The sequence below is a fragment of the Quercus lobata genome, chromosome 6 (assembly GCF_001633185.2).
Source record: "Quercus lobata isolate SW786 chromosome 6, ValleyOak3.0 Primary Assembly, whole genome shotgun sequence".
NCBI lineage: Eukaryota > Viridiplantae > Streptophyta > Magnoliopsida > Fagales > Fagaceae > Quercus > Quercus lobata.
This window is the reverse complement of record NC_044909.1, coordinates 28,216,064-28,288,152: the sequence shown is the minus strand read 5'-3', so window position 1 is coordinate 28,288,152 and position 72,089 is coordinate 28,216,064. Positions and strand designations below refer to the sequence as shown.

The 72,089-nt window shown below is 38.2% G+C and overlaps 4 protein-coding genes across 6 annotated transcripts; 2 read left to right on the top strand and 2 right to left on the bottom strand.

Annotated features, from left to right (window-relative positions):
* Positions 1–7,134: 7,134 nt before the first annotated feature.
* On the top strand, positions 7,135–7,824 carry LOC115950072. Its single transcript, XM_031067320.1, has one exon. It carries the CDS (start codon positions 7,135–7,137, stop codon positions 7,822–7,824), a length of 690 nt encoding a protein of 229 aa, XP_030923180.1.
* A 13,968-nt stretch (positions 7,825–21,792) lies between these two features.
* On the bottom strand, positions 21,793–22,692 carry LOC115950070 (uncharacterized protein Mb2253c-like). Its single transcript, XM_031067319.1, has 2 exons — positions 22,405–22,692; positions 21,793–21,984 (listed from the first exon to the last, which is right to left on the bottom strand). Exons 1-2 carry the CDS (start codon positions 22,690–22,692, stop codon positions 21,793–21,795), a joined length of 480 nt encoding a protein of 159 aa, XP_030923179.1.
* A 7,007-nt stretch (positions 22,693–29,699) lies between these two features.
* LOC115950737 (30S ribosomal protein S1, chloroplastic) lies at positions 29,700–46,600 on the top strand. Of its 3 annotated transcripts, XM_031067972.1 has the most exons (10): positions 29,701–30,106; positions 31,977–32,136; positions 34,853–34,914; positions 36,129–36,288; positions 36,389–36,509; positions 44,610–44,691; positions 44,798–44,901; positions 46,081–46,159; positions 46,246–46,296; positions 46,378–46,600. In XM_031067972.1, the coding sequence occupies exons 1-10, from the start codon at positions 29,804–29,806 to the stop codon at positions 46,459–46,461; spliced, it is 1,206 nt and encodes a 401-aa protein (XP_030923832.1). In that variant the 5' UTR covers positions 29,701–29,803; the 3' UTR covers positions 46,462–46,600. The 3 variants fall into 3 exon arrangements, with proteins under 3 accessions (XP_030923834.1, XP_030923833.1, XP_030923832.1); XM_031067974.1 differs by lacking the exons at positions 46,246–46,296; positions 46,378–46,600 and having other exon boundaries at positions 29,700–30,106; positions 44,798–44,946; positions 46,081–46,160; XM_031067973.1 differs by lacking the exons at positions 46,246–46,296; positions 46,378–46,600 and having other exon boundaries at positions 29,700–30,106; positions 44,798–44,968.
* Positions 46,601–60,902: 14,302 nt separating this feature from the next.
* On the bottom strand, positions 60,903–61,313 carry LOC115950069. The gene has a single exon (XM_031067318.1). The coding sequence runs from the start codon at positions 61,311–61,313 to the stop codon at positions 60,903–60,905; it is 411 nt and encodes a 136-aa protein (XP_030923178.1).
* Positions 61,314–72,089: the final 10,776 nt, after the last annotated feature.

The following is a 72,089-nucleotide window of genomic DNA, read 5'->3' as shown; positions in this document are numbered from 1 at the left end:
TTAAATTAGAGTAAAATCAATCGAGCTGTAACTTTGTTTTGGGGGTCTAAATAGCTCTTGTATTTTCACACATTTTTGAGCTTTCACTATTTATGGGTTCCATAATATTATTTCAACTAACTTTTACTTTTATCTACAGTACTTTCAGCAAAAAGTTTTTAGTTTCAGCAAAATAAGCGTATCCCAATCAACGTTGTTGGTTATATTTTTGGTACTATTTATGATTTTTTTTTTTTTTTTTTTGAGAAACTCTAAGTATATGATTTAGTAAGAACCATTTCAACATGGCCACATTAATCCCATTGCATGTTAACTTTGAACTGACGCGTGGTGTACTCCTTGATTGCTGGCATTATGAGTATTGGATATATATTAACTTAAACTAAATTCATTAACCTGAGAGGAATATCATCTAACAAAACGCTCTATCCAGTCCTCATCCTCACCTAATGAAAATTTGACCGGCTTAAAAAAACCTCTGTTTTTGGACCAAGAAACAGAGCATAGCTCCTAACATGAAAGGGAAAAGCACCACTTGGATAGCCACGAACGAGTGTAAAATTTGTAAATCAACTAAAACCTTTCCTCTCCTACTCACTAACATAGCTTATATATTTGTAGGGAGACAAACTAATCTAAATATCCATTAATAAAGAAGTTTGAAATACACAATTGAACCCCCAAATTAAGTTATAACTTTGTAACACTTAACCATTTTTTTTGTTTGTTCGGAGTAAATTCAAATGAAATTTAACATTAAAATACCAATTTACCCTCCCTTTAAAAGGGTTGGTACATGATAAATTAATTGACCATTTTAACATGTAGGTCAATTTAAAAGCCAAGTTACTAAACGAAAAAGGTTGACTGGCTATTTTGTGAGTTTACCAAACTCCCACCGAACCTGGTCATGTCCAATGATCGAAATACATAGTTAAAACGCTTAACAGTAATAAACGAGTAATAAATGTCAGGTTCAGTCAAAAAAAAAAAAAATGTCAGGTGCAACAAAAAGTTCATCTACAAATATAATTGGATAGTAATTATTAATTACTAGTAATATAACCAACTAATATTTGGAAAATAACAAAATAATTAAATTGACGAAGAAAGGAACCATTTTATTTATTATGAATCACGACTTGAAACTTTACATACAAGCGACATTTTTTTTCCAAAAAAACAAAAATTTAACATTCAAGTAAACCACATATAACCGAGCACATGATTTGGTTTTATTGTAGTCCCGGAAGTGGAGAGGAATAAAAAAGAGTGAAGATCAAGTTTATATATAATAAACCTTTACATACTTTGTGACACATTCCACCACGACTTTAAACTTTGAAGACACAAAAATTAAGCCCACCGTGACTAATGAATTGAATGGTTTGATTCAAAAGCAAGAATGCAGCGAGACCCAGATCACCTGTGCCCTGTAATGTAAACCCATTGGGATGTCACCAATTGGGTCAAAAAGTGAATAGCACATGATCGAGAGTAATGAAGGCCACACCCACTGCCCATAAAACCAAACCAAACCAAACCGGACTGGCATGGACAAAGCTGAAACGAAACAATAATATGCTATCTACGTACACAACTTTTTTTTTTTTTTCCTGAGACGAAACAATAATATGCTATCTACGTACACAACTTTTTTTTTTTTTCCTGAGACAAATTTTACCGATAGTGATCAACTGTGAGTGATGAATAAAAAGTGATGGATTTATAAGTGTTGGTTAGTATCCACCCCCACAGTTGACAACTGTGAAATTTGTCACAGAAATAGTTGTGTCCGTAGGAAGGGTTTTATTTTTATTTTTATTTTTTTTTTGGGGGGAAGAAAAGAAAGGAAAAAAAAATGAAAAAGAAAAAGAAAAGTAACGAATGCGAAGCTAGTCATCTCCATGAATATACCAGCACAAAAGCATGGTGGCACAGCGTCGGAGAACGTAAATTCTGGCTCGTTGTTCCTTAACCAAGGAGGAACACTTTCTTGTGAAGCTCTTTGATGAAGGGATTCTACTTCTACTAGCCACGATCTTACTGCTTAACTGAACTTCAACCATGGTTGATAAAAATAATAGAGAGGAAAATTAATTTTGAAAGTAAACCAAGAGAGCTAACTAGCTCACAACCAGCTAAGGGGAAAAAAATTTTATGTGGGAATAAGCTAAGATCTGGTGTATTTATACAATTATTATCCAAGATTAATTAGCTGGCTTTAGAAAGTGGGGGAATGAACATGGTCAATATCAAAAATAGGGTTGTAATCAAACTTACTTTACTGAAAAAGAGAAAGGTTGGCTTGCTTTTGAAGTGAGGAACTGAACATGGCCAAGTTGAAAATCGGGTAAGACAATTTCCTGGAAATTAAGCTGTACGTAGATTCAGCACAGTTTTCTTGGGATGATTCATACTATTTTTTTAGGGGGAGTGCACGTGGAACTTGTTTTGTTCTAATTGATGTACAACCTTAATTAAACAGTTAATTTTTTTTAGGGGCAGTGCACGTGGAACTTTTTTTGTCCTACTTGATGTACAACCTTAATTAAACAGTTAAACCAATTGATCGGTTTAAGCCAGGTGCGTGAATTATAGGATTAATCTTTCAATGATGCTAATGATGTTGAGTTCTACAAGAGATATATTAATTGTCACAATATTTTCGCAACAGTTAACGTGTTAATTTTTCATAGGTCAAAATAAAATAATAAAACACTAAATTGAATCCATCACAATCAAAAATAATAGTTTAATGAAAATGTGTTAAGATTTTGTTGTCCAAAAAATTTCTTCTATTATGAATTATTCTGTTTAAGCCTTTCAGTCGTGTTAGCATTTTTCAAACACTTTTTTTAAGGGTTTAGAGTTTCTTTTCTAACTTAATAAAAAAATGAAAATGTTATAATAAAAAATAAAAACAAATGAAAAATAGGAAAGGGACTAACATGCGGGCAGCCCGTATTTGTTCTAGTGAATCCTCTCCTAATTTTTGTTGGTTTATCAATTATTTTGGAGTTCTACACGGAGTAACACGGAAGCAAGTGATGAATTTACTTTTTTTTTTTTTTTTTTTTGGAGTAAGAAGAATAATGAAATGGAAAACACGACAATACACTGTCTTCCTCGGACAACATTCTTATTCCAAAATTTCATTGGAAAGTTTTTTTGTGATCCAAGAAATTTAAAAAACAGTTCATTTCTTTGCTTAAGAAAGACAATTAATAAGGCAGACCTATGAATTACAAAAAGTTATTGATGTGGTGGGAATGGAATCTAGAAAGGGCCAAATAGGGTTAGCAACTTCGAAGAGACAAGAACTAGGGTTGTCCACCACCCACCTGCACCCGATGCTTGTTGACCTGATAATTGCCTAATTCAAGTGGTGATTAGATAGATTGTGGATCGTTGGTGTCAGGACCCAATCCCTTCGTTTCGAGTTATGATTTGGCCGTCTAAGAAACTAACAAATATGACCCGCCCAAAGATTGGTTCTCTCCTTGTCACAAATTGCAAATTTTGGCTAAAAATTATCTCCATCGATATATAGATATCTCAGCCAGATCTAGTAGAATCTTAGCTAGATCAAGCGAGATCTCGACTAGATCTAGCTAGATTTCAACTAGATCCAACAACATTTCGGCCCTTATCTGCAACTCAACTTAGACCGATACTTACCCGACACCCAATGAGACCCGACTTGGCTGATCCGATGCTCCTTTCGAGTCGGCTGCTAGTTTTGATTTTCCCCATCCGATCCAAATTGACCCGTGGACACCCCTTAACAAGAAATATAAGCCAAGCTCTTTAAAGTCCTTCCCTACCACCTTGGGATTAGGCCTATAGTTTAATCGACAGTTTAGGTATAGAGATTTCTTGATCCTTTAAAATGAAGGTGGAGTGTCTTATTTATAAGCTGAGGGGAGTAAATGGGGGTCAATTGACAATCTGGCTAGCTAGTTGACCAAATCAACCACAAAAATGGAAAATGAGTATTTCAGGATTTTATCTCTAAGTGGTGTAAGCGGACTATCTATGGGTCAAGCCAAGTTAGGTTTGTGTCCAACTCGGACTTGACCCGAAAAATTCGGGTGGATGAAAATATCACGGTTTTAAAAATCGAACTGGGGGCAAAACCAAATTTTCCTCCGATTCCTAGTTCAATCCAATTTTGACTAGTTTTTGGGGGGTTTTCCTAGACCAAACTAGTGGCTAGTTCTTGGTTCAACCAGTTGGACTTGTCGGTCCGGTTCGGTTTTTAAACTATGGATAATATAACCCAAAATTGGTTCGGATGATTTGGCCGGATCTTCCAGTTTGGGTCTCGTCGGTTTCGGGTTTTATTGGGTCAGTCTCGGGTTTTATCACCGGGGCCGATATTTGGCCGAATTCGTCAATATCTGGCCAAATCTGTCGAGATCTGGCCGAAATCTGGCAGAATTTGTCAAGATCTGGCCTAGATTTCATCGAACAACGGCAAGATCTCGCTAGATATTGAAGAATCTAGACCAGATCTTGACAGATCTTGACAAGATTTCGCCGAATTTGGTCTGGAATGCTTAATAAATTGCTTGAAAGGTTGAAGCTTAAAGGTAGGTCAAGTTTGACCTGTTTTAAAAGAGGAAATCCGGAACCAACCCACCGGGGTCAAGTTAGAGAGGTTGGAACTCACGTCCGACCACTAGAGTTGTTGGATCAGGTGGCAGCAGGTCGGACCTGTGTAGGTTGGTCGGGTTGGGCGGGCCGCTTGGACACCCTTATGTAAGCCAGTTATAAGATGCATAGTCAAAAAGGTCTTTGGTTCTTATATATGACTTTGTTTTATATTTAGAACCAGCTCAATAAAATTTGAGGCCTTAGGTTTTACAAATGAGGATTTTTTTTATATTTAATTAACAATTTTGTATCTCAAGATACAAAATTATTAATTAAGCTTTTGTATTTAAATTTTTCTAACATGTCATTTCAATCGATAATATAGCTAATTTAGTCAATCTTAAGTAGTATTTTATCAATTCTAATTAAAAAATAATATTATACCAAAACAATTATTAGGATGGGTCTCTTTATTGGTGTGTGAATTTTTTTTAGACCAATTATTCACTCACAATAATTGGATTTTTTCTTTAAAAAAAAAATATTGAGATGGGCATTTTTATTTGGGACCTTAAGTCTAGACCTAACTGGCCTAGGCCTTGTGCAGTTTATTATCTTTCCCTGGCCTCTACTTTATGGGTCAGTGATGGCCCAGGGATGGACCTAGGTGGGGGCTCGGGCCCCTCGGTCCAAATTAAAAAAAAAAAAAACAAAAAACAAAAAACAAAACAAAAACAAAAACAAATTATATACATCATTTTTTAGTTGGGCCCCTTCCAAAACCTTAGGCCCCCCTCCAACTAGTAACTATCCAATTAAAATACTTAACAAAAACAATAAAAACATTCACAATTGTGATTGTATTTTAGCCCAAAAAAAAAAAAAATCTATTTTACTACCAAAGAACCAAAAAACAATGTGTTATTGGAGAAGCTAAAGTTAATTTTTTTTGCAACTACAGTAAATTGGTATAAATACCAGTTGACTGTAGCAAGTTGTTAAAAATAAAATAAAATATTTTATTAAGATTGTCTCTCTACCTTCAATTAAAAACTCAAATTCTCTCTCTTCCTTTATTATTTTAATGAGTTGTTTAAATTATTTTAAATGAAGTGGTAAAAAAAACAATTTTTGATGTTGGGTGTATTGTAAAGTGAGGTGGTAAAATAGATAAATTAGCCTTTTGATGTGCTAAAAGCTAAATTTTTTAGCACCACTACTATGAATGCTCTAACTTTCAAAAAAATAATAAAAATCCTAGCTAGCATAGTATTAAAAAAAAAAAGCATTATTTTGTTTGATGAGGATAAAAATAGTACTTATAAAGCTGACGGTTGTAGATAAAGCATCAAGCTAACGGGTATGGTTACAACCGTCAGCTTCCTCTTGTAGTAGTCAACGAATGATGTTCTAAATTGGGGCAGTGGGGGAAGTCCGCAAGAGACACCTAAAGGCTAACGACATCAACAAACTGACGCCAATAAGGCTGAAGGAAATAAGATAAGCCGACGACCTTGATGCAAGTTTACTTGCTGCCCACGATTGCATATATAAGGAAATGCCTTACCCTCCACGTTTGATGCTATTCAAAGGATCCCTATAAGGAAAGGATCCCACCAAATACGCCTAAGAAGACTCCTATAAGGAAAAGATTTCTGCACCAACGAAGAGATGTCAACCTTTTACTACTATAAAAGCCCCAATACCCTCACTAGCCAAGGTACACATAATTCACTCATCTCTAGCACTCTAGAGTTGTAAGAAGTTCTAACTTGACCTTCAGAGGGTACTTGGCCGGCACCACACCGATGCTCTCTGTAAGGTCTTCTCTTTTGTGTTGTGCAAGTGCTATTGGGAGTGCGCAAGTACCTGTGGCTCACTGGTGACTTTTTTTGGCATCATCAGTTGGCGCCGTCTATGGAAAAAGTTTGTTTGACTAAATTTATTAGTCATAACAAGCGCTTCCCAGACAAAGAGTTGCATGGTACTTACTCAATCAATGGCAACCACAACAACGTTCACGAAGACGAGCCGCGACCATCTGCTCTCAAGAGACAAGTGCAGACTCTAGACGCGGCTGTGGAGCGCCTCACCAAGCAAAACCAGATTTTGGAAGAACAGCTACGACGGAAGGCAGAACACGGTGCTCAGGAAGAAGACCAGGAGGATACCAGCGCCAAGCGGCGAGATCAGGAAGGACCGGAGGGTAGTAACGCCCCAAGCAGACCGGAGTGACAAAATGTGAGCCTTCCATCCCTCACGGATGTGACTCCGCCGTCGGTTGCCGCAAAGATACAGGCTATAAAGGAATAGATGGAAGTTATGATGAACACCCTCAAAGGGCGAGTGTCCAGCAATCTTGATGATCTCGTTAACCGAACTGACTCACTGTTCACTGCCTCCGTCAATTCTTTCCTTCTACCGCATAAATTTCACATGCCACAGGTAGATAGCTACGACGGAGTCAAGGACCCTTTAGATCACCTAGAGACCTTCAAGACCTTGATGCGCCTTCAAGGAGTAGCTGATGAAATCATGTGTAGGGCCTTCCCCACGACGTTGAAGGGTGTGGCAAGAATTTGGTTCAGTCGCTTAACGCCTGGCTCCATCAGCACTTTCAAAGAGTTGAGCGCTCAGTTTACCGCGCACTTCATCAGGGGACACAAGTATAAAAGATCTACAGCTTGCTTGATGAGCATCAAGCAACGAGAGGATGAGACACTGAGATCCTACATATCCCACTTCAATAAGGAAGCACTCTCAATTGACGAAGCTGACGACAAGATACTTGTAGCGGCCTTCACGAATGGGCTACAGAAGGAAAAGTTTTTGTTCTCCCTATACAAGAACGACCCGAAGACCATGTCAGAAGTACTTTATAGGGCCACCAAGTACATGAATGCTGAAGACGCGCTGCTGGCCCAAAAGGAAAAGCCCAAGAAAAGGGAGAGACAAGAAGACACGCAGCAAGACCAAGGGCGGAAGAAGGCAAGAACAAGAGACCAAAGGGATGAAAGGTGCTCCAGGCCCCTAAGAGGGAGGTTCATAACCTTCACCCCGTTAACTGCCCCAATAGACCAAGTCCTAATACAAATAAAGGACGAGGAAGCCCTGACCTACCTCGGAAAGCTGAAGGGAGATCCTAACAAGCGCTCAAGGGACAAATATTGCCGCTTCCACTGTGACCATGTTCATGACACGGCCGATTGTTACAACCTAAAGTAGCAGATCGAGGCCCTTATCAAGCAAGAGAAATTGCAGAAGTTCGTTAGAAAGGAGAGGGCGGATCCACCTCCTCAAGAGCAGCCCTGCCAACGGGATAATGAACACCCTAGGCCCCCCATAGGAGACATCAGGATGGTCATAAGGGGAACGACGACTACTGGGTCGTCAAAGAAGGCCCGTAAGACTTATCTCAAGATGGTCCAAAGTGCCTAGCTGACCAGCACCGTGCCAAAGATAGGGCAGCCAGAAGGTCTCGTCATTGGATTCTCAAAAGAAGATGTACGTCGACTTCACCACCCTCACGATGATGCGCTCGTTGTAAGCATTCGGGTAGAGGACTACAACATGCACCGAGTGCTGGTCAACAATGGCAGCTCGGCGGATATCCTGTACTACCCAGCGTTCCAACAAATGGGGATCGACAGAGAACGATTGATTTCGACAAACGCCCCACTCGTCAGCTTTGGAGGAACAAGGGTGTTGTCTTTGGGTGTGGTCAGATTATCCGTCACGGTAGGTGACTATCCTCAGCAAATCACCAATGATGTAACATTCCTAGTAGTCGATTGCTCATCCGCCTACAATGCTATTATCGGACGGCCACCCTCAACTCATGGAAGGTTGCAACCTCAACCTACCACCTAATGATTAAGTTTCCTACCGAGTATGAAGTGGGAGAGCTACGCAAAAATCAGGTGGCTGCACGCGAATGCTACATAGCCATGATGGAAATGGATGACCACCTCCAAGCTATGAACATTGAAAAACATCGCATGACAACGAAGCCTGTAGAGAAGCTTGAAGAAATACTTCTTGACGACTCCAATCCCAACCGAACAACCAAAATTGGAACCCTTGCTAGTCCCACACTCCGTCAGGCACTCACGACCTTTCTCAGAAGTAACAAGGATGTATTCGCCTGGAGCCACGAAGACATGCCAGGGATAGACCCTTCAGTCATGGTACATAGGCTGAATATGTCGCCTTCTTTCCCACCCATTCGACAGAAGAAGAGGGTGTTCGCCCCGGAACGAGATCAGGCCATAGCGGAAGAAGTCCGCAAACTACAGGAGGCAAGTTTCATTAGGGAAGTTTACTACCCCGATTGGCTGGCGAACGTAGTGATGGTTAAGAAAGCTGGCGGGAAGTGGCGGATGTGCGTGGACTTCGTTGACCTTAACAAAGCCTGCCCTAAAGACAGCTATCCCCTCCCAAGGGTCGACGTTCTAGTAGACTCTACGGCTTGGCACCAGCTGTTAAGCTTTATGGACGCTTTCTCGGGTTACAACCAAATCCAAATGCACGAAGCTAATCAGGAGAAAACTTCGTTCGTAACCAGTCAAGGCCTCTTCTGTTATAAAGTAATGCCCTTCGGCCTGAAGAATGCAGGTGCAACGTACTAGAGGCTTATGAACAAAATGTTCGCACAACAAATTGAGAGGAATGTCCAAGTCTACTTTGACGACATGCTGGTGAAAAGTCGAAGGGAGGAAGATCACTTGGAGGACCTTAAGGAAACATTCGACACCCTTCGTTCTTACAACATGAAGCTCAATTCGGGAAAATGCGCATTTGGAGTAACAGCGGGAAAATTCCTAGGATTCATGGTATCTCAAAGGGGCATTGAGGCAAACCTAGACAAGATTCGGGCCATAATGAAGATGGCACTGCCAAGAAATGTGAAAGAAGTACAAAGCCTCAACGGAAAAATAGCGGCACTAAATAGGTTCGTGTCGAGGGCAACAGACAAGTGTTTGCCCTTCTTCCGTACACTGAAGAGATCATTCGAGTGGACTGTCGAGTGTCAGCAAGCACTTGAGGAGTTAAAGGCTTACCTCTCTTCCCCGCCACTGCTAAGTCCATCACAACCAGGAGAAGAGCTTTTCCTCTATCTGGCCATCTCCACCGCAGCCGTCAGCGCTACCTTGATCAGAGAAGAAGAAAAAGTACAAAAGCTCGTATATTACGCGAGCCGGGCGCTTCACAATGCCAAAGAAAGATACCCACCTATGGAGAAACTTGCCTTTGCATTAGTTACGGCAGCTCGCAAGCTCAAGCCATACTTTCAAGCCCATACGGTGAACGTTCTAACGGACAAGCCCTTAAGACGGGCAATGAGCAACCCTGAAGCTGCGGGTCGACTAGCGTTATGGGCTATAGAGTTGAGCGAGTTTGATATCTAGTACCACCCACGGACCGCTATCAAAGGACAGGTCATCACAGACTTCATAGCAGAATTCACTTACAACGAAGACAAGGGGGCAGAAGAGTCCCCTCATTGGAGCATATATACCGACGGATCATCCAACAGATAGGTCGGGGGGGCTGGCGTCGTACTATTGTCACCCAAAGGAGACACTGTTGAATGTATGGTCCGTCTCGACTTCCCCACCACTAACAATGAAGTAGAGTACGAAGCGTCAGTAGCAGGCCTCGACCTCGCCAAAGCAGCGGGAGCCGCGAGCGTAGTCATTTACTGCAACTCTCAAGTCATTGCTAACCAAGTGAATGGAGACTATGAGTGCAAGGGCGAAAGGATGAAGAAATACCTTGATCAAATAAGGAAATGAGTAGGCGACCTAGAGGCCAAAATCATCCAAATCCCCAGAGGAGAAAATGAGCAAGCCGACCGTTTTGCCAAAGCCACTTCAGCAGAACATATGATCATCCCCGGTAATGTACTCTCTTTTATTCAGCATTCTCCACTAATAGGTTCCGGTGATATACAAAAGATAGGCTCTAAAAATAATTGGACCACACCGTTAGTTTCATACTTAAAAAATGGGGTCTTGCCAGACGGGAAGGAGGCTGCAAGATAGCTAAAGGTCCAGGCAGCGAGATTTGTCTTGATAAAAGATGTTCTGTACAAAAGAGGCTTCTGCCTTCCATATTTGAGATGCTTGGGTACGGAAAAGGCAGACTACGTCATGAGGGAGGTACACGAGGGGATTTGTGGAAACCATTCGAGGTTAAGGTCATTGGTACACAAGCTTGTGCGAGCAGGGTACTATTGGCCCACCATGCAGAAGGATGCCGAGGCTTATGTCAAGATCTGCGACAAATGCCAAAGGTTCAGCAATATTACTAGACAACCAACCGAGGAGTTGACCCCGATGACGGCCCTATGGCTGTTCGCTCAGTGGGGATTAGATATTATGGGGCCATTCCTTATAGCATTATGATAGCTAAAATTCCTGGTAGTAGGCATCAACTACTTTACGAAGTGGGTGGAAGCTAAAGCCTTGGCCACCATCACGGAGAAGAACGTGTGGAGTTCCGTTTGGAAATGCATCGTATGCAGGTTTGGCATCCCAAGAGTCTTAGTCTCGGATAACAGGAAGCAATTCGACAATGACTCCTTCCAGGAATTTTGCTCACAGTTAGGGATACGAAACCACTACTCCTCCCTCACCCACCCTCAGGCTAACGGACAGGTCGAAGTCACGAACCGATCCTTGCTCAAAATTATCAAGACTCGGCTCGAGGGGGTAAAGGGTATATGGCCTGAAGAATTGCCAAGCATACTATGGGCATACAAGACAACGACAAGGACGCTCACAGGAGAAACACCGTTCCGACTAACATACGGGAGCGAAGTAGTCATTCCGGCCGAAATTGGAATCACAAGCTACAGGGTACACAACCATGACGAAAGCAAGAACAACGAGGCCATGCGACTACAGCTTGACCTAGTAGATGAAGTTAGAGCAACGACAGAACAAAGACTCGCAAGGTACCAGAACCGCATGGCTATGCATTACAACTCCCGGGTCCGACACAAAGACTTCTAGGTTGGAGATCTCGTTCTCAGGAAAGTCATGGGCGTCGCTAGAAACCCTACCCAAGGGAAGCTCGGCCCCAATTAGGAAGGACCTTACCGAGTCACGTCATGGCAGAGGAAAGGCACTTACCACCTGGAGATGTTAGACGGACAGAAGCTGCCACATCCATGGAACACTGAGCACTTTCGGAAGTATTACCAGTAGAGATGGCAGCATGAAGACCAATCCCCCTTTTTTATTTACAGTTTACTATAGCAAATTTTAGTTATACTCCTCAGTTTTATCATTTACTTTAGTTTTCGCAACAATATCTCTTTTTCATTTTAAGTCCAAAGGGCAGGATTTGATTTTTGAACTACTTTTATTTACGAATGCATGACAATAAAAGGAGTTTATTCAAAAAATTGCTGAAGTTTCTATTTTACAAGTCTACAATCTGAAGTTCACAAAAGTGGATGATTAAGTCCACAAGAATGGACAGTTTGAAGTTCACAAAAGTGAATGACTGAGTTCACAAAAGTGGATGACTAAAGTAAACGGCTAAGTCCACAAGAATGGACAGTTTGAAGTTCACAAAAGAAGACGACTAAAGCAGACGGTTAAGTCCATAATATGGGCAGAAGCTGAAAAGCTGACAGTTTCACCAAATGAATGAGACTATAAAATAAGATCATTAAGTCCATAGTATGGACGGAACCTAAAAAGCTGATGGTTTCACCAAATGGATGAAACTATCACCTGAACAAGGTTATAAAACCGACGGGCTTACAAAATGACAAGGTCATTAAGTCCATAAAATGGCTGGAAGTTAAAAAGCCGACGGTCTCATTAAGTAAGTGAGATTATAAAAATAATAAGGTTGATTAAGGGACGAGGCTATAAAGCCAACAGGCTATTAAAAGCGACGGAATCAGTAAACACTTACATAGATGAAGTTACAAAGCTGACGGGCCTAGAAAAAATAACGTTCCTTACAAAATGGACGGGGTCATAAGGTTAGCAACACAATCAAATGCCTAGAGGTAAAGCTCATGAAACCGACGAGCTTATCAAACTCAAAAGGATGAAATGGATGGGCTCAAAAAGGAACATAGGTTACACGGAGCCCATGTCAACAGATATTTCCATCTAACAAGTCCACCCTTAAAAGTTGATGGGTTTCCCCAAAACAAATGGGATTATAGGCCAACGAATTCATCCAACACAATCATTGATTAAAAAAGTAGAAAACAATGGGAATAACATGCCACATAACAAAATAAACTGTCTACAAATAAAAGCCCAAAAAACCAAAGAGGCACTTAAACAATTGTTTGCAAAATAATTGAAATACACATTAAAAAAAAAAAAAAAAACTAGGTAGCAGGAGCGTCAGCAAGGTTCCCATCATCTTTCTGAGACTTAGGGTTTTCAACATCAACAAACACCGTCGGAAGGTTGGAAGCAGGAGTGTGAGGAGGATTGGTAGCAGGTTGGGCGAGAACGACGACGCCGTCATCCTTGGGAGGAGGATTGGACTTAGGGGAGCCGTCACCTTCATCATCCATCGTAATCCTAGATAAGTCTAGCTCTGGGAAAACTGACGCAACTTGTTTTAGATAATCATCAAACCCAATGCCATAATACTTGGCACAAGAGTCAATAAATGATTGCGACGTCTTAAATTCTTGGACAGCGTCAGTCCCAACCGTCTCCACCTTTTCACGCAAAGCCGTCACCTCCTGCTGCAGCTTCTCCTTCTGACGGTCAGCTTCCTCCAACTTCCCCCTTAACTCCTTCAGCTCATTATTCAGTGTGCGGACGGCCTCCTTGTATTACCCCTGTTCATTCATCAAATTTGCATTATGTTTCCTAACCCGGCTGACGACCCCCTCCTTGGCAACGCAACGATCCTGAAGGGCCTTAACACGTACCAAGGCTTGAAGAAAGAACACAGGCATCAGTTAAATAAATCAGAAGGAAACGAAACCAACTTAACTTGAGGGAGCAAGCATACCCTAACAAGATAAAAAAGAGCTGACGCCTTTAAGTCCTCCGTCCACAACAGATCGCAAGGCCCTATATCCGTCGGCTTTATGAAGGATCCCACTTCCCCGACGGCATAGTCCTTGTAGGTCAGAAGGCAACAAAGGCCCTCAATGACGGGACCAGAGGAAGTCATTACCCCTTTGCCTGCACCATGGCTTGGCTTAAGGGGTGACTTCCTCTTTAGAGAGATGTCACCAGGAGTGACGGCAGACTTTTTGGACTGACGGTCGTCATTCTCGTCAGGTTTCCTTTTCGAAACCTTAGTGATGGTGTTGGGGGTTGACGAGCTTCCACCCTCTGCCTCCTTCGCTTTCTTTTCCTCTTTTTTGCGAGCTACAGCAACCCTCACCCTTTGTTTAGCAGATTCCATCTCTGCACAAAGTAACTAACAATTAGTACAATAGACAGGATGGGTAAACTGACGGAGGCAATAAAGAATTTACTCATGTCGACGAGAGAAATCGTCCAATCTGCGAGCTTCAACTAATGGCTTTGGACCCCCGTAGTACAAATGAATAGTGTCAAGGGTAATCAAGTCCCTACACTTTCGTTCCTCCAAAGGGATTTCAAGAATCTGACGGATGAACGCCTCTTGCTCGGTAGTTATATGTGGATGGCTACAGTCTGAAGAGACAAAAACGAAGACATTAAAACACTAAATAGAGTAATAAAAGGCTAAAAAGCTGACGGTAAAACAAAAACTATCAGTGTCAAAACCTGAGGCTTTAACTAGCGCCCAGGTGTTATCAAAACCACGAGGCATGGTAACCCACTCCTCTGGACGGCACACCCAGTCAAATCCCTTAAGGAAAAAATATCTACTTTTCCAACTCCTGTTGGAATCTGGCATATCAGATACAAGCCTTAAGTCCTTTTCCCTGACGGAAAAATGGTAAGTTTCTTTGGACGAAACAATCTGACGGGATTTGTAGTAGTAGAAGAACTCATCTAGAGAAAGCTGACAGTTCCCACAGCTCAGACGGCCCCACAAAACCTCAGCCCCAATAAAAGTCCTCTAAGCATTGGGGGCAATCTGGTTGACGGATAGCCCCATAAAATCAACAAGCTAACGGTGTAAAGCCGTCAGTGGCAACCTCAATCCGGTAGAAAGCACGGTGTCATACATGTCGACGTCTGCAGTCCTCCCTGTATAACACTTTTCCTTTTTCCTAGGGAGATGGATTGAGATGTGGTCTGGGATTTGGAAATGGGTGCGTAACTCTTTAAAAACCTTTTCACTCATTTTGGGCAAAAATTTGTTGACGGTCCAATCCTTGGGAAGGATGAAGGGACAGTTTCCTCCAGGACTTACTGAAGCCTCTTCATAGGACTCCTCATCACCATCATCCTCCTCCTCATCTCCGTCACTCTCTCACTCCCCTTCGACCTCACCTACCACTTTCTCCCCAACTCCCTCAACATAGTCTTCTACGTCGTCGCTAGGAGACTAGGCTGACGTTTCTCTTCTTGACGACTCAGAAAAGTCATCGGACTCTTGACCTAAGCCAAAAACTTCATCGTAGCCCGCTCCATCGCGGACTGACGACTGGTCACTCAACGCGTCACTTGACATCTAACTACCTACAAGTAACGGATCCATTCTAAGTACCTAAAGTGACGTTCTCACTAAGAAATTGTTCAACTAGAGCAAAAATGCAAAGAAAGAAGGAAAAAGAACTTACAGGTAAATAAGTCTTGGAGAAAAAACGGCTTGGAAAGTGACGGTGTTAGCAACAGGTGACGAATCAGCAAAAGCAAAGGCGACGAGCTCTCTCTCTTGAAATATTAGCAAGGTTGAAATAGAGGAATAAGGAGAAAGATGCGCGTTATATATAGGAAGAAAAATGCGTGGAAGGTGAGGCGACGCCCTTGTCCAGAAACGAGGCCAACGAGGCATGCCATGTGTCCAAGCATTAAATGGTTGGCGGCTCGTGGAATCATTCATAAATAATTTTCCCGCTCCTCTGAACTAAAGGATAGTTAACCAATAAAAACTTTACTCTACAACCCATCAGTTTAAAATGACGAGGATATAGAGTAGAGGGCAGCTGATGAGGATAAAAATAGCCCTTATAAAGCTGACGGCTGTAGATAAAGCATCAAATTGATGGGTATGATTACAACCGTCAGTTTCCTCTTATAGGAGTCAACGAATGATGTTCTAAATTTGGGTAGTGGGGGAAGTCCGCAAGAGACACCTAAAGGCTGACAACATCAACAAACTGACGCCAGTAAGGCTGAAGGAAATAAGATAAGCCGACGACCCTGATGCAAGTTTACTTGCTGCCCACGATTGCATATATAAGGAAATGTCTTGCCCTCCACGTTTAATGCTATTCAAGGATTCCTATAGGGAAAGGATTCCGCCAAATACGCCCAAGAAGACTCCTATAAGAAAAAGATTTCCGTACCAAGGAAGAGATGTCAATCCTTTACTACTATAAAAGCCCTAATACCCTCACTAGCCAAGGTACGCATAATTCACCCCTCTCTAGCACTCTAGAGTTGTAAGAAGTTCTAACTTGACTTTCGGAGGGTACTTGGCTGGCACCACACCGGTGCTCTCTGCAAGGTCTTCTCTTTTGTGTTGTGTAGGTGCTATTGGGAGTGTGCAAGTACCTGTGGCTCACTAGTGACTTTTTTTGGCATCATCATTGTTAAATTATTTTGTTTTGTTTTTTTCTTTGTTGATAGATGATTGCATTTTAATGTATTAAGAAAAAACGATTTTGTTTATTTATAATTTGTTAATACTATATGAATGTCTATTTAGAGTTTTTTTTTTCCTTATACTTTGGCCCCTTTTAGCTTGAAAACCTGGGTCCGTCCCCAAGTGATGCCATTGTTGTATAAAGTATGCAAGTCATAGACAACTAATGTATTATCAACGTTTTGTTCTAGATGCGAAATTTCGCTAAATATTTTCCAAAGCATAGTCAAATTTAGTATAAATCAATTGGTTTCCAAATTTTTAGAAAAAGAAAATCCAACAATTAGCTGTTTCTCAACACCAGGCCGTACACATGATTGGTTTAGCAACACAAAAATGGATCAGCCTCCATTTGTACCAAATAAAATGAAGTCTGCATAATAATAAAAAATTAACAAACATGAAGTCATTAGTACTCATAGTTAGAATTCATTCACACCCTATACAATACTGTTTTCCTACATGCTTTACGAGCGCAAGATAGTTCACCATCATGGTTAAGGCTATCCATTTTCTAGTCTGAAGTGTCACAAGACTCACAACAAAGTTCCTTATGTATTATTTATTCGACAAAGTTCACTTCTAAATAGGCTGCAGCACATTACGTGGTGATTCATAAAACTATTTATATGTATTAAATTATGTTAGAGAAATTATAAGGTCCTCATGGTGGACAAGTGACGTGGTCCACCATTCCACTAAAAGACTCCCACCTGTTTAAAATTGTTAAGTTAGAAAATTTTTTAAAATAGAAACTAATTACTGACTCAGCAATTTTAAATAAGTGTGAGTCTTTTAGTAGAATGGTGGACAAGTGACGTGGTCCACCAGAGGACTCTATAATTTCTCATTATGTTGATGCAAACCATAATAATAATGGAAATAACGAAAAAAAAAAAAAAAAAACTGGATAATACTTTTGAATATTATTAATTTGAGATTAGAAAATACATAATACTATTTGGATTGAGGTGCGACACTAGCTCTCTTTAAGGAGATTCATTTTGTAACTGGTGCAAACCTTCTCTGACTTGCCTTTTCCAGGATACAACAGCCCAACAAATGTCGTATGGCTAGAATAACCTCTGTACAAAGTGTTTAAGTCCAAAACTCTACCAGAAATAACACCATTCCTTGCCAAGAACCTTTCTATTTTTTAGTGTATAAGAATGCTTGTAATTGTTGATTTTTTTACTTGTAATGAGCCTGAATGAGTCTATTTATAGGTTCAATGGACCTCACGAAATTATTTCCCAAATTAATCTAATTAATTGGGTCCATAATTCTGATGTAGTGGGTGTTATAAGATTAATTGCTGGACATAAATCTGATGGACTGGAATTACCAAATTAAATGGATTAGATGAGGAGTTTCAGAAAATTATATAGGCCCAAATGGCTAGTCCATTAAGTGGGAGAATAACTCTTCATTTTCCATAATAAAAAGACCATTTACTCACTAATGAATATGGAAATAATTTTGAATGTATCTAGCTCAATATCTGAATCAATATATATCAGTCCATTAATCACTACAGTTAAAAAAAGTAAAAAAGTTTCTCTCTTTTTTAATGTGGGATTAAAAATTTTCACTAACTCTTTATCTTCCATATTAACTTTCATATCTTTACATTTATATTATCATATAAATTCATTTTAATTAAAAAATATTAAAATGCTCCAACAATTCCCACTCATTTTAATATTAATTTTTTTCTTTAGTTAAAGATAGATTACCTGGCAAAAACAAGTCATTATGCATCATGAAGATGTGCTCTACATTGAACTTTCACTTAGTAAAATAACGATCTCAACTCCAAAGTCGTAATGGTCTTCGACTTGAACTAGGATTTCTTTGGGGAAATTAAGCGTCATTACTTACATATAACAACCCAGGTATTAACATGAGTGTAAAGTTGTGATTTACAAATATGTATTGGCTTTTATTCCGTGCCAAATTTGATTGTAATTATATTCAATCTTTTGTACCCTGTATTTATTGTGGGATTTGATTGTAAGGGTTGTGTGTTAGAGAGAGAGAGTGTGAAGACTCAAGCAATTGAAGCCAAAAGAGTTCTCGTGGGTAGCTCGCGACTAAGCATCCCGCGAAGTGAAGCATGTGCCTTGCACATGATTGGAATGTGAAGAGTCAATACAGATGGAGACAACTGTGTTTCGCGAGTAGCTCGCGGGTAAGGCCTTCCCGCGAGACACCCGCGAGACACCCGCGAAATATTCTGTTCTGCTAGATTGTAATATCTGATACACACTTTCTGTACTCACACTATATATACCCACATTACCCACAAATGTTGAGGAGTGCTTCTGAGAGAAAACCCTAGCCTCAAACTTTGAGAGATAAAGATTATCATACCCATATATCTCTACACATATGCTTGTGGATTTCCTCAACTCTTACTTCTCCATTTCCATACCATTGAGAGGTTGATAGCCCAAACACTTACCACACCCTTTCAGAGTGTCAAGTGAGGATTTGGTATTGCTGGGAAGCATTGGAAGAAGCCAGGATTTGGCGGATGCAATCAGGTGGATTGCGGGATCCGGAGAGCTAGACAAGACACAATTCCAATAAGCCTTGTTAGAGTAGGAGCTTAGAGGGCTTAGGTACAGCGGGTAGATTAGGCTTGGAGGGTCTCTTGCTAACCCATGTATCCCAACTGATTGTCTAGTGGATTGATTACCGCTTGGAGGGCGGCAGAGAGGTTTTTCACTAAGTTCTTCGGTTTCCTTTTCGATAACACATTGGCATGTTATTTGTGTTTACATTCTTCTTCCCTACTCTTTTACATTTCATTTTACTGCTGTGATTATATGAATATGTGTTAGAGTAGCTTGTTTGCTTATCCACTCACATTTACTCTATTCTGCACTTAGTATAAGTTAGAGTAAAATCATTCGAGCCATAATTTTATCTTGGGGGTCTAAATAGCTTTTGTGTTTTTAACACATTTTCGAGCTTTCAATGAGCTTTTATAGCTAGCACTTTACGACCGTGTGCTGATCCCAGTTTTATGAGTGTATTTGAAATTAAGTCCAAATCTCATAGGGAGTAGCCTCACCCCCACACTTACATAGGTGAAATTTTCTCAAGGGTGCTCTTGTAATTTTGACACCCCACTCATACGAGTTACAAATTTCATTAAGAGTTTTTACTCAACCTCTCCAAGATTATAGGATAAATGCACTTACAGTATAGGGATGAACAATTAAAAAATTATTTACAAAATAAATAATTAAAGAAATAAATAGTGCATTTCTTATGACCATCATGTGATTCGTTTTTCCCATTGAACCCAATTCCTAGGATCTTTGGTCCTTGGGTTGGGTCTCCTCATACATGGCTTAAGAATCTATGGACTTTAGTCCCATCTCCCTCAATGTATTCTAGACCCTCTCTTTTGCCAAGGCCTTGGTAAATTAATCTGCAAGATTACCATTAAATTTAACATAATCCATAGTTATGATGCCAAAACTCAAATAAGATCGCATGGTATTGTACTTTCTTCTTATAGGTTTGGATTTACCGTTGTAATAACAGTTTTTAACTCTACCAATTGTGACAGTGCTATTACAATGAATTAATATAGGTGGAATTGGCTTTTCCCAAAGTGGAATTTCATATAACAAATCCTAAGCCAATTTGCTTCTTCACAAGCCAAAGCTAATGTTATTAATTCAGCTTTTATTTTTGAATTAACAATTATTGTTTGCTTTTTAGATTCCAATAAATAGCACCACTATATAAGGTTAAAATATAACTAGTGGTAGAGAGAGAATCACCTAACAAGGTATTCCAATCGGCATCACTAAAAGCTTCAATCACAGCAAGGTACTTTTTATAAAATAAGTCATAACTTTTGCTACTAATTAAATATCTTATGACTCACTCAATAGCTAGCTAATGATCTTTACTAGGTTTGCTAGTAAATCTGTTAAGCACTCCCACTATATATGCAATGTTAGGTCTAGTACAATCAGTAGCATAACACAAACTACCAATGATGCTAACATAATCCTTTTGATTAAAAATATCATCATCATTATTCACAACACATAAATGAACACTAGAATCAAAATGAGTAGCTACACTTTTGTGATCATGAAAATTATATTTTCTCAAAATTTTCTCAACATAATGTGATTGATCAAGAAATATTCCATCACATGTTTTTGTAATTTTCACGCTCAAAATAAAATTAGCCTCACCAAGATCTTTTATATCAAAATGGCTTTTAAGCATATTTTTTGTCTCATTTATAACATGCATATTTAAGCCAAAAATCAACATATCATCCACATAGAGGCTAATAATAACATGTAAATTATTCCATGATTTAGAATAAATACATTTATCACATTCATTTGATTTATAACCATTCTCAATCATGCAGGAATCAAATTTTCATGCCACTATTTGGGTGCTTGTTTTAAGCCATATAGGAATTTAGTTAGCTTACATATCTTGCTTTCTCGTCCAAACTCTACAAAGCCTTCTGGTTGATCCATATAAATCTCTTCCTCTAGGTCCCCATTTAGAAAAGCAGTTTTTACACCCATTTGATGAATTTTCAAATAAAAATTTGCAGCAATAGCAATTAACAATCTAATAGATGTAATTCTCGTTACTGGAAAAAATGTATCAAAGAAATCAAGATTAGTTTTTTGTTTAAAGTCTTTTGTAACAAGCCTAACTTTAAACTTATCTATTGATCCATCCGGTTTTAAATTTTTTTTTTTTAAAGAACCCATTTACAACCTATGGTTTTACTTGGTGGAAGGTCTACTAACTTCCAAGTTTTATTAGAAATTAGAGATTCCATCTCATCAGTTACAGCCTCTTTCCAAAATATAGCATTAGGTGATGCCAAAGCTTCTTTTAAATTTTGGGGATCTTCCTCAATATTAAAATCATAATAATCAAGATCAAAATCCTTTTCAACTCTAGCTATTTTACTTCTTCAAGGTTCTATTTCAAAAATTTCTTGATTTTGTAAATGAGGTTGCACTATTAATTGCATAACCAAAAAAGGCACAGGTAGTAGCTTTTATACCTAACTTAGGTATTTTAGGGTTAGTAAGCCTTACATAAGCAAGACAACCCCATACTCTCAAATATCCCAAATTTGGCTTATGTCCTTTCCACATCTCAAAAGGGGTGGTATGTGACTTTTTATGTGGCACCCTTTTCAAAACATGACATGCAGTTTGTACGTTACACCAGCCAAAGCATCTGTGAGTGCTGATGTGGCTAGATTCGAACCTTACATATAGGCTAGCTGTAAGGAAAGGAAGGAGAACATTGGCTGAGGGAGAGCATCTTTGGCTCGTGCCAATAACGTGACTATCTTGGGGAAGGGTGAAAAATGTACTTGGCATGGACACCCATCACTAGCGTAAAAGAGAGATAGCGACCCATTATGGTTAGATGCTATAGAACACCCCTTATTGGATGAGCTTGTGCTGGACCATTACTAAGGACACGTGCATCACTCCTGGCCTCCTTGATGTCCCTTTCCTTGTCAATGACTTGCTCCCCACGTTGCAGCAGAGCTGCCCTCCATCCCACTACCTTGACATTGGTGTGCCTTCTCTCTCCTCTAGCCGTAGTATAGTACAATAGCTGTATTAGGGTTCAAATGGGCGAATGAGGGTTTGACACCTGTCCTTATATACCTAACAACATTCCTCGTACTATAAGAGGAACATGTTGCTGAACAATAAGGGCAAGAACCTAGAAAGATAGAGAGAGAGAGGCAGAAGTTTGGGTAGGAAAGTGAGGTAAAAAAAGAGGCTTTCTTTGGGAAGAACATCACCATTGTGTAAAAACCTTAACTTTCACATAAAAGAGAGCTTTAAGAGTGAGGGACATTCTTCCTTTCGCTCACCTATGGTTTTTCATCCCTTCCAAAGGGTTTTCTACCCCTTCCAAAGGGTTTTCCACATACTTTCTGTGCCTTCTTTACTTTCCTTGTTTTGCTTTTACATTTCTCTAAACACTGATGTCGTTTATTAATGGTGAGATTTGAATGAAGGATAGTACCTTATTGGGGATGAGCATATGCTCTGCTGATGCAACTTTAGCAAGACGGTTGGCGTTCTCGTTCTCTTCCCTTGGTATTTGAACAAATTTCGCTTGGAGGTCGCTTACGCGATTCTTCACTTGCTCAATGTACCTCTTCATCTGTTCGTTCTTGCGGTTATAGTCGCCATTAACTTGACTAGTCACTACTTGGGAATCGCAATACATGACCATAATTGCAGCTCTTGTCGCTTTTGCGAGATCTAGCCCCGTTATTAAAGCTTTGTACTCTGCCTTGTTATTGGTCATAGGGAAATCAAGACGGATCATGCATTCGACCTTATCCCCCTTCAGGCTGTGGAGTACCACACCGGCTCCGCCTGCTTGCTTGTTGGAAGATCCGTCCGTGTGGATGCTCTATTGTGGGCTCGATTCTACCCCCTGGCCTTTCATGAGGGTGAATTCTGCAATGAAGTCAGCGATCACTTGCCCCTTTATAGCCGTACATGGTCGATATTGTATGTCAAACTCGCTCAACTTAATCTGTTATAATGTTATTCGTCCAGCAGCTTTAAGACTACTCAATGCCCTTCGTAGGGGCTTGTCTATTAGGATAATTACAGTGTGCGCTTGGAAATTTGGCTTGAGCTTTCTCGCCGTAGTTACCAAGGTGAAAGCGAGTTTTTCCATTTGGGGATATCTTTCTTCCGCTCCTCGAAGTTCTCAATTGGTGAAGTACATGGGTTTCTGCACCCCATTCTCTTCTCTGACTAAAGCCGCGCTAACAGCAGCTAGGGAGAGCGCTAGGTATAGGAACAATTCTTTCCCTGGCTTGGACGGGCTTAACAATGGCGGGGAAGAAAGATATGCCTTCAGGTCTTCAAACGCTTGCTAACACTCGATCGTCCATTCAAATGACTTCTTTAATGTGCGGAAGAAAGGTAGGTACTTATTTGTTGCTCTTGAGACGAACCTATTTAGTGCAGCTATCTTGCCATTTAGGCTTTGCACCTCTTTAACAATCTTTGGTGGCTTTAACTCCATAATGGCCTGTATCTTCTCTGGGTTGACCTCAATACCCCTTTGAGATACCATGAACCGCTGTCACTCCGAACGCACACTTGCTTGGATTCAGTTTCATGTTGTAAGACCGAAGGGTGTTTAAAGTCTCTTGGAGGTCGTTCAAGTGGTCGTCCTCCTGTATGCTTTTTACCAGCATGTTGTCCGCATAAACATGCATATTCCTCCCAATCTGATGTGTGAACATTTTGCTCATTAGCCTTTGATACATGGCGCCCGCATTCTTGAGCCCGAACGGCATTACTTTGTAGCAGAAAAGACCCTGGCTAGTGACAAATGAAGTCTTCTCTTGATCGGTCTTATCCAGCTTGATTTGGTTGTAACCTGAGAATGCGTCCATGAAACTCAGCAGCTAGTGTCTTGCTGTTGAGTCCACCAAGATGTCATTCCGTGGGAGAGGGTAGATGTCCTTAGGGCAGGCCTTGTTTAGGTCCGTGAAGTCTGCACACATCCTCCACTTTTTGTTGGCCTTCTTGACCATCACCACATTGGCCAACCAGCCAAGGTAGTACACTTCTCATATGAAGTCTGCTTCATGTAATTTGTGAACCTCGTCGGCTATGGCTTCGTCTCGCTCCTGCGCGAACACCCATTTTTTCTGCCGAATGGAAAGGAAAGAGGAAGATACGTTTAATTTATGGACTATGATGGATGGATTAATTCTAGGCATGTCCTCATGGCTCTAGGCAAACACGTCTTGGTTTTCCCTTAGGAATGTTGTAAGCACCTGACAAACTGGCAGGCTAGTCAGAGTGCCGATCCTGGTTGTTCGTTTAGGCCTAGAATAGTCAAGGAGTACTTCTTCAAGTCCTTCCATCGGTTCTGCCACTGTCCGCTGCTCCTCTATACACATAGTTTGCAAATGATCATCCAGTTTCAGCATGGCAATGTAGCATTCGCACGTCGCCACTTGATCTCCTCTTACTTCTCCCACTCCGTACTTAGTGGGGAACTTGATCATCAAATGGTAAGTTGAAGTTACGACTTTCCATGAATTCAAAGTGGGGCGACCCAATATGGCATTGTAAGCGGATGAACAGTCAACAACTAGGAACGTAACATCCTTAGGGATCTGCTATGGGTAATCTCTGACTGTTACAGGCAGATTGATTACTCCTAAGGGTTGTACCCTTGTCCCTTCGAATCTGACGAGCAGCGTGTTGACTGGAATCAGTCGTTCTTTATCAATCCTCATCTACTAGAACGTTGGGTAGTAGAGGATGTTAGCAGAGCTCCCATTGTCCACAAGGACTCAATAGGTGTTGTAATCCCCCATTCGTATGCTAACCACGAGCATATCGTCATGTGGGTGGTGGAGACGTTTGACATCTTCCTCCGTGAATCCAATTACATGGTTGTCAATCCGCGTCATCTTCGGGATGAAACCCGTCAACTGGATGTTTTGAACCATCCGTAGGTAGGTTTTGCAGGCCTTCTTGGATAAGCCAAATGCTGAGGTTCCCCCCTATGATCATCCTTATGTCTCCCAGTGGGGGTCTGGGATGCTCGTTTTCTCTCCGGGCAAGCTTCTCTTAAGGCTGGTCTAGCCCTTCCTTACCAATGAACCTTTGCAATTTCCCTTGCCTGATAAAAGCTTTTATCTGTTACTTTAAATCATAGCAGTCAGATGTATCATGACCATGATCGCGGTGGAAACGGCAATACTTGTCTCTAGACCTCTTGTTAGGGTCTCCCTTCAACTTGTTAGGGAATGTCAGGGCTTCTTTGTCCTTGATCTGCATCAGGACCTAATCAATTGGGGCGTTTAAAGGGATGTTCAGTGGGAGGCTTGGAGCATCTATCTTCCCTTCTGTCTCCCGTCCTAGCTATCTTTCACCCCCTTTTCTACCATGCTTCCTCTTGTCTTTCTCTCTTCTTAAGTTTCTCTTCGCGAGCTAGAAGGGCATCCTCTGCGTTCATGTACTTAGTAGCTCTGTAGAGTACAGCCGACATAGTTTTTGGGTCGTTTTTTTATAAAGAGAATAAAAACTTACCCTTTCGTAGTCCATTCGAAAATGCGGCCATGAGTATCTTGTCGTCAGCTTCATTGATTGAGAGGGCTTCTTTGTTAAAGCTGGTTATGTAAGACCTTAGCGTCTCATCCTCCCATTGCTTGATGCTCATTAGGCATACAGTGGACTTCTTATACATGTGTCCCTCGATAAAGTGAGAGGCAAACTGGGCGCTCAACTCCTTAAAAGTACTAATGGAGTTGGGTGTTAGCCTACTAAACCAAACTTTTACGGGGCCCTTCAGCGTAGTGGGGAAAGCCTTGCACATAATCTCGTCTACCACTCCTTGTAGGTGCATCCAGGTCTTGAAAGACTTCAGGTGATCTAGGGGATCCTTAGATCCGTTGTATCTCTCCACCTGCGACATACGGAACTTCAGTAGAAGGGGGAACGAAGTGACGGGTGTGGTGAAAGGTGAATTAATTCGATGGACCAAGTCATTGAGGTCACTAGACACCCATCCTCTGAGGGCTTTTATCATGAAGTCCATCCGTTCCTTCATCATCTACATCTTCGTGATTATATAAGGGGGAGCTATATCTGTGGCGAATGGATGACCTATATCCTATCACTTTGGTCTACTTGGGGCGTTGCTATCTTTCGACCCATCTTTGTCCTTCCGCTTAGCGCTGATGCCTTTTTGGTCCTCCTCCCGAGTGTTAAGCCCTGCGTTCTTTTGGCGTAGCTGCTCTTCTAGATCATAGTTTTGCTTGGTGAGGTGTTCCACTGCTGTCGCAAGAGTTTGAACTTGTCTCTCAAGGGCTGTGGTTCGTGGCTCGTCACCCTGATGGTTAGTGGTGGTTGCCATCAAACGAGTAAGTACCATGTAACTTTTTTTCTAGGAAGTGTTAAGTACGGCTTGCTTCCTATCACCTTTCCCATAGATGGCACCAACTGATGATACCGAAAATCGTCAGTAAGTCACATTGTCCTCATGTGCTTAAGACAACACTTGCATAACACAGAATAAGAAGACCTTAGGAGAGTATCGGTGTGGTACTGGCCAAAGACCTTCCGAAGGTTAAGTTAGAAAGGTTCTCACAACTCTAGAGTGTTAGAATTGGGTAAATTATGTGTACCTTGATTTTTGAGGGCTTTGGGTTTTTTTAGTAATGTGGAACCGACCTTCGTTTCTTGCATAAGAAGATGTTTTCCTTATGATTAAGATCCTTATAAATGTGTGTATATTGTGGGATTCTTTCCATGTTAGGATTCTCTTAACTAGGGTTAATCGTGGAGTGCAAGATATTTCCATGTGGGGTTTACCCAAGTTATGTGAGTGCCACGTGGCCTTAGTATCTGTCGGCCTTGGGCCCAAGAACCCATAATCCGTCCATATAGAGGGGTCATTCGTCTATTATAGAGAAGGATCCATCCATCATGTGGTCTATCCGTCCATCGCTCTATTTGCTGCCTTGTTCCCGATGGCTCACTAATTCAGTACCGTCAGGTTTATTTAAACGGATTCATCATCCTTGATTTTAATCCTCTTCACTTTTCAAGAGGGAAGGGGGGTATTTGTACCCAAAAAAAAAAAAAAAATTGAGGGGAGTAGGATCCCCAGGGGATGTGCACCTACTGACATAGGTAACTCCCTTTGAGGAATCTTGCTGTCACCTCAGCTTTCTTCTATAAGGCTCTTCATTCTTCCTTTTCCAGATTTTTTTTTTTAATTTTTCCTTTTTCTAACCCTATTTTAGAGGTCTTAGGGAGCTTGAATTTCTTCAAACTTGATATTTTGAAAATTTTTAGATTTCTAGTTTCCATAAGTTCTGGCCTCATACAATTTGAAGCTACGGTTATCAAGATATTGTGCTCGAAAGGGATGTGATGTAGTGTAGAAATTTGTGTGGCACTTTTCTTAGAAAATTAATTCCTTTTAATTTGAAGGGGATATCATCAAGTCCATTTTTTTAGAGTAGCTAATCCATCATACTTCAATGTGTTCTAGGTAGTTCACACCCGTTGTGGCTGAATTTGTATAGTTTATTGCGCGAAAACGCCCCAAAAACAACCATTTTGCCTAAAAAAAATGACATAGTATTTTTATTTAGGATTTTATGTTTTCATGATATTTCATTTGTTTTAACTCCTATTTTGGCCCATGAATGACCGTTATGAAGGAAATTTTATAATGTTTAAGATAGACAAAATTTTATCTCGATCAAATGATCATATTTTTTGGTCAACTTTTTAACAAATCCCAGTTAAGGTTAGTCAACGTTGGTTAAACTTAGCCAAAAATGGCAAGTTTGGAATTTTGAACTCTTGAATCATTAAAATGTTTTATCCAACATCCGATTAGAATAAATAGAATTTTTCCATGTAATTCCTTATTTTCTTATATTCAAAGACAAGATTTTTGCTATTTAAGACTTAAATCGGTATTTTGGCATGCTAATCAAGGATGGACAAAATACGGTATCAACATTGTTGGTATGGCTTAAAATGTTCTTCACTTATTTTCCACAATTTCTGAGCTTAAGAAATCACCAATGCTAAATTCCCATAAACTTCTACTTCTCTCGCCCCTAGTGTGCATAGAGCTTCTAATCTTGTGATACAAGCCTCATACTCGGTCATATTTTTCGTAACTTTGAAACTTAGCTTGACCGCTATTTGTATGTGAGATCCGTCAAGGGTAATAAAAAAATATCCCTATGTTGTTTTCGAATTAGTTCACCACTCCATTGAAGTACATCCTCCATACTCATTGCCCTATATTCAAACATCCGTATTGGGGAACTCTTCCTTATAATACCCACCTTCCATAGGGTTTTCAACCCAAAAATCTAATATAACACTTTTTTTTTATGGTTTTCCTAGCCACATTCTTCAAATTGAATTAAGCTAATAAAACCAACCATCTTGACAATCTTCCACTCAGGGTGGACATTCTCAATTAAATATTTTAAGGGTTACATCCTAGTAATGACCCAATATGATATGACTCAAACACGTATTTTATTCTATATATATAATGGAAAATGTTTGGATCTAAATATATTTGGAACCTTGAGCTCCAACCACTAATAAAAAGATGACATGTGTTGCACATGATTTGGTTGGGTTATATAAGAATGCACCTTACAAGGATAATTGTTATCTTTTTATTGGTGATTTTAATTGAAGGCTGCAAACATTTTTTTTCTTTGCTGAATGGGTTGCAAACATGTTTGAAACCAAATTTTGTACACAAAGAATACTGTGATTGTGAGTATAAGTTAACTGAATTTTTTTTTCAAAATAACACCCATTTTCAAACAATTTTGTTTGTTAGCAAGGTTTCCAAACTATTTATAAAACTAGCATCTTGAGTCTTTTAGACTCGAGTTCACTCTAGCAACTTGAGTCTCTCAAACTCAAGTTCCATGTGGAACTCGAGTCTTACAAACACAAGTTCCCTAATAACCTTGATTTCCCTAAAGAATGAAGCAAGAAGCAAACCAGAAAACTAAAGAATGAAGCAAACCAACAACCTAGAAAAACAAAAATGACGATGCAAGAAAAACAACGAAGCAACAACCAACCCAGAAACAACGAAGCAACAATAAACCCAGATCTGCAACCCCTACGAACCTAGATCTCCCTAACCCAAATCCCTCAGTTCGGATTGCGGCGAAGGCTCTAAGCAACAGTGCCGAAGGCTCCAGGTGAGGGAAATTGGCTTGAATTGAACTTCCATTCCCTCTGCTCTCTGAACTTCCATGGCTGAACCTCCTTAGCCTCCGACAATCATCACCCCCATCGACAATGGTCTGATCTCAACCTCTGCTCTCTAAGCTTTCATGGCTGAGCCTTTGGGTTTGAGCATTTTTTGAATCCTTGATTTGGTCTGGAGAAAAAAGAAAAGAAAAGAAAAGAAAGGAAGAACGCGTACATAGTTTTTGCAAGAATTGGAACTCGAGTGTCTAAAACTTAAGTTCCACATGGATTTTAATCCAAACTCAAGTATTAGAGACTGAAGTTGCTATAGTAAACTCGAGTTTAATAGACTTGAGATGCTAGTTTCTTAAATAGTTTAAAAACATTACTAGCTAACGAAATTGTTTAAAAATAGGTGTTATTTTGAAGAAAAAAAAAAAATCCATAAGTTAACACTATCCATTTTTAAAATAAATAAATACAGTACTTGTCTATTTGGCGAGGGATGGGCTTAAAAAAGGTTTGTGGGCAAAGATATGACACTTGGAATAATCACTCACACTCAATCACCGCTCCGCTCCGCACCACACCACACCCAATCCAAATGGCTTCTCTAATATTTGAATGACTCTCTCTCTCTCTCTCGCGTTTCCATTTTCTTTCTTCCGAAACAACCAAAAAAAATGCCAATAATCAGTAGTACCACAACACTAGGATCAGTCTCTGGCCTGAATTCCTTTCTCTTCACCAGCGATGCCTCCTCCTCCCACACTCCTTCTTCATTCCCTTCTCTCCTAAACTATTCCAATTTCTCAAGACATTCCCACAAATGCAAGAAAAAGTTTTACTCACCTTTTCAAACTCCCAAAGTCTCTCTCTCTGGCAATCCCAAAACCGAGCAACCCGCCTCTGCCTCTGCCAACGCCAACGCCGACGCTACTCAACTTCTTGACGACTCACCAGAATCTGTTCTTAGACAAACTCGGGTGTGTGCGTGTGTGTATGTTTTGTTTTTTGTTTTTTTTTTTTCTTTATATTCTCAATTGGTATTTCTAATTTTAATGATGATACATTATGGAATTATTCTTTACGTTTTTTTTTTTTTTTTTTAATTTTTAATTTTGGCTTATGAATGAGAAAAACTAGTTGATAGGATTGGTAGGTACATCACCATGTATTAGGACACTGATATAGAGAAAGCTAAATAACGATACACAAGCTAATTTGACTAGTAAATTCGTGTAAGTATCATTTGAATGTACCAAGGGATTTGAAGAACAATTGCAAGTAGAAATTGCTTGATACAAGTTTAAAAACACATGATCATTTGGGTTATCAAGATTTTGCTAAAAATAGAAAGAATTACGGAAATCAACCTCTCCCAAAAAAAAAAAAAAAGTCTCAAGGCTACCTACTAATCAACTCTTCCAGACCTTTAAAAACTGGGAGCCTTGTGTACTGGGTATGAGCTTTTAGAAAAAATAGTGATATGATGGATTTGAAATGACATCTTATTCCTAGTCATTTCAAATCTATCCAAAAATTTCATCAATAAATATTATAAAAAAAAAAAAAAATTGTCATTTCATACTCTGTTCAAGTAATTTAAATTAAAAACTTGAAATCTAAATTCTTCTCTGCAAATATCTCAACCCAAATGAACCAGTTTTAAATTTCCGTATGTAAGGCTCCGTTTGTTTCGACTTCAAACGGAATTCAGAAATTCTTTTCCGGAAAATAGCGTGTTTGGTAGGTTAGGAAAATTCGGTCAAACTGAAAATATTTTCAGTTTGACCGTAAAATAAGGCTTCTGAGGCGGAAAACGATTTCAGTCGTTATTTTCACTTCAAATGAATTTCGTGGCTTGCAAAACGCAGAGAGAGGGAGAGAAAAAACAGAACACAACACGCGAGATTGTCACACCCAGTGCTCCGATCCGGCGAACGATCCGGCGAACGAGCGATCGAACCTCACAACCAGAGCGCCGCGAAGATCGCGCCGTCGCGAGATCGCCTTCGACCGAGATCGCGATCGACGGCGCGATCTCGCGATCTCGCGACGCGTCGATCGCGATCGACGCTTCGTGAGATCGCGCCGTCGATCGCGAACCCAGATTCGTCGTCCCTGATCGCCGCAGTCGCAGCACCAATTCGTCGTCCCCGATCGCGATTTGACCGGAATATGATTTTTTTTTTTCTGGGTTTTATTTGTGTTTTGGTGTTCTGTATGATTTTGATTTTTGGTGTTGTTGGGGAGGTGGTGTTGCCGGAGTGTGCTGCCGTGAGTTTGGCGGAGTTTGTAGGAAAATAACATTTTCAACCATACAATCAAACACCAGAAAATATTTTTCACAACATTTTCCATAATGCAACCAAACACTTACAAATATTTTCCTTTCCGGAAAATAACATTTCCGGAAAATAAGTATTTTCCGGAAAATTACTTACATGAAACAAACACAGCCTAAGATGCCAATAGCCTTGTCCCATATGGCACTTCCTCCTCTCACAACTGTAGTTGGAGGGCGACTTTGTTGATTTAAAACCCATTGAGTGCGTGTATAACTTATCAATCACAAAAAAATAAAAATAAAAACTGGTATGCTAGATAGTTTCAAGAAAATGTATATACCATTTATCATAGACCAACTTGAAGCCGTAGTTATGAACTAATCAATTAAGGTGGCAAGAAACTCCATTTGGCTATACATACCTGAAAACTTAGGTGTGACATAGATCTATATTGCATTAGTGCAAAAAGCTTCATTGTTTATTTATTGCATAAGTTTTGTGTCCTGATAGAGTTCACTTTACTTTGTAGTAATTAATCCCATATTTATTTTCTGCAAAGAACTAGAGATCTGCTGATTGGAAGACAGCGACGGCTTATATTGATAGTGGATTCATCTACAAAGGAAGGATTGAAGGTTCTAATGGTGGAGGTTTGCTGGTCCGGTTTTATTCTCTTGTAGGTTTTCTTCCATTCTCACAGTTGAGTCCATCACATTCTTGTAAAGGTACTATTTTTCTTGGTTTCTGGTGGTACTTTGCTCTTGAAAGTTCTTTTCATTTTCCCCTTCGTTCTCTCTCTCTCTCTCTCTCTCTCTCTCTCTCTCACACACGCACACACACATTTCATTTAAGATGTGAATGGTTCAAGTATGTTTCTGTTTTCCTTTAGGTAAGAGAAACCTTTTTAATGCATATACTTTGACATGACTTGTACCATAAATGGGTGAACTTTCCTCCATTTTTTCTTCCAAGCTTCCACCTGTTTAATTATTGCTACTTGGACCAGATGGAAAGGAACATATGTTACTTATGGCATTGATAAATTTTTCCATTAGATTGTCTTTGCTTAGAGTAACACTAGATCAACATGTGTTAGTAAGGTGAATGATGCTTGCTGAAGAGATAGAATTCAATGTGAAATTTTATTAGTATTATTTCTTTCCCTTAGGTTATTTTTATTTGTATTATTATAACTGATGCAATTTTATAAATCAAAGCAAAAAGAATCTTTGAGTTCACAATGATGAACACAAAGGTACAAAGAATACAAAAAATAATCATATGGAAGATCTAAGAGAAGCTAGGATTTTGAAAGTGGAAGAACAATTAGTGAAGTTAGGATGCACAAACACTTTATTTGGAGCGTCATACCCATGTCAGACATGCATCAGACACTTGGTATTCCTCAGACTTTTCTGCATGCGTGTCCGTGCTTATTAGGTGAAACCCCAACACCTTGACCAATCGAAAAGAGTACTCTGAAACACAGATTTTTATTGATCTAAGGAGCTCCAGTGTTTTCAAAAGAACGACAATGCCATTCCTTCCAAACAACTCACATTATGCACCACAAAATTAAGTTCCAAAATTTCAAACCATGCTTCCCAAGCCAATTACTCCACATCATTTATTTCCCTTAGTTATGGAAGACATTGAACAAGTTACTGTAATCATTCATCTCGCTTTAATAATTTTCTTTTGATTTCTTGTTCTGTCATTCTTTTTGCCTTCTCAGTTACTGTAAATGGTCTATGAGCATTTAATACCTATATTTTATGCCTTCTTATTGCTGCCAAACTTGAGAAAGGGGAAATTTTGCATTGAATCTTCTTTCAGAAGTTTCAACATCTATCAGCTCAAAGTCTCATTTATGGAGATAAAATAAAACTATTATCTCTGCCTCCAAATAATGAAAATGTACCAAAATTGTGTTATGTAAACATTTGTAGAAACCCAAAAAACCGTTTATGCAAACTCAATTGCTTGCCAGTGTAACAGTATCACTCTACTTGTTAACAGGTAATGCCATTTCATTGTTGTAAAATTTTTACAAATAATCAAATGTTTAATATTGGTTTTGTCTAGACATGACACATTGTCGTTGAGGACTTTGTTACTTAAAACATCTAAGGCTTAGAGCAAGGTGATGCCATGATATTAGTTTTGATTAAAATATCAAAAAGATTTGTGTTGTATGGGTTAAAATACTGTATATAATGAATTAAATATATCAGGAAACGTTCTCTCGATGGACAGAATATAATTGAACTAAAAAAATAAAAATAATAAATTGGCTATCAAGATGGTAATAATAACTGAAATTACATTTGAACAATTGACAAATAAAAATGATAATGCCTTGAATTTTTATGGCTGAAATACAGATTTACAGCAGTATAACAGCTAACAGCTTCTCTCATTTTCTTATTCCCTCCCACTCCCCCCCCCCCCCCCCCCCCCCCTCTCTCTCTCTCTCTCAGGAGTAATCTACTCCAAGATCTTTGCATGCTCTGTCTGTCATTAATTAAATCTGAACAATTGTTTGGAAAATATTTTGTAATTTCAAGAAGAGAAAGAAACTTGAAAAATTAAACTCTGAACATCTTTTATTTTTTTTGTATGAATGAAAGAATATTTAACCAAGAGGTAACTGATTATGAATCTGACAAAAAGGCAGTACTAGCTGTAAAAGATGACTCTAACTCAAACTGAGACCTAGACTATGGGTTAAGCACGTCAAAAATGATAGTCTACTATGACATAATTTTCTATCCAAAGCAGACTTTCTGATTTTCTTGCAACCAGTAAGCTTCAACCCGAAACCTCTATTATGTTATGGAAAATGGAGTCCTCTGTTCTATAACAACCTGAGTGAATTATCCCATTCCTTTCACCTCTGTACCTGGTTATGTTATGGAAAATGGAGTCCTCTGTTCTACAACGACCTGAGTGAATTCTCCCAGTCCTTTCGCCACTGTACCTGGTACCAACATGTCTCATTCAATAGCCCCTCTCAAATTATTTTTTGGAAAACCATATTCCTAATACAAGCAATCTAAGCTTTCCTTGCTATCCCATAGCACTTCCATAGAAAATACAAGTATCACGTTACCTGGTCCCTATTAGCCAATCTGTTCTGCATGATAAGCCAAGCGAAGAAGCTTTGTCTTGGAATTTTCTTAATACAATTTCATCATCTCCTTCATGCATCTGCCTTGTTTCTAGTTTTTAGTAGTAAAGTCTCCTTTAAAAGAAAAACAGATCCCTGAGACCAAATCTATTTTATTTCAAACTTTTTCAAGTTATCTCTCCCCATCCCCCAAGTGGATATATGTTTACTGTTCATTTCAATGGATTTTGTGTTTCTAACTTCCTATACAGTGGCAAGTGAACTTTAAATTGCTAACATACGGTAAAATTTCTTGATGACATTTAATGTAGATCCAAGCAAAACTATACATGAGATTGCTAAGGGTTTAACTGGTTCAGATATTTCCATGAAGGTAATTAACTCATTTACCCATATTACTTGTAATTTTCTAAAATTTTAATGTTTGCCTCCTATATCAATTGTCTCTAAGTATGCCTCATATATAACGAGTGATATATAATGTTTAGATTCTTATTGTCTCTTTGTGAATATTTCTATGTTCTTCAAGATGAGTGTTCATTAAGTTTTAAACCATAAAGAGGGGTAAAATCTTTGCTTGCTTGTTAATTCAAAGGAGGTGGGTAGTCTTCAAAGCCGTATGATCAGTCCTCTGACCATAAAAAACAACAGGCTAAACTGTGAGGTTCTATGATGGCAATAAAAGGGCAATTAATTTGTTGTCAAAATTTAAGGGGTTCCCTTTGGAATGGTAACAATATAGAATAGGTTGTGGTTTAAACAATCTATACCATCTATGGACTTACGAGGTGAAATAGTTTACTTGTCTGCAGATGATGTGTATATTAGGCATGTAGCAAACTCATTCTTTGTGCAGATGACTTTTATTAATATTAATATCTTACGTTGATTTTAGTGCTTGCAATATTCCAAAGGTTCTCACAGAAAAATTAGGTGTCTATTGATCAAGATGCTCAGCTTCCAGGTTGAGTTTAGAAGTGTGCTGTTTTTACTTTTAGTGGTTGAAATCAAGGGAGGAGAGTAAAAGAGAGTACAGAATGGATAGATTGTGTTCCATTTTCAAGTGTTAATCTTTTTGGTTAACTGATAGATGCAACATTACAGTAGCAACAAAATTTTCCAGAGTGCATCTCAACCTTATACTCTCATTATTTGGGACATTTTGTTGAAAATGTCAGATTGCTTTTGGCACCTTAACAAAATGTGCTCTTGAGCTATGTACTTGTAAAGGTGCAACCATATACTCTCATTATTTTCCCTCTCTCTAAGGTAACTGGCAGTTGGTTGAGTCTTCATCTTATGTCTGCCAATCATATTTGCTGCTTTTGAATGCTCTTAATTCAATTATTTCTATTCTATTTGACCTTGCTCTCAAACATAGAAAAACGAATAAAAGAATAGGATTTTCCTTAGAAAATGTCTCTTAAGGTTGGTTATTCTCTGAAAATGTGCGATCCTTATGATATGTTTTTACCCCTTGAAAACTCTTACAGTGATCAAAGATTTTTACCTTTCTACCTTCTTCCAGTATAGTAATTAAAGAATTCTTCTTAATATAGATACTACCTTAGTTTCTTGTTATATTAGGTAATCCAAGCGGATGAGGAGAACAAGAAACTGATATTCTCTGAAAAGGAAGCTGTCTGGTCTCAGTTTTCTGAACAAGTTAATGTAGGGGATATTTTTGAAGCAAGAGTGGGCTCTGTTGAAGATTATGGAGCCTTTATCCATTTACAATTTCCTGATGGTATATGCTATTTTGATACTTGTGTTTCTTGTTTTCCATTGTATTTCTATTGGCAAAAAAGTTGTAAGTGGCAATGTGGCATCTTAAAACTATGATGCAGGTTTGTATCATCTCACTGGCCTAGTGCATGTCTCAGAGGTTTCTTGGGATTTAGTTCAGGATGTAAGAGACATCCTAAGTGAAGGTGATGAAGTAAGGGTGAAAGTTATAAGTGTTGATAGGTTAGTTTGCAGCACTTCTTTCCTGATTTTCACTATTTTTCTCGTTTAATTAATGGATATATCTATGACCAAGTCTCAAGTAATAATGCCAAATCCTAATGTACTAATGCAGATTATTAACTTAGTTGTATTTTCTTTTATACCTAATACTTACATGCGCATTTTCACCTACAAGTTAGGCCACGTCATAAAAGCACACATGTAGCTTTTTTCAATTGTGAATTTGAACTAATTAATTGAGCAAGCACTTCATATGTAAATGCAAAACATGCACTTTTTTATCCAAATGCGGTTATATTTTTTTTTAATCTTTATTTAATTTTTGTTTTCTTTTTTTTGTATTTATATATTTTCTTTGGAAGTGTTTGTTGGAGGTTGAAGTAATGTCGGTAGAACTCCACAGAAATGCCATTTTTATTTTCATGCACTAGGTTTTGATAATTTGATTGAAAAAGAAATTATTGCCAATGAGGTTTCCCTTTTTTTTCTTGCCTGAACAATGGAAAATGTCCTGAGGCTGGGTAGTTGCTAACTATCCTGTGGTGTGTTCTGGATATATCCACAGCAGATCTGTTTGACTCAATGAATATGGTATTCTGGTTTTGGGATGTGTATGGTGATCGTAGTCCTCAAGGAAAGATATATTCCCACTTGGGTCTTATTCCCTTAATATCTAAGATCCCAAATATCAATGCTATCCAACTATACCCTGGGAAGATTTCTCAAACACAAAATGGGAAGTTATTTCGGATAACAGGCAAACATTTGTACAATCATCAAACATATTGTCTGTTTCTGAATATTGTGAGAAATAGTGAAAAAAGAAAAAAAAAAAAGAAAAAAAAAAAGATTTTTCTGTCTTCCTCTAAAAGAGCTTCCACTGTACATGTGAAATTTGCATGTCTCCATAAGTGCCTTCTTGACAAACATGTTCTTCAGCTATTTTCTGACTTTTGTCTTGAGTGGTCACATTTAGGAGGCTATATTGCTGGGTCATCTTTCTTGAACTTCCTGTGCTCTGATTCTTTATGCAGCTAAATTGATAAATCAATAGATGGCGCAATACAGTAAGAGTGCTTGATAATATAGAAGGTTTCTGAAGGTAATTTGAAATGCACTGGGTAATGGAAGAATTTAGGTTGCTTTATTAATTATTGATGTAGGAAAATTGGGGAAATTAGTCTACGTATATGATGCAGGGCAATTTCAAGTAGCTATATCCTAATCCTCTTGTAAATAGTCAGTTAGTTAGTTAGATGATTGCTTAAGCATTAGCCAATAGGATTTAGACACTTGTCAACCATCTAGAGGTTGCCAATGCCAAAAACCTAGTATAAGCAGTGGAATGTATGCTCTTTGTAAATCAGTTTTGGTAATTGAATAAATTGTTAGACTTTGTGTGCTATTTGGAACTGTGTGTTCTTGCAGAGGTACTTATCCACCTATCATTGTGTTCTAAGCAACTCAGCCCTTTCATTATTTCTAAACCATACACAATCGGCCCATCATATTTCCTGCTTCAATTTGGTATGGTTAGGCTTTGGCCAATCACATGGCAGCCACTTGATTAAGGGTGTCCACGGGTCGGGTTTGTGCTCAACCCGCGACCAACCCAATGACATTGAGTTTCCAGTGAGAAGACCTGCTGCCAACCGCAGAAACCCACGGGTCAAGTCAGATTGGACTCGGTTGGTTGGCGGTCGGGTTGGTCGAAGCTGAGAAGATGCTGCTGGAGGTTCAAATCGGTGGCAATCTGCATTTTTTAGCCGATCTTCGTCGGATTTGAGCAAATCCCACTATATTTGAGCAAAATAACACCAGATCTTTACCGGATTTGAGCAAAACCCACTGGATTTTAGCAAAAAACTATCAGATTTTTTTCGGATTTGAGAAAAACTCACTAGATTTGTGCTGTATTTGAGCAAAACCCACTAGATTGTGGCCGGATATGAGTGAAAACGATGAGATTTGACCAAAAACCACAAGATCTTCATTGGATTTGAGCGAAAATCAGTATGTTTTATCGGGGGTAGATCTAGCCTTTTAGCCGGTCAGATTGGGTGGCTCGGGTTTTGGAGAAGGAGATCTGCCACCCGACCCGTTGATGTCGGTTTTGGACCTTTGAGACCCGCCGCCCACTGCCTTTATCCTCAAGTTGGGCGGTTTTGGTTCGGGTGGCTCTAGGTCGGACGGGTTTTGCGGGTCATAGGTGGGTGTGGACAGCCCTACACATGGTGGGTTCTTGTAACTAACTCAGTAGCTTGCTTATGTAACTATAAATAAGGAAGGCTGCCCTCATTGTAACTAGTTGAATTTGAATCCAAGAAATCTGCCTATGAGGTATTATTCCAAGAGTGTTTCTCTTGAAGAGCTAGTTCATTCTTTCTTTTCTCTAAGCAACTTAGCTTTCTAAATCATCTTTCCTTTTCACCATTTTTTCCTCCATCAATATGCTTGTGGTGGGATTATAATTACAATAATTTGTGGGTCTAGGGTTTATAGTTTAAAATGGTTATGGCTCAAATTGACTATACTTGGATAGCATGGGAAATCCTGAAGCAAACAAGCTGAAATATAATTATAGACAGGAGTTGTGTTTAGGAATTAAATGGTATTTTGATGAGTTATTTGATGGCTATTTGGTAGACAAAGTATTCGGGGTTTTAAGGTTTTGATAAGTGAGAGAAAGGGCGTGATTTGGGGTGGTTAGGAATAAGGAAATGAGGGAAATTTACAGTGTAAGGGCTGTGTCAACATACCCGTGAATCTAAGAAGTGTGGAGACACGTCATGACTTTTCTTGAAAAACTAGGACCCAAAAATTAGTCAGGATTCACAATGGGTGGGGAGCCCATGGTGTATAGGAGGTGACTTAAATGTCACTAGATTTCAAAATGAGAAAGTGGGAGCTATAAGCAGAACCTAAGCAATGTGGGACTTTTCATATTTTATTTCTGGACATTGTTTGGTGAATCTTTCTCTAGAAATGGGATTTTTCACTTGGTGAAACACTCAAGAATCTCCGTCTCTATCTACAGGCAAGTATTCTAGTTTTGCTTCCATTGAATTCACCTATTAAATATTAATTTGTTTCATGGTCTTATCTGTTCCTCTATGGTTTGGGAAAAAAGCCTTTGCTTGGAATCTATATTTTAGTCAACATGATCTTGGAAGAGAAATTTTGTAGAGATGTAGTAGGATTTTGACTTTGCTACCAAATTGGAGAAATATGTCTACACGTGCTAATGGTGGGTAGTGGGTTACAACAATTTGTGCCCGGTTCAAAATGGGGGTTTTGGTATCTTGATTTAGCTCTTGGGGGGTGTTGGTGTTCAAACAGAGTGCAGGGGCCTTAATGGGGTAGGTATGTGGAAATATATCAGGAAAGAGTGGGACACTTTTCATTGTTTTGTTAACTCTAAGGTGGGGGGCCCAGAATTGTATGGTATAGCTCATAATAAGGATTCTTAAGTGGCTGAACTGGCATCTTTTTCATAGAATAGTTTCAGCTAGAATATTAGATTTATTCAACTGGTTCAAGGCTAGGAGTTAGAATCGGTTACCTCTTTTATGGACCTCATATATTCTGGCTCATTGAGATGAAATGGGGAGGATAAATTATGTTGGAAACTCTCTCCTTGGGGGTGTTCGAATTCAGATTTTATTATAGAGCTCTACAACCCTCTAATTCTCGATCCTTTCCATGGAAGCCATTGTGGAAATCAAAAGTACCTACAAAAATTAGTTTCTTCCTTTGGACTAAAGCGTTGGATAAAATTTTGACTGTTGATATTTTGCAGAGGCGGCAAGTGGTGGTGGTGGATTGGTGTTGTATGTGTAAAAGGAATGGGGAGAATATTAATCACTTACTCCTACATTGCCCTTTAGCTTGTGAGTTATGAAATATAGTGTGTTCACTCTTTGGGGTGCATTGGGCCATGTTGCATGGTGTTGTGGAGCTTCTTACTAGTTGGTCAGGCAAGTTTAAAAGACGCAAAGCTATGGTGATTTGGAGTATGCCTCATTGCCTCTTGGGTTATTTGGATTGAAAGGCACGTACTTTTGAAAGGAATGAAAGATCGATTCACAATTTGAAGCTTAAATTCTTTCACTCTATTCAATTGGCCAAATGCTTCGGGTGTTTCTACTTTCTATTCTTTGCAAGATTTACTTGATTTTTGTACTTTCCTTTCTAGTTTTTTTTTTTTTTCCCCCTTCCTGTGTGCTTTAATTTCATTGTATTGTTCTCTTTTCTTTATCAATGAAGTTAATTACTTATCAAAAAAAAAAAAAAAAAATTGTGGGACTAGGGTTTAGAGTTTTAGAATTAAGGGGTATGGTTCAAAATTGATTTAACTTTGATAAGATGAGGAAAAGGATCAAGAAATCCTTTTCCATAAGCAAAAATGTTGTTAGGAAATTATGGACAACAATTATGTTTAGGAATTAAATGGCTTATGAGTTATTTGATGGCTACTATGGAAGGGAAATTAAAGGCCAGGGCCTTGAATACTGAATGTTCCTTATCAATCAACTCTATCTTATTTAGGGGTCAAGCCTTGGTGCGATGGCAAGTGCCTTCCACCAAAAGCGTTAGGTCACGGGTTTGATTCCAAGAATTAGCTTCCAAAAAATTTTGGGGATAAGGCTACCTACCAATCACCTCTCTTAGAGCTTGCGAAAGTGGGAGTTTTGTGTACTAGGTACGACATTTTAGCTCTATATTATTTGAGTATAATAACAAACTTATATAGACTCAAAATATAGACTTTTACTATAGAACTAAACTTCCTACATTGTTTTGTAAACTAAATCGTAATTGAATTGAACCACAATCCACACATAAAGACCCATAAGCTAGATATGACTCGCCTATATATAAAATAAATCCCAAGGCCCATAACTATGACTCACAACTTACAATGACAATTAAACACAACAAAAAAAAAAAAACCTAGACAATTGACTAGAAAAATCAAATAAAATGCTAAGAACCAAATTCATTACCATAAGCACTATTCTTGAGGCTCCCAAGGAGGATATTTTTTCTTGGGGAAATAACACTTTACCACTCTAAATATACCTCTAATTACACTTTGCACCATAAATTTTCAAAATGCACGGTTACCACCCTAAACTGTAACTCATGTCTCACTTTGCACACCACTATCAATTGGGCTGTTAACTTGGATAGAAAAGCATGGCACCACGTGAAAAGATCTGATTACCTCTCTTCTCAATCCCTTAAAAACAAAAGAGAAATTACATTTTATCACCCTAAACTATACTCCTGATTATATTTTGCACTCTTAATTTTGGTATTTCGTCCTAAATAACAGCAAAATTGACGGCATGTGTTAACTGTGCATTTTTAAAGTTTATGGTGCAAAATGTAATTTGGGTTATAATTTAGGATGGTAAAGTATAATTACCCATTTTTTCTCTAATCACACTTTGATTATGCCATCAATTGTGATTCTAGGTGTTTGGTCTATATCTAGCTATTAGGATCATGTTAGGAACTCAAAATAGTTCAAAAGAAAGCAGAATTAGGGCAAACATAGGAAGTGTCAATCAGCACTCAAAGTGTCCCAATTGGCATTTCAAGGCCTCCGATTGTTACTATGTGCCTTTATTGCCCAAAATGCATTCCAACTCAGCCCAAGCCAAGTCCAAGAGACTCTTGCATGTTGGAGACATCTAGCAATCAGTTTAAGGCTGGAATTAGAATTTTAATCCGTGTGGAAATATGATTGGGCATATTTCCAAGAGTTGGTTATGGTTTGAGTTAGTTAGAAGTTAGTTCGAGTTTGTTTTGCAAGTGCACATGTAACACATTAAATGCATTTTGAGGTTCTATATAGCATGTCTAAAGAGTGATCCAGTAGTAATGAGCCATGTGTGGTCAATGAGAACGAGGCAAGGAGTGTATAAAAGTAGTTATGTAACCCTCATAAACAATGAAGTCTAATCAATTTGTTGCTGATGCAGGAAAAAAATAAAAGAACAAGAAAATTAAATGCTAAACCTAAGAATCAGCACTTAGGTCGCTTGGAATCAGCATCAAGCTAAACCCTTAGGAATCAGCACCTAAGGCGTTAAGAGTCAACACCTAACAATTGGAAAAAGTATCCAATCTCAATTTCATTAATCACATCTATTCTCAAATACAAATAAACTAGACTCTTATATAAAGCTAGAACTGGGAAAATAAAGAGATAAAGATAACAACATACCAAAACTAATCCTAAGTGAACTCAAATACTAATCCCTATCTAATCTCAAATCTAATCCTTATCCAAAGATAAATACAAAAATCTGAAAATATAAATTCTAAAATAATTTTGGTTTTGCTCCTGCATTAGTTGCCTTTGTGCATGTTTCTCTCTAGTCTTTTCTTTTTCTTGGTGGTAGAGATACCCTTAAAGTAGTCTCATCAAGTTTTATAATTGGAGAAGGTCACTCTCTCAAAGAAGTCACAAGTTCAATTGATCTTCAATTCCATGCAATCCATCATCCAACCCAAAACAAATCGGGAGTAAGGCTGCCTACCATGATCTTGCCTGGATCCTACAAAAGTGGGATATTTGTGCATTGGGTACAATCATCATCCAACCCAAAACCCTAATCAAGCACTCATGCAAAGTCATTACCAACAGAAACCCTAGAACTCTCTAAACACCGACCCTCATATTTCCATCATCAAGAACAATTAGAAATCCCTTAGACCCAAAACCCTAAGCCAATCCAAATCCTAAAATCCTAAAGAAGCCTACCTATCAAAAATCCGAAAGAGACCATTTGAATCATCAAGGAACCCTAATCCTTAATTGTGCTCCTTATAATAGCTCCACTTGAACCTCAACCTTCTCATGCCAGCTAATCCAGAATGTTCAAATCATGTCATGATGTACGGATGAACTCTCACCAATCCAAATCTCTATATAATGAAATTGCCCATGGGGTCCACATTTTCAATTCCACTATGAAAATTCCTTACAATTGATCATCTTTTTCCATAGTTAGAAACCTTGGTAATTTTAATAAATGCCCTGTTGGGATAATGGTAATGGAGATATGCTACAAAAAGAAATCTGCTTTAGAGAAGAGGAGTACGGCTAATCACAGGAATGGGGTTAGTGATTTTCTGCTACAACGAGGGGACCCAATGTAGTGATCCTGTAGAAGCATATTAGGAGTGATTGGAAAAACAAGCATCCCTGATTTAAATTTGGAGATGGTATTTGCATTCATTTTGGTATGATTTATGGTGTGGGGATTTACCTTTGAAGTCCTTTTTCCATTGTTATTTGCATTGCAATGGATAAGGGTGTAACAGTTGCATATTATTAATGTTGTGTTCATTGGTGTCCAAATTTTCATGAGCATTGCAAGACTACGAAATGCAATCAATAATTTCTTTGATTTACTATATTCCAAGCAGGTTACTATGATAGAGTTAGAGACAAACAGTTTGGAGTTTGTATCTTCATATTATCAGGTTGCAGGTTGAGTGATCCGTAGCATTCCATTTGGATGGTAAAAGTTCCATCAAAGGGAGATGGTTTTCTCCTTGGTCGGGACTTATTTCAGTTATGCTGGAGTTGGTTGAGGGTTTATAGCGGAGTTGGACAAATTGTTTTGAAAGGCATTGGAATAGTATTATTTGGAATTCCATCCCACTTTGTCTTGTGGTGTATTTGGAGGGAGAGAAATGCTTGTTCTTTTGAAGAAAATGAACTCATGGTGATGGATTTGAAGTCTTAATTTCTCAGTTCACTCTATTAACACAGGCTATAGTGGATTTTGCTTCACTGCCATTTTTAGTGTTGGGATCTTTGTGACTTTAGATCCTAGGAATTTCAACTCTTAGATCCTAGGGATACACCCTTTTTTCTTGAATGAATTTATTACTAAATTGCTAAATCTCATTTCATTTGATAGAGGAATCATAAGGCTACTGTATTTTGAAAGGGAAAAAGTTGTTAATTATCAATAGTTATCAATAGCGCGCTATACTTTTCCTATTGCCTGTCCTGTTATACAATGAATTTAACTTTTTGCTGCAACCTTGTGCGTTTTTGACTAAGAATCTATGCAGAAAAAAGACAAGGATTACCCTGTCAATCAAGCAGTTGGAGGAAGATCCACTTCTAGAAACTTTAGACAAAGTTATACCTCAGGTTTGTAATAGGATATCATCTTATTTTTCCTTGAGCATGCTCTTGACTGCACCCATATTTACTGAAAAAAGAACCTTTCCATTGTTAATGAAAATTAAATGTACAGGATATCTCTGCTGTTCCTGATTCTTTGAGCAATAGCAATATCAGTGACATTGAACCGCTTCCAGGCCTTGAAACAATTTTTGAAGAACTACTACGGGAAGATGGGTATGAATTCATGATTGCTTGACTTATGAAGAAATGTTTCTGAAGGTTCAGTGGCTTTAATTGCTGTGTATGTCTAAACTTATTTTTTTTATTCATGTTGAATGAAAATTGATTACTTTAACCCTTCCATTGTTGATCTTATCGTTATAGTGGGTGTTCTAAATTTTGGTACATTAAATTTATCCCCTGTATTCCAGCCCATGTTTACCTCAAAATAGATGTCTTAACTCCACATTTCTGAATTGTTTTAAGAATGTTGCTGTTTACAACTAGAATGTGAGCCAATATCAAACTTTAAAGATTTAATTTTGCATTAAATCTCAATTCTTGGTTTTTTTTAAATATTGCTAGATCCATTTTGTCAGTGGGCTAGCAACCTTTGAAGATTTAGTTTTGCTATGCAGAGAAGAGCCACTAGAGAAGGGATATTTATAGTATCAAAAGAGAAGAAGAAGGGATGTTTGTCAATATCAACACACACACACACACACACAAAAGGAAGAAGAAGAAGAACCGTATTTGCTTACTGTTACAGTTAGGGAAAATTTTTTTTTAATAAAATAAAACTTTCTCAAAATCAAATTTATGCTATCTTTTATGACATAGTTTGCATAGGTATGAGTTTTTGTTAGTATTAAGTCCTGTAAAGTTTGTTCATTTGAAACACAAATCTAAATTTAGTGAAGAAGATAGAGAGATTATGCTATTTTTTTAGAGGAGTTCTATGTATTTAACTAGAATCCATTTTTGAGAACATTTTTGTTTTTTGTTTTTTTTGGTTAGTATCACTCACTAATGGTTTCAAAGTTGGTCAAACTGGTGTATCTTGGATTTTTTACCAAGAATGGTAAGAAGGTTGGGGCTCCTTTAAGACCTTGATTTATTGTGGTTTTAGGTCCCGTATTTCCATATCAAGCTAACTTTCTTTAGATGAGTAGACTCAGAAAACAAGCCTATTTGGGGCTATAACTTTGGAGAAATAAAATTTGGTGGGTACTTATGCCCTTTTTCTGTCTCTCTCACCCACACAAACCCAATCACTGGCTTAGGCAATTACTTGTGCCTTGATGCCTATAAGTCAGAACTTGCTAGCCTGTTTTCTTCTTGAATTTTTGGGTAAAGGAAAGGAATTTTTGGTTTCAGTAACTGAGTAAGGTTTTTTTCCTGCATATGGTCCAGAGTAGATGATGTGAGAATCAGTAGACAAGGGTTTGAGAAACGGGTGGTTTCACAAGATCTGCAGCTTTGGCTTTCAAATGTAAGACACTTGTGTACATGAAATAATCTCGTTTGTATACATCTTCATTTTAATGTTTACAACTTTGTCATGTTGCATTATTGTAGGCACCACCCACTAACCAGAAGTTCACTCTCCTTGCTCGTGCTGGAAGGCAGGCAAGTTTCATTGTAGCTTCCTTCCCCCCACTCTCTCTCTCTCTCTCTCTCTCTGAGTCCTTTTATCTTCTGTCTGTTCAGGTTCAGGAAATACATCTAACAACATCACTTGATCAGGAAGGCATCAAAAGGGCATTGCAGCGAGCATTAGAACGTGTGCCTTGATTTTAAATTGTGTTCCATTCTCTGATTATTTAATCATTGTGGTTTTTCTGTACAGAAGTTATTGTCAATTTATAATTTGGCCATTTTAAATTATAATGTTCTGTTAGTTATATTCCCAAAACACTTTCTGTTTTTCATACCTTTCCTTAGAGCTAGAAACTGACAAAAAATTCTACAAAAACTCAAAAATTTCATTAACGTACTTCATAGAATAAAGACTGCATAGCAAATATAACACGGAAGAATTCAACCCATCTTGGTAAATCATATAACAAATTCTATGGTTAATCTCATATATCTGATTTTTATAATGGAGTATATAGGGCATTAGATACTGCCTAGTTCTAATCTAGTTATGAAGGCAAAAAAGCAGATTGGAAAATAAAATTTAGCCCTAGGCCCTTATCATTTTGACTTAGACATTTTCTTGTACACTTTGAAGGTGATCCAAAATCAAGCTAAAATTTAAACCATATAAACTATATCACAAGATCAAAGTGAATCCTAATATCCTCTAGAATGAAGTGCAATTGGCACCAATTAGAACATTCTTATATAAATTCAAAAATTCTCTACATTACAATTTCCATCACAATAAATCGATACTTTCACAAAATTCAAAAGTAATTCTTACAAACCCCAAAGTTCATAAACATATTCTAGCATAGAAAGCAAACAAAAAACTACATTTTAAGCTGCGAAAACTCATTTACTGCAAACCAAAGCAGTATATACTTCCTTGTCAAAAAATTGACCTTCTATAAGACTAGATAAAAGAATTTCAAAGCACCGTCTCAAAAAAAGTCAATTTGATGTAAGCCTACCAAATAAAAATTAAAATATTCTACTGCACATCTATCTATAATCCAATTTTTATCTTGTCTTCAAAATTAATCTGTCAACCTTACCTAATTTTGTAACTTCAAACCTCAAATATGCAATTCAATCTGATTTCCAAGTGAAAATCCTTCATGAAAAAAATTTAATTATTCCAAATCAAAACTTAAAATTCTAAAAAGTATAAGGTTGAGCACAAAAAAGCTTTGCATAAATTTGATTTCTCAAGAATAATGCTATAAAAAAAACTGTAAATGCATCTGTCCACATAGTCTTCATTGATTTGATTTCTCTTCTCTAATCCAATGCAGTTAACTTGTAACCACTAAATTCCTTTCACTAACCTTTTATTAGAGTGTGAGCATAAAAAAATAAATAAACTGCAATTCATATGGAAATTAAATATAAAAATTTAAATAGCATCAAAGAATCTTTCAAACTATTCAATTAGTCATATAAAAAAAAAGTTAGCTCACTAAAACAACACAAGTAACCAACTTGATTTCTTTTTAGTCTTGTGCAGCAAAGGATGTGTGGGGACATAAAAACTGGTCCTCGAGGAGTTTTTTCATGGATTCTCTCTCAAACTATTCAAACAACCTACATATAAGTAAACAATAAGGGAAAAGCACTCCACAATGGGAAATTCAAGCAATTGATTTCTCTAAACTCAAATATTATAATTTCACGTTGGAGAATACAATAGATAACTCTCATATTCCCGTCCTGTTATCTTTACTCTCTCTCTCTCTCTCTCTCTCTCTCTTATTGATTTTTCTTCTTTTTTCAGCTCCCTCTTCCTTTTGCCTCTCCTCTCCCTTTAATAGCTTCAATCCTTGCTTTTATCAATACAACTATCATGTTGCCTGCTGAGTCTCAGGGATATTTTCTTTAACTTTATAAGTTTCCTCCCCACCTTTATCCTAGAACTCTAACTTTTAAGGGTTGTTTGTATTGTTCAGGCTGTTTTACTTGTATTTAATGCGGCAGAGGTTAGGTAAAAACCCCATCATTAATGCGAAGGTAAAGATCTTCAACCTTCTTACATGTTCCAGAAGTTTCACACGGTCTTGGGCACCGTCGGGGAGCTACATTTGGATCATTCGTGCACTTTGCCTCAAATAAGGCTTGTCCCTCTCTTTCTCCACGGGAAGAGTTTTCCCGTGGTATTCTCCTTTCTTGGGTGTGGAGGATGGTTCAGCTTCCTCTTTCTCACAACTTGTTACCCTCTGGAACTCGTTCAAGCATATAGGCTTGGTCCAATTCGCTCCCATGGCCCAGTTAATTATTGGGCCTAAGGCCTGGACGAAGATTCTTTTACTCCCCACAGTATGAAACAACAAATAACAAATCAACTATTTATACCAAGATTTTCTATTTTCTATTTGGACTCAAAAATTGGACTACGAAATCCCCAAAAACAACTAACCACCTATGATTTATTGTAAAAATGTTATGCTGTGAAAATATTGTGCACGTAGCACTTTTCCCAAAATAATAATGCAATTGTCAAAGTACCAAGCAAAGTGCGAAATATTTTATGGTGGGCCTCCAAGAACGCCATCCCTCCTAGTCAAGACTAATCTAGAAGATGTCTGTGAGCAATGCAAAGGCCATCCCAATTAAAGATGTTCTACTTTAACATGCTCTGTGGTTTTATCCGTATGTCTGGGGCAAAATTTGCCAAATAGTAACTTTTTAGAAAATTTTTTGCTACATAGCATGCAAATGAAACATTTTAGTAAGTTGGACTATTATTGGAACTCGAGTTTAACAAACTCGAGTTCCAATCCATTCCCTCTTGGATGAAGTCTGACATGGTCCAAAAAAAAAAAAAAAGGTGGAACTCGAGTCTAAGAAACTCGAGTTCCATTTGTACAGAACTCGAGTTTCCTAAATTCGAGTTCCGTGTGAAAAATCTTGGAACTCGAGTTTCAGATACTCTAGTTCCTTTTTTTTTTTTTTTTTTAAATAGTCTAACTAACAAAAATGTTTCCTCCACATGCTTTTTTGCTAATATATTTCCAAAAAAATGCTTTTCTACAAATTTTGCCTGTGTCTAGGGATATGACTGACCCCGTATGGAATTTTCGCCAATCTACCCAGTTTTCCAAGTTCATTAATGAGCTAGTTTAGTAGTACTAGTACATCACTGATAATGGATTAAGTTTGGAAATTTTTGCAATGGTGATCTGGTCTCTCTGGTATAGGCAGATCTCCTTTTGCACAGGTATGGCTGAATGCCCAACAAGCCCTGGACGATTTTGGTTAAGCAAACCCAGCCAACACTTGATCCTCCCCAACTCCTTCGATCCCCCCAAGTTCAGCTTTTATAGTTAACTTTAATGGTGTTGTACTCTCTTCAAACTTCAAAGACTCTAGTGAGGCAGGGATTGGATTGGGGTAGTTATCCGAAATAATCTTGGGATTTTTTTTTTTTTTTTTTTTGCATTTAGCATCATTTTTGTAATATTTTAGTTAGTTGTCTAGTTTACAAAATCATTTAGCAAACTAGCATCTCGAGTGTTTAAAACTCGAATTCTAAGATAGAACTCAAGTTTCTAATTCTCAAATTGCAAGTGATGGCATTTGACGTGGAAAAAAATCCATGTAGAACTCGAGTTTTTAAGACTCGAGTTCCACCATTTTCTTTCCTAGCATCTATTCTTCTTCTTCTTCTTCATCTTTTCCCACCAGATCCCAACGTCTATTCTTCTTCTTCTTCTTCCTCTTCTCCAGCCAAACAGTCTTGCTCTTCTCCGACCAGATCATCTTACTTTGTTCTTCTTCGAAGCTCCAGATCGTCTTCCAACCTTTGTTCTTCTTCGGATCTGCTGATCGTCTTCTTCATTTGTCTTATTTCTTTGTTCTTCTTCGTATCTGGTTCTTCTACTTCTAGTTTTATAGAACTCAAGTTTAAGAAACTTGAGTTCCACATGGATAAATTGTTCCACCTCAGTAGTCCGAACTCGAGTCTTTGGGGCTCGAGTTTGTCACTGAACTCGAGCTTCATGAACTTGAGATACTAGTTTCCTAAATAGTTTCAAAACCGTGCTTACTAACAAAATAGTCTCTGCAAATTATGCTAGATGGCAAATATCCCATAATCTTGGCTTCATTTTAGCTTCCTCCTTCGGTAGTAGATGTGTAGTCTTTGGCTACAATGAAAGCTCTAGCTTTAGCTCAAGATATTGGGCTATATTATATTCCATCAATCTTCAGGGTGATTGAACCTCTAAAGAGTGACGATGAATCCTTAGCATCTTTTGGTCTCCTTATTTCTGATGCTAAATTGTATATTAATTCTTTCACTTCTATTATTTTTTCTTATACTCACAACCTAACTAAACATTCAAAACGTGTCAGTGATTTATTATTTTGATGACAGTGTTGCTTTAGTCTTGTATTATTGACTATGGCAACTCTAGGGTGAAAGCAAAATTTGGACTTTGCTAACAACGACCTAATGATCCTAGAAGTCAATAAATTAACAACAATATTTCCGGTGAGAAATCATAGGAAAAAAAAAAATTTACCAAAGAGAAAAAAGCAACCGTAGAAGGAGTAGTCAAACCCCTAGAGAATCAAATTAGGTTTAGGGTTTGTGGCATTTTAAAGCCACTTTAAACCAAATAATAAAGAAAAATAAACCTAAATAAAATAATAATAATGATGTAGAAATTTATGAAGCCTCTAACAAAATTTCATTAAGTCAACAAAAATTTACAAGCTTCAATTTTATATTATCTATATATAGATAACTCTATTCTAGTTTTATAATACTGTCTTGAGTTTAGTGACACCTTACTTAGCATTTGGTATGGGATACAATTTTAGGATTCTTAAGAATATTGAAAGATTCCCACATTTAGTTGCAAATCACACAGAGGAATAAGCTAGTGTATATGGTTCCCTCACAATGTTCTTTTCATGCAAATGTGGATTCCTTTAAAAAAATGTGGGTATCCACATTCTCAATTTTGCCTATGCTTCCTACCCTTTAACTATAGAAATAAAATAAAAATAAATATTATTATAAATTTATGTGGGGTCTAATAATTTGTGGCCCAGGCCCATTTTTACGTTGGGCCCAAGGCCCGAGCCGAGGAAGGTTATAGCCGAGGATAGGTAATAAAAGTCCAAATAGTCTTAAGACACAGCCGAGGATGATTCTGTCCTCGGCATATCCGAGGTCTCCCTAGAAGAAAGGGCAAAAACGGTATAGGAACAGTTTGGGAAAAAATCTAAAATATCTAAGTCAATAGAGAAGGGTACGCTGGATAGTATAAACGACCAAGGACAAAGGGAAAGCTGCCCTTACTGCCATTCAATACTCTGCACCTGACAAAGCCATACTCTTCAGCTTTTACAACCACCCCCAACCACTTTGGGTATGGGCTGATGTGACAAGTATCAGTCCTGGAAAATCGAACCCACATGTGGACCTTGGATAAGGGATACAGGCTAGTATAAAAGGAAAAGTAAGCAATCCGGGGAAAGAGGCTGGGAAAAATGGCCAAAAACCAGAGCCTCTCAGCCCGCCTCCAGGAGAAAGACTCCTAGGGCGAACACGATTTATTTATGTATGAACACCACGAAAAATCCACTGTTTGGTGACCAAGGGCTAGCCTTTCAAACCTACGCTCTATAAATGATATTGTTTGGGCCTTTTTATGTGCGAACTTAACACTATTATGGGTCGTTACAAATTGTGTCCTTACAATTGGCGCCGTCTGAAGGAAAGGCTTGTGTCTTGGCACAAGTGGTGGGTTGAGATAATCACTCACATCATTTCCAGTAACCGGATGTAGTGTTCTAGCGTAAAGTTCCACTAGGGGCTATGTTTCTTCACTAGGGGCTGCGCTTCGTAGCGTCAGCAGCACGGATGGTTCTAAGGGCTTGGCCGAGGAGCTAACCCCCCAAAACCAAGGTCCCACGCCACAGTCGAGGGGTTAATTCCCCCAACTACTTAAAAATCAAGTTTTGGACAGAACCAGGGTATTGCATGGTCCTCGGACTCAAACCTATAGGGAAACCAACTACTTAAAAATCAAGTTTTGGACAGAACCAGGGTATTGCATAGTCCTCGGACTCAAACCTATGGAGAAACCAACTACTTAAAAATCAAGTTTTGACCAAAACCAGGGTATTGCATGGTCCTCAGACTCAAACCTATGGGGAAACCAACTACTTAGAAATCAAGTTTTGGACAGAACCCAGGTATTGCATGGTCCTCGGACTCAAACCTATGGGGAAACCAACTACTTAGAAATCAAGTTTTGGACAGAACCAAGGTATTGCATGGTCCTTGGACTCAAACCTATGAGGAAACCAACTACTTAGAAATCAAGTTTTGGACAGAACCAAGGTATTGCATGGTCCTCAGACTCAAATCTATGGGGAAACCAACTACTTAGAAATCAAGTTTTGGACAGAACCAAGGTATTGCATGGTCCTCGGACTCAAACCTATGGGGAAACCAACTACTTAAAAATCAAGTTTTGGACAGAACAAGGTATTGCATGGTCCTCAGACTCAAACCTATGGGGAAACCAACTACTTAAAAATCAAGTTTTGGACAGAACCAGGGTATTGCATGGTCCTCGGACTCAAACCTATGGGGAAACCAACTACTTAAAAATCAAGTTTTGGACAGAACCAGGGTATTGCATGGTCCTCGGACTCAAACCTATGGGGAAACCAACTACTTAGAAATCAAGTTTTGGACAGAACCAAGGTATTGCATGGTCCTCGGATTCAAACCTATGGAGAAGTCAGCTACTTAAGAAGAATTCTAAGTCGCTCAGTTCTCGGACCAAATACCAGAAAAGGTTAAGGCTATGAAAGTTATTAGGAAGATGGCGAAACGCCTTATTACTTAGCAACCTACAAGGGCTGTACATTTTTGGGTTATATATCCTCGGATGATTACCTCCTACATGGCATCGAGCATTCAGCCATCACCTCGTTCAAGTTTGGGGTATACAACCCATTTTCAGGTCGGTCTTATTATACACGATACCTCTAATGAGTTCATAATAACATTTTTCTTTTCTTCTTAGTAAGGATTTCTGCCTAAAGTATCATTTGTTCAAATCAGCATTATTATGCCAGATAGTTTCAATAAGCACAGAGCAAGGTCTTTTTATTAACTGGGATCTCGGCCCCAAGCATCGTTCATAGTATATAAAAAAAAAAAAATCACAGAATAGTACGTCTATTCACGGCATAACCATTTCAAAAAGAAGAGTTAGAATATATGGAAATAAAGCAATGACGACTTTTATTAATATAAAGAGGTATTACAGCGTACAATGAAGGGTTTAAACAAGCCTATATAGAAAACGAGTTACAAAAACCAAAAAAAAAAAAAAAAAACCAACAAAACATGCAAACAGCCAGAAATCTTTTTAAGCTCTGCTCCCAAGTCTTTCCAAAATCTGCCCCAGTAGCGCCCATATTGAGAGGAGGACCTTCCTTGAGGGGAGAGGAGAAGAAGAGGAAGAAGGAAAAGCACCAGGATGGATCTGGTGATGGGAAAGAAGAAGAAGGAGAGGCAAAAGAAGGCACTAGTGAAGGAAGAGAGGAAGAAGTAGGGATATTTTGTTCCTGCATCAGTCCTGACTCCTAACACGCTGGTGCCATGTTAGCTATGCTCATAAGAGAGCGGCTGGTACTGATAATGGATGACCCCAGCTCAGTCGCACCAAAAGTTTGATGCGATGAGCCCCTGCTTCGGATTTTGGCTAAAGGAAGGATGAGAAGTATCTTGAGTCTCTGCCATCCCTGCCCTGACCGAGCCATTTTGAGTTTCAAAAGAGCATGGCATTTCTGGGAAGGGTATGGTCCCTTCATTTCCGCTCCTATCTCGAACGTATCATAATTCAAAGTGTAAACTAGCGGATAAAGGAAATTCTGGGGGAGGCTAAGGGTTTTAGACTTTAAAGAGATTAAAAGGGTCTCTGTGTAAGAGGAGTAACCTCTTGCATTTCTTCTTATATGAAGGGCAAAACGGGAGGCATTTAATCTATCCAAATTTCCAAGACAATCTGTAAACGAGAATATACCCGCTCCACTTCCCCGCGCCGTCAATAACCGTCGAATATAAATGGTCTCGTAAAGGGAAATCATTAAAGGCGCGTTTCGGATAATGAAATGACAAGAACGCATCATAAATGAATTCAGATGAATGTCTCGTAGCCCGGTATGTTTCCTGGATAGATGAAGAGACACCCACATTAATGAAGGGCAGATCTAAGCAGACCGCAATAAAGGCGTGACAGTACCAAAACCCTCCTCTCCGACCAAGAGGTTGGACAGCAGGATTTTGAGGGGCTATTGTGGGGTCCAATAATTTGTGGCCCAGGCCCATTTTTACATTGGGGTCCAAGGCCCGAGACAAGGAAGGTTATAGCCGAGGATAGGTAATAAAAGTCCAAATAGTCTTAAGACACAGCTGATGATGATTCTGTCCTCGGCATATCCGAGGTCTCCCTGGAAGAAAGGGCAAAAACGGTATAGGAACAGTTTGGGAAAAAATCTAAAATATCTAAGTCAATAGAGAAGGGTACGCTGGATAGTATAAATGACCAAGGACAAAGGGAAAGCTGCAATTACTGCCATTCAATACTCTGCACCTGACAGAGCCATACTCTTCAGCTTTTACAACCACCCCCAACCACTCTAGGTATGGGATGATGGGACAAGTATCAGTCCTGGAAAATCGAACCCACATGTGGATGTTGGATAAGGGATACAGGCTAGTATAAAAGGAAAAGTAAGCAATCCGGAGAAAGGGGCTGGGAAAAATGGCCAAAAACCAGAGCCTACCAACCCGCCTCCAGGAGAAAGACTCCTAGGGCGAACACGATTTATTTATGTATGAACACCACGAAAAATCCACTGTTTGGTGACCAAGGCCTAGCCTTTCAAACCCACACTCTATAAATGATATTGTTTGGACCTTTTTACGTGCGAACCCAACATTATTATGGGTCATTACAAATTGTGTCCTTACAATTTATAATTTAAATAATTTTTTTTGGTATTATACTTGTCATTTAAAAAAATGTTTTATTATAGTTTATTGAATTTTTCATAATCTATAGATTATATTCATGATGTATAGTTTATATTTTGTTTCTCATAATTTATTTGGAGGAAGATTTAAAAAAAAAGAAAAGAAAAAAAAAGACGATGTTATATTTATTAATCAAATGGTATTTTGGAAAAATTAAATAATTATTATAAGATTCTTAAAAATAAACAAAATATAAGCATCTCATATTCTTAGGATTTTTATTAGATTCCAAATCAAACCAAACATTAGAAACAATTACATTCTCAAACATCCAAATTGCCAAGCATCACATCTCCAGGAATTTAGATGTCATTGGATTTTCTCGTACCAAACATCGCTTAAGAAAGTAGAATTCTTTCATTTCGTTTTATATTGTCGTTTTTGTTTCTTTTTTGTGTTGGTATGGAGTAAAGAAAATTGCTAATTGTATTAGCTACTTCATTACCACCTTTCATTAATCTTTGAAAACTTTAGTAATGCCATAAGGCCAAAAGCCATGTAGTTCAACTAATTGACACTTTCTGGTGTTTTCAAATTCCAACAATGACATCCAATGTTCATATCCTTATTTTTCCATTGTAACTATTAAATTATCAAAACTATAAAATAAAAATAAATAATAAAAAAAAATAAAAAGAAGAACTCAACATATTTTGAAGAGTGTGGCACGAAAGTATGCCACAATGTCACTAGGTTGCAATGATAAAAGAGAACTAGAGGATATCATGTTTACAAAAGATTTATTTTTATTTTTATTTTTATTTTTACAAACAAGGGTATCCAGACTTTTTCGAGTATTTGACTATTTACTTGGATGTATGTAATCCCTTCGTCCCAACACACTAGGTTATTATAAGGAGGAATCCCTTAGAGGTGGCCCCAAGATGCTAGTAAAAAGTTCAAACTCAAGATCTCACGGATATCATGACGTCTTAGGAACCACTTAGCCAATCCCTTAAGGTTAGTAAAAGACTCTTTTTGCTATAGCTAAACAATCAAATAGAAATGCAAGGAATGAGAAATTTATATATGGACAAAAACTAACAACAACATTCTGCTACCAGTGTAAGTAATTTGACTAAGTACCAACAATGAAAACTGAATCTAATAAGAATAAGTAATAAACTTTGTAAAGTATAAAAAGGGAGAGATATTCTTTACTCTGTTCAACACTTAGATAAATAATTAAGGACATTAACTTACTCAGAGCTACCAATCTGGAGAGTTGGTTATAATATTGGGTCTGTCTTGACACTTAGTGAGAAACAAATAGATATCACAGAGCGTTAATTTTACCAAAGTATGCAGTCCGAGGAGCCTGACATAACTTAGGTTCTGTTTAACACTTAGAAAAGATGCCAATAAGTATTAATTTGGCCAAAGCATGTGGTCTGATGAGCCAAGCATGACTTAGATTCTGTTTAATACTTATAAAGAATGGATAGATGTCACTGGGTGTTAATTTTACCAAAGTATGTGGTCCGAGGAGCTTGACATAGCTTAGATTCTGTTTAACACTTAGAAAAGAATGAATAGATGTCATTGAGTGTTAATTTTACCAAAGTATGTGGTCCAAGGAGCTTGACATAGCTTAGGATCTGTTTAACACTTAGAAAAGAATTAATAGATGTCATTGAGTGTTAATTTTACCAAAGTATGTGGTCCAAGGAGCCTGACATAGCTTAAGTTCTGTTTAACACTTAGAAAGAATGAATAGATGTCATTGAGTGTTAATTTTACCAAAGTATGTGGTCCGAGGAGCCTGACATAGCTTAGGTTTTGTTTAACACTTAGAAAAGAATGAATAGATGTCATTGAGTGTTAATTTTACCAAAGTATGTGGTTCGAGGAGCCTGACATAGCTTAGGTTCTGTTTAACACTTAGAAAAGATGCCAATAAGTATTAATTTGGCCAAAGCGTGTGGTTTGAGGAGCTAGGTATGACTTAGATTTTATTTAATACTTATAGAAAATGGATAGATGGGAAGTACAATGCCTTTATATAACAAAAGAACATATTGACAAAAGAAACTTTCATTAATAATAATACCTTTTCAAGTTGTTTACATTCCAAGGGCACAGTATTACACGCTCATTTAAGTCCTCCAGAAAATATCCTCTTATACCAGCCACCGAGGTGATGCGATATGGTCCTTCCTAATTGGGCCTTAGCTTTCCCCCATGCTGAGTTCTTTGCGGTACCCAGAACCTTCCTTAACACCAAGTCACCAGGCACTAATGGCCTCAGCTTCACATTGGCATCATAACCTTGCTTGAGTTTGTGTTGATAATATGCCAATTGAACCATTGCGTTTTCTCTTTTTTCTTTAATAAGGTCTAAGCTTTTTTCTAGCAATTCATTGTTACTGCTTGGATTGAATGAATTGGTCCTCAGCGTTAGGAAGCCAGTTTCTAAAGAAATAACAGTCTCAGCTCCATAAGTCATTGAAAATGGGGTTTCCCCAGTTGACTTGCTAGGCGTGGTCCAATATGTCCAGAGGACATGTGACAGCTCTTCTACCCACTTTCCCTTCGTATCGTCCAACCTCTTCTTGAGTCCATTAACTATGACCTTGTTAACAACCTCGGCTTGTCCATTCCCTTGGGGATAAGCTGGGGTAGAATATCTATTCGTAATTCCCAAATCATATCAGTATCTCCTGAAAGATTTGCTATCAAATTGAAGACCATTATCCGAGATGAGGGTACGAGGGACCTTGAACCGAGTGACAATGTTTTTCCAGAAAAACTTTTAGGCATCCACATCTCTAATATTCGCCAAGGGCTCGGCTTCAACCCATTAGTAAAGTAGTTCGTGCTTACCAGCAAATACCTCTTGTTCCCTGCTGCCTTAGGGAAAGGGCCAACGATATCTAAGCCCCATTGAGTAAATGGCCAAGGGCTGGATAGGGGGTTAAGGACTCCTCCTGGTTGATGTATATTTGGTGCAAATCTTTGGCATTGATCATATTTCTTCACATATTCTTGCACTTCTTTCTGCATATTTGGCCACCAATAGCCCTGAGTGATGGCTCTGTGAGACAATGATCTGCCTCCTATATGGCTTTCACAAATCCCTTCATGTAACTCTTCAAGGAGTAGCTTTGATGCCTTAGGGTGAATGCAGAGTAGATATGGCCCAGAAAAAGAGCGCTTATACAATTTTTGGTCCTTAGATAACTAGAAACGAGGCACCTTTCTCCGTACTTTGTCAGCTTCTGATTTATCCTCTGGCAAGATTTCATCTCTCAAGAATAGTATTATGGGGTCCATCCAGCTAGGCCCTACTCTGACTTGGTGAACATGGACCAACTCTCCCTTTACCTCCGTGGGTTTGCACAAGTCTTCTATAAGGATGACCCGAGGTAAGCTCTACGCCGAGGAGGTTGCAAACATGGCTAGGGAATCAACATGTGTGTTTCCACTTCTAGGGATGTGCAGTAGGCTGAATGATTCAAATCTTGATTGTAAATGCCTGACTTGACTTAAATACCCTTGCATTCTCTCATCTCTTGCTTCTAGCTCGCCCTTCACCTAGCTAACAACCAATCTCGAGTCCAAGAACATCTTTACTGCCTTCCCCCCCATTCTTTGAACCATGGACATTCCTTCCAACAAAACTTCATATTTAGCCTCATTATTTGCAGCTAAGAAGCCCAGTCTCAGTGACTTTTGAATGGTGATTTATTTAGGAGAAACCAGAACTAGCCCTACTCTGGAGCCCCTTTGATTTACTGCACCATCAACATATACCTTCCAGAATGAAGGTTATTGCAGGGAGATTGTGCCAACTAATTTTCCATCCATGCTCCGTGTCACTGCCATTTCCTCTAATGGAGGTTCAGCAAATTCGGCCTTCAGATCCGCGAGGACCTGGCCCTTGACAAAGGTATGAGGCATGTATTTGATGTCAAAAACCCCTAGAACTATCCCCCATTTAGCAATCCTTCCCGTGTAATCAACGCTTCGGAGTATAGACCTGAGTGGAAGCTGGGTTAGGACAACAACTGTGTGTGCTTGGAAATAATAGGGGAGTTTTTGTGTAGCGTGCACTATCGCCAAAATGGCTTTCTCCAGTGGTAGATAATGAACCTCGGCCTCATGTAGTGACTTTCTCACATAATAAACTGACTATTGTATGCCACTGTCAACTTGTATTAACACCAAACTTACAGCATAAGGGGCCACAGTGATATAAGCAAACAAAACCTCATCCACCTCAGGACTGGACATGATAGGTGGCCAAGATAAATATTCTTTGAGTTGCTGGAAGGCCAAAGCACACTCCTCGGTCCACTCAAATCCCTTCCACTTATTCATTAAGAGGAATAAGGGTCTACACTTGTCTGCTGATCGAGAAATAAACCGGTTTAAGGCAGCAGTCATTCCGGTAAGCTTTTGGACCTTTTTGGGATTTCGAGGTGGTTGTAAATTGCTAATGGCTTTGACTTGATTGGGATTGACTTCGATTCCCTTGTGAGTTACCATGTAGCCCAAGAATTTGCCTGATCCCACACCAAATGAGCATTTAGAAGCGTTTAGGCACAACTTGTGCTTTCTCAGAATTTCAAGGATGTTTTCGGGGTCTCCCACATGCTCAGACACCACATTGCTCTTCATCACCATGTCGTCTATATAGACTTCCATACTCTTGCCCAACTGTGGTTCAAACATTCGTGTCATCATCCTTTGATAGGTAGACCTTGCGTTTTTCAAACCAAAAGGCATCACTTTGTAGTGGTAGTTTCCAATGGGAGTGAAAAAATTTGTCTTTTCCTGATCATCCAAGGCTAGTGGTATCTAATGATATCCTTGAAAGGCGTCTAAAAAGCTCATCTGAGGATGGCCCATCATTGCATCCACTAACTGATCTATTCGAGGCATAAGGAAAAAATCTTTTGGGCAAGCCTTATTCAGATCTATGAAGTCCACGCACACTCGCCACTCCTTACTCTTCTTTTTCACTACCACAATATTGGCCAGCCATTCAGGGTAGAAAACTTCTTTGATAGCCCTTGCCTGCTTAAGCTTCATCACCTCATCTCTGACAGCATCTGCATGTTCCTTGGATGGGCGTTGAGGTGATTGCTTTTTGAGAGTGATGGATGGATTAACATTTAAATGATGACAGATGAAATTCAGATCCACCCCTAAGGCTTCATAAATGTCCCATGCAAACACATCAAGGTTTCTTCTAAGAAATTATACTAGCTCTTCCTTCTCTTGAGGTGGCAGCTAAGCCTTGACCTGAAAGAACTTCTCTGGATCATCACCTATAGCAACCTTTTCTAAATTTTTACATTTTGCCTCCTGGGCCAGTCCGTTGATAGGTAACGTCGAAGTTTTTGATTTCTATAAGCCCCTTTCAGCAGAGGCTGACGACTCAATCTCGGGCTGATGTAATATGGCAGCCACCATGCATTGCCTAGCCGTGGACTGACTTCCAAGGATCTCTTTAACCTGACCCTCAGACGGGTATTTCATCTTTTAGTGCAGTAGAAAAGACAGCTCCTAGGGTATGAAGCTAAGGTTTGGCCACAATGGCCTTGTACAGGGAATAAGCGTCCACCATAATGAAATCTACCTCTATCACTTTTGGACTCGTCTGTATGGGCAATTTGAATTGACCCTTTGGAATGACGGTCTTCCCATCAAAACTCACCAAAGGAGAATTGTAGGCTGTTAAGTCTTTGAATCTCAAATTCAGTCCCTTGAATAGGTCGGGGTACATAATTTCAGCACCACTACCCTGGTCCACTAGCACCCTCTTCACATCATACCCCCCAATCCTGAGTGTGACCACCAAAGCATCATCATGGGGCTGTATGGTTTCAATTTTATCCTCATCCGAAAAACCCAACATTGGCCGAATGTCTATTTTAGCCTTCTTTGTTCCGGAATTAGCGTCCTCGGCAAGCAACCGAGCCACAAACATCACTCTGAAGGGACAGGAGCCGGTTCTCCCTAGAGCAACAAAGATGACGTTTATCGTTCCCAATGGAGGTCTTGAGGAATCATTTCTCCGGGGTTCTGAATTTATCTAGCCCCCCTGGCCACTAAAGTGATGCAAGAGCTGCTTGAGTTTTCCCTCTCAGACTAACTAGTCCAAATGATCCCACAAATTTCTGCAGTCCTCGGTGGTGTGTCCTTGGTCCTGATGGTATTGGCAATAAAGGCTCCGGTTACGCCTCATGGGGTTTCCAGCCATCTTGTTTGGCTATTTGAAGAATGACTCATTCTTTATCTTTTCCAGGACCTGATGCACCGGTTCTTGGAACACCACATTAACCACCTGAGTATTAGCAGACCCAGACTATCCAACAAAGTCTTTCCGAGGCCGATTTTTGTTGTTGTACCGGTCCGGCCTGAAATCTCTCCTCTCCTGAAGGATAACCTTAGCTTTTCCTTTCCCCTGTTGCTGGTCTTCTTCAACTCTTTTGTAATTATCAATCCAGTCCATGAGTTGTAGCACACTGGTGACAGGTTTGCCAGTCAAAGACTTCCTTAAACCGTGCTCAGTTAGGAGGTCGACCTTGAAAGTACTGATGGCCATGTCGTCAAAATCACCATCTATTTCGTTGAACATCTCCTAGTACCTGTTCGAGTAAGTTTCAGAGTCTCTCCTTCTCGCATGGATAGGGACAATAGGGAATCTATGGGCCAAGGGACCCTGGTACACATAATAAAACGAGTGTCAAATGCCCAGGTGAGCTCTTTGAAGGAATCTATGGAATTGGCCCTTAGGCCGTCAAACCATCTCATCGCTACGGGTTCTAAATTGGATGGAAACACCTTGCACATCAAGGCTTCGTTTTTGGAATGGACAGTCATTCTCTGATTGAAGTGGCTCACATGCTCTATAAGGTCCATTCGACCATTGTAGATGGTGAATGTTGGCTAATGGAACCGCTGAGGAAGTATTGACCTTTCAATCTTGCGCGTGAAGGGCGACTTGGAAATCTGGTTCAACGCTTTACTCATTACGTCATTTCCCAGGCCTTTACGAGTCGGGCTCTTGTATCTACGTTCATGGTGGTGTTCCTTTTCATACGAGAAAGACTCACTAGGAGGAGTCCTCGATCTACGACGATAACTACCATCATTCTCACTATCAGAAGAGGAGTCAAACTGAGAGGGAGTTTGTCTTCGTCGCGCATGGCGTAACTCCTTCTTTAGACGGTCAATCTCCCTTTGCATGGCTCTGTTATTATGTTCCTGAGAGATGTGACTTCCAACTCGAGAGTGACTTCTACTAGTATTGGTGGTGTGTATGCTACCTTCCTGATCTCGCTTGCATTCAAGGTTAAGGAAGTCATCTTGTCGCTAGAAACCCATGGATTCTTATTGATGGGGACCTAATCCTACCATAGATGACCGTTGCACTTGTTGTTGCACAAGTTCTTCCCACAGACGGCGCAAATTGTAAGGTCACGTTTTTCAGCCCAAGCCCAAAGTGTGTGGGATATTGGCCTAGTGAGCCCAGTACAATAAATTTATAAAAAGTGGGTTAAAGAATTTAGCCCTAGTGAATTGGATAATGGCTAATATGGAATCAGGTGACAATTAAGCACAAGTAAGAGGTAATGATCTAACTGAACTTACTGTCTGAGGAGGTCTTTTTCATATAGATCAATAACAGTTTAGTACAATTACAATTTTGATTGCTATAGTATTCTTTCTCTATTTTTCCGATCTCCTCCTCATGGAGGGTCTCTTCCATTATATATCTCCTGTTAGATCATCTTGATCCAGCACTTGTTGATCATTTGAGCTCTTACTTGAGTGTCTGTCCCATCAGACACCCTTTCTGGCTTTCTGTTAGTTGTGGTAGTCAAGGTAGCACTATTCAGGGGTCTCCTTAACATAAATACGGCCAAAAAAGTAGTTGCAGTGCATTCAATGCGGTAGTAGTAGCTTTTCCTTAGATATTTCTGAGTTCCCATCATTCTTATACGCTTATGATGCATGTCCTTACCACTGGAGCTTCCTAGAAGGTCACCTTGATTGTTGGAATGCATATTTGAGCTCTATTTATCATGTCCGAGAAGACATTCCTCCTCGAACCACTCTCCCATTTGTATTTTGCTTATTAAGTCTCGGGTTTGAACCATTCATTACCGTTCGTTCGTTCTCGGACTACTCATGCTCTCGGCCAAGGCTTAAGGCCCAATATATGATTTGGGCTCTTAACCTTACCATATATATATATATATATATATATATATACATATATTGTTACCAATTCAATTTCCAATATTATAAATTTCACTTTTAAAGAAATTAACTACAAATTCTTATATAAAAGAAAAAAAAATCATTCTATCTCTGATCTAAAATAAAAGGACATCTTACAAACCTCATTTTAAGGTAAATTAAAAGTACATCTAAGTGAACCTTCAATATGTTTTCATATTCGAGATATGAAAATTGGAATAGAGGAAATAATATTTTTTAAAGTAAATTTAAGGGTTTAATTATTATATATACCCTTTTTTCTGTTTTCTTTTTTTGCCTAAGTAAATAGGCCATGGGTGAAGATGCAATATTATATTAAATTATTAGAATAATCATATTGAGATTCTTTACGATTCTTAATAAGAGAGCATCATTAAAAAGTTCTTAAATGAATTATTCATCGTACAGTTTTTAAAAACTCTAACCATTCATAATTAAATGAATATCTTTTATCAAATCTTCAACATTAAATAAAAAATTGATTAATGCTTTTTTTATATAAAAACTGATTAATGTTATTTTATTATATATTTAAAATATTAATAATGTAACAAAATCTAAACCGTCCATTTAATTATGATTATTTAGGATTTCAAACCCCAAAAATTTGGGGTTAAAACTAGTTTTTTGTCGTAGATTTCAAAAAATCTTTAGAAAAATACTCCAATAAAAGATACATATACTTTGCATTTTAGTAGTTAAATCATCATCTATATATATTATTAAACCGAAACCAGTAGTTGACTTCCTTAAGTTGAGACACATAAGCTTTACATTCTCCACAAATTTACACATCACTAATATATTTTATTTATTTATTTAAGTTTAATTAAAAGATAAAAACTGATAGTTTTATTATAGGCGAAAATGCACTTTTGGTCGCTACATTTTGGGCAATTTCTCAATTTAGTCCCTAAAATGATTTTGCTCTTAGGTCAGTCCTTGATTTTTTAAAATCGTTTTTAAAATGATCCCTACCGTCAACTCGGTAACAAAAAAATTTGAGGTGGCAAACAGAGTGCATAGGTGGCGTGTTAAATGCTGATGTGGCTAATAAAATAACATCAATAAATACCACGTCAGCATCCATGTCAACATTTTAATGACAAGTTAGCATTTTAATTAATAAAAAAAATTAAAAAAAATTAAACTGAAAAAATTCAAAATCAAAAACAAAAAAAGAAATTTTTTTTTTCAGAAGAACATTGTTCTTCTTCTTCCCCAGGACATGAACTTCATGTTTCATGTTCCCCAAATCAAACCCATAAACATGATATCACTACTCAAAACCGTATATTAATAACAATTTCCCAATCTCTCTCTATACATCACTACTCAAAACCGTGGAAGAGGAGATAGTCGGGGCAGAAAGAGAAGAAGACGAAGAGTCGTCGTCGGAGATAACGCAGTTGACCTGAACGACGATGTTGTCGACTTGAGGGACGAGAGAGTGGAAGCAGTGCGAAACGACGCAGCACCGACCCAAGGCTTTAACATTGCCGATCCTTTTGAAGATCAGAAGGAGGATAGAGTTAGGAAGACGGTCAAAGTGGTCAATGTGGGATTGTGGCTCCGAAAACATCAGATCTGACATTGTGAAAAAACGTAGGCTAGTTTGTGATCTGAATTCGTTAGTAGAGGAAGTGGGTTTGGTGTAGATCTGGGAAATTATAAGCCATGTGTTTCTATTTCTGTTTCTGCTTTACTTTCAAATTAAGATAAAGGTTTGTTCAAAGCTTTTTTGTTTTTTATATATACATATTTGTTAGAAACAAAAATTGAACAAAACTCTTTTTTTGATTCGCAGAGATTTGGAGTTTGAAAGATGTGAGCTAGGAATTGGAAATGGCGGTGGAGAATGGGGATTTATTATTAATAAATCCAAGAAATTAGTTGGGTTTGATTTACTAGAGGTTTATGGGTTTAATTTCTTGGATTTATTGGGTTTGATTTACTGGATGTTTGTGGGTTTGATTTCTTAGATTTATTGGGTGGTTTATGAGTTTGATTTCTTGGATTTATTAGGTTTGATTTATTAGATGTTTATGGGTTTGATTTCTTGGCTTTATTGGGTTTGATTTGGGAAAGAACATGAAGCATGAAGTTCATGTCCTGGGGAAGAAGAACAATGTTATTCTGAAAAAGTTTTTTTTTTTTCTTTTTGAATTTTTTCAGCTTAATTTAAAATTTTATTTTTTTATTAATTAAAATGCTGACTTGTCATTAAAATGTTAACATAGGTGCTGACGTGGTATTTATTGATGTTATTTTATTAGCCATATCAGCATCTAACATGTCACCTATGCACTCCGTTTGTCATCTTAGATTTTTCTGTTACCGGGTTGACGACAAGGACCATTTTAAAAACGATTTTAAAAAATCAAGAACTAAACTAGGAGCAAAATCAGTTTAGAGACCAAATTGAAAAATGACCCAAAATATAGGGACGAAAAATGCATTTTCACCTTTATTATATCAAGCCTTCAGAACCTGGTTACAAATCCATTTGCAATATGTGGTTTCATTGTAAACCCCACCCCAAATCTCTAAATCTTACCATAATCAACCAAAGCCTCAATTTTGAACTCATACAATTGCAATTTTCTCAGATGATCATCACCGCCCCTCCACCCTAATCAGTGCACTGCATTTGTTGAAATTTTTAATCGGTAACCCAAAATTGTGATTTTGACAAATTTCAGTCTATAGAACCGAAAATCAAACCCAAAATAATGACACCCACGTTTATGCAAGAGAGTGAGAGAGAGAGATAAGATCAAAGAATGACATTCTTTGATGTCTAATTACACATCAGCGGTCACATGTTTGCAGAGAGAAGAGGGGGGTAAAGAATTCAATGTCTTTAGCTTTTCTTTCATCTTGAACCAGCTGCATAAAAAAAAAAAAAAAAAAAAGGAGTAGATGTAGATCTAAAGGTCTTGACTTTTGAGTGAGAAGATAAAGGAGAAAGAAATTTTTTTATTTAAAACTTGAAAGTAAGAAAGAACCCATGACCGACGAAAATAACAAGATGATGAAGTGGAGCTAGGTAGGGACAGTGGGGGCGGGTGAGTTATTTAATGGGTTTCTGACTTTGCCTAATTAATAGATATTTTATTATTATTCATTTTAGAGAAGACGCACGCTTACATGACGTACTAATCATAAAAATAAATGTTATTAATATGTAATAAATCAACAATAATTTTAATATTCAGAAAAAAAATATTTAATATATAAATGAATTAATTGTAAGGATGCAATTTGAATTCTCAAACCAAGGGAAGTATGTGTCTAGGTCCAAAAAACCCAATACAATGAATTTGTAGAGAGTGAGTTGGAAAACTGAACTTTAATGAATTAGACAACAAAAAAGATATATCCAAATGACAAGAAAATGAAGATAAACTTGTTTAATCTAAAAAAAATTGTTCTCAGCACAATCTGAGGAGATTAGTTTTTATATATTTCTTCTCAAGTTTTATTACAAGTTCAATTTTTGATTACTACAGTGTTTTCCTTTTAATGTTCCGATCTCCCTCTCTTAGGACCTTCCTCCTATTTTATATTACTTCTTCCTTCTCAGCTCTACCCTCCACGTGGACATTAAATTGCTTGTGTTGATCTTTGTCCCATCAGCACCCTCGTAAAGTCTTTGGGGATAGCTGTAAGGTTGAAAAATACTGTTTAGATATCACTTCTGATAGGCCAAGAATGTATTGACCCCTTGTGATGAATTAATTGATTAATTAGCCAAATTGATTAATTAATCAAATTAATATGCAATGTATGTGTTAGCACAAACAAATCACCAATTAAACTAAGTATGCAACGAAAATTAAATTGACATAGTGATTTATTTATAAATGGGGAAAACCTACATGGTAAAAAAAAAAAAAAAAAAAAAAACTCTACCGAGTGATTTTAAGGTCACCACTCCCGAGAATCCACTATTATCAAAACAAGCAGTTACAAGTAAAGGAATCTTAGTACCTTATACTAACCTACAGTTGAACCCTTACCCAAATACCTAATTGGACTTGTTCTGTAGTGACAATCTCTCCTTTCAATGCACAGCTCCCAGTACATGACTAACTAATTGTACGGATCCCAGTACGCGACTTCAATCACCAACTAGAGAAAGTTGTTGGCTGCAAAGTTCTTCTGTTCATCACTCAATGAAGATCATGAAGTTGTTTGGTCACAAACCCTATGGAGTACAAAACACAGCAACTTCTTGAAGAGAATGAAGAACTAGGGTAAACTAGGTTTCCGGTTACACTTACTTCACACTTGTGCAATTTTGCTCTTGTGCAACTTATGCAGCCTCTTACGGCCCTTAAAATAGGATTGTGAGAAAACAAAGCCCAAACATACATTCACGGATTGGATGAAGAATAGTCCTAGAAAACTGAGTTTCATAAACCTCGATAGATAGCCATCTATCGAGTTAGCTGTAGAGACACAGACTTCACAACTTTTTAAACCTCGATAGATGCTAGCTGTCGAGTTTTAAAAATCTTGCACTTTCTGACTTGATTCTTGGACAGACTTGCATGGTTTTAACACTTGAACTTGAAACCTTATTTCTTAAAGCATTAAACTCATCCTAAATCTACCCAATTACAAGTAAAGTGTGTTTTGTCAAAAGATTAGCTAGTTACATAAAATAGTGACATATGTTCCTAACACTTTAATCACATATGTCCTAACAATCCCCCCTTTGGCAATCCGTGAAAAAATCACAACAAACAAATGAGATATGAGAGAAGTCATAAATTACTCAACTCATATTTACTTGCTGAATACAATAAAATCTATCCTAACACAAACTCTTGAAAATTTTTGCAAAAAGAGAGTTTATGGCAAGTAGACTTTGATAACTTGTATTTCTGAAACACTTTAAACAAAACTCATCACAGCATCTTAGTGTGAAACAGAAATAAAATATTGCATACACTATATATAAGAAACATATGTATAAAGATATAAAAGAAACAACACATGGAGAGATAGTTGAAAGAACATACATCAATATATATGAAAATCAAATATAAGTACAATATATGTCAAAATGGCCACAAGACCAATATACAAGATGTAATGTATCTAAAAAAGAAAAAAAATACATCAAAATCCTCACTACATCCCTCAACATATGAACACTCCACCTATCTCCTAAACTACCCCTCCCCCTATAAGTATGACTACTCTCATCTCAAAACTACTCCCCTTTTTTGTCACGAGTGACAAAGGGGTAAGTACATCAAGTAGACATCTCATCATCACTCGGCGAGCCATCATCATCATCCTCAACATCATCAGCACTGCCGGATCCATCACTCTCATCCTCAGATGCCTTGGGAGAGGAAGCCACCGTGTAACCACCCATCACAGTTTGTCGTCACGCAATACGACCGACACGGGTGTTCACCTGACACAACTCATCGCTAAAAGTGTCAAGGCGAGCATCCATGCGCACAAGCTGTGCAATGATGGCCTCAAGTGTGACTCCACCTGCAAAAGAAGAAGGTGCAGAGGTGGATGGAGCAGTAAAGTCGGAGAAGCTGCCATTTGTGACTAGGGCTACCTCGAGCGAAGCTGAGTAAAACTCCGCTTAACGGTAGCAACGTCAATGGCACACATAAAAGAAAAGTGGGGAGATTCAGGATAGGAGAAGAAAAGTGGCAAAGGAGTATTGTGATAGCGGAAGGAAAGATGAGCTTATCACGAGTCGCCGTGTCCTTATAGATATCTATAAGGGAGAGTATAAAGTGTGAAGGGAAATCAATAGTGAGACCCTTAATGAGAGACAACAAAAATTGAGCACGAGGCTCTATGATAGTGTTATAGTGAGACAATGGATGAAGGATAAATGTCATCACCATATTTAGGAATCTCGGACCTCTAGCAAAGGCCAAGCATGAGGTGTTTTGATGGTCACCCCATGAAGAAGGTGTCTCACAAAACATAGACGAGAGTTCGTCCTTGGACACAGTCCTCAGATGCTGACAGCCAAGGTAGTTAGGATGCGCTACCTTAGGCACATGTAGTACCTCGGAGACAATCTTCGGAGTAACTACCATGCATATACCCCGAACATGAGTAGAAAACTGGGGTATAGAGTAATCAAATCCGTGCATATTGGAATAAATGTGACTGGGGTGCCATATAGTGACTCCCAACCCCTACTGTAGATAACAATAGGTAGGTCAGTGTCAGAAAAATCTGATAGAATGACTTGGCATTTCGAATGAATGCCGCGTCGTGAAAAGTTCTCAAAGAAGTCCGATTTGGCCTTCTCATCGAAGTCCGATTTGGCCTTCTCATCATGGAACCTAATGTGAGAGGGTGTGGGGTCAGAAGGAGAAGAAGAAGAAGATGCTATGTTATGAAAAGGGTTTCGGGATGGAGTAGACTTACACTTAGGTGCCATGATGCAACTAACGTAAGAGGGAGTGAAAGAAAGAAAGAGAATGAGACAATTAGAAAAGTAACAAGCAGTTGATATATCAAGATATATAAAAATGAAGGTATGTATGCATGAGAATGCAAGAACATGTGACATGCAAAAATAAATTCATCATGGTCTCTGCCCAATCCAAACCTACCAGCACACACACATCTAAAATGCATGGAACATTGTTATAATGTACATGTGATGCAATGTATGAAGTTTAAAGATCATTTAAACAAAAACCCATCCCAAAATTTTAATAAAAACTCAAAAGTTTTAAAAAATTTCAACCAATTTCAAAAACCCCAAAAGTTAGGTCAAAGATCATGAATATGCATGATAAAGATGAAGAAAGTATCATACCAGAAGAGAAACAAGGATCTTGAGACCAAAGAAGAAGTGAGGAATGTGAGGGGTTTGAGTTTGAGGTGTTTGGGAGTGAGAGAAAAGAGAATCCATCGAGAGAGATCGAAGGAAATGAGTGAGAAATTGCAATGGCTCCTTTTTATAGAAATCTCATAAAGCTCGATCAATTGAGAGCTATCGAGGAGCTATCAAGCTTCAAAAACGCGCTTTTTAGTTGTTGAACCAGCTAACGAGGAGTTATCGAGGATCAGTCCAAAGGATTTTTTACAAAGGAACCTCGATGGATTGAGATAGCTATTGAGGAGATAGAAAGTTTCTCGATTGATCGAACTAACTATCGAGAGCTATCGAGATTGCGATAAAAATCAGTTGAAGAGTCTCGATAGATAACTTATCTGTCGAGAGCTATCAAGAAGCTATCGAGATTGCTTAAAAACAGTCTTTCAAAGAAGAGAAAAACACAGATATGAATGCAATCAAACATATTCCTTAAAAAAAGATCCAAACAACATTTTAAACTCTAAAAAGAACATCTCTCAACAATAAAAATGATGGGCATTTAGATCCAAAACACACACACACACACACACTAAATAAGTCTAACCAATTTTATATTTCAAAAACAAGTTAAGACAGTTTAGTGAGCATACATCAACACATGTATTCCTTGTGATGACCAAATCACATTGTACCTGTACATGTATCAAAAGTAGCAAAGAATATTGCGTGGCTTGTGTGAAAAATATAGCAAGATTGCATAAGTGTCTACATGTTATGACGATTGTGATAGCCAAATCACATTGTACCTGCACATGTATCAAAAGTAGCAAAGAATATTGTGTGGCATGTGTGAAAAATATTGCAAGATTGCATAAGTGTCTACATGTTATGACGATTTGAGATATGAGAAAATCACTTTAACTCACTCACAATCATAACTATTTGTTGGAGACTATCACCTTCGAGGTATATCCTATAACTCCCACATCTCCTAGAATACATGCTTGCAATCATATATAAAGCATTTTTATTCTTTTTGCTTTTTATTTTATTTGTATATTTTTTTTTCTTTTTGAGCAAATCATGCATGGGCATATAAGAGAGAAAAAAGAAACACCCAATTATGTTAAGCATATTGACATTCCACTTTTGCTATACCGAAGCATATAAATGTCATTTCATGATTGGCGGGCAACAGTGGTGAGATGGTTATTTCTGCCTTTCTCTTAGGATTTTCTAGTCCTTTCTGTCAAAAAGAGTGATACAAGTGTTAAATACAAGAGATTACTTAATCTTACTCATCACAAACACGAGCCACAAAGCTCACTTGCTTAGTTGTGCATAGAGATGCTCATCTAAGCTACAAAAGATACAAAATTTAGAAAACTTTGTTTCAATGGCCATCCAAGGTACACAAGTACCAATGTACACAAACATACATTGTTTTTGTATTTTTCAATTTTATTTATTTATTTTTATATGAAAAACAAAATAAACCAAAACTGAAAAGAAAACAAACAAACAAAAACAAATTAAGCAAAAACAAAGCAATGCATAAAATTAGACTGACTCAAAATAATAAAGCAAAACACACAAGTAATGTAAACAAAAACAAGAAGGGAAGAGAGAAAAAGTGACAGAATCATTTGGAAC

Excerpts from the sequence above, each read along its gene's own strand:
- LOC115950072 (XM_031067320.1), top strand. The coding sequence starts at position 7,135 with ATGTGTAGGGCCTTCCCCACGACGTTGAAGGGTGTGGCAAGAATTTGG.
- LOC115950070 (XM_031067319.1), bottom strand. The coding sequence starts at position 22,692 with ATGACCAATAACAAGGCAGAGTACAAAGCTTTAATAACGGGGCTAGAT. Across the intron at positions 21,985-22,404 it reads ATATGCTCATCCCCAATAAG|CTATTGTACTATACTACGGC; the intron begins GTACTATCCTTC and ends ACCCTAATACAG.
- LOC115950737 (XM_031067972.1), top strand. The coding sequence starts at position 29,804 with ATGCCAATAATCAGTAGTACCACAACACTAGGATCAGTCTCTGGCCTG. Across the intron at positions 34,915-36,128 it reads GTTCAGATATTTCCATGAAG|GTAATCCAAGCGGATGAGGA; the intron begins GTAATTAACTCA and ends TTGTTATATTAG. Across the intron at positions 36,510-44,609 it reads AAAGTTATAAGTGTTGATAG|AAAAAAGACAAGGATTACCC; the intron begins GTTAGTTTGCAG and ends GAATCTATGCAG.
- LOC115950069 (XM_031067318.1), bottom strand. The coding sequence starts at position 61,313 with ATGTTTGTGGCTCGGTTGCTTGCCGAGGACGCTAATTCCGGAACAAAG.